Source organism: Eulemur rufifrons, chromosome 18 (genome assembly GCF_041146395.1).
Source record: "Eulemur rufifrons isolate Redbay chromosome 18, OSU_ERuf_1, whole genome shotgun sequence".
Classification (NCBI taxonomy): domain Eukaryota; kingdom Metazoa; phylum Chordata; class Mammalia; order Primates; family Lemuridae; genus Eulemur; species Eulemur rufifrons.
The window spans coordinates 21,804,906-21,876,994 of record NC_091000.1 but is presented as its reverse complement, the minus strand read 5'-3'; positions in this window follow the sequence as shown (position 1 = coordinate 21,876,994).

Here is a 72,089-nt window from a genome sequence, read left to right as displayed (position 1 = left end):
GATCAGAGGTTAGGGATTGCTGCCTTAGAGTAAACAGGGCCCCTCCACCTGGCTACTCTCACCATAGCACACCATGTCAATGTGATTCAGGATGGAAATTATGCTAGAAAGTGGGAGACTGAATGATCCAACAGCTGAATGTTCCAACTTCTTCTCTTCTAAGACTGTCCCTTACCCCAGGCCCTCTTCTAGGCACTTACTGGCTCTATCTTTTCTGTTTTAAAGTATGTACAGTCTGGTTGAGATGAGAGCAGAGGTAAAGATGCAGAACCACCAGGGCAATCATGCTGAGGTGGCAAGGATATCAACTTGCCTGACACCTTAGACTTGTCTACCTTCCATCACATTGCCTAGACCTTTTTGCATTTTCCTGAGAGGTTTTCTCAACATGCCAGAGAAACTACAAGCTACCATCCACACCCACAGCCAAAACACCACTCCCACAAGTAGGGCTTCCAACTAAAGGTTTAGAGGACTGAGGGATTCAGCCTAGGCATGCCTTCTAGATGAAAACTTGTTCACAGCATTCCAGATTCCATTCAGGTACATTCTAAAAATAAAAAATGGCTAGAAAGCATATGCAGCTACCCAAACAGATGGTTGTTCTCAAGACCAGCCTGTATGTTAGGGTCACCTGCATACAGGAACTGCCCAGAAGAGCCAAAACCCACTGTCAGTTCAGCATGAAGGTTTTACTGTCTCCCTCCCTACCCCCATTCTCCATCCCTTGATGCCGATGCCCAACTAGACCCTAATTCAGATCTCTCCACTGCATTATTGGCTGCTAAGACAGAATATCTCTTAGTGCCTGGCATACTGTCACTGCTTGCAATGAACTTAGCTAGGAAGAGAAAGGTTTGAGAAGGGTGGTGAGTCAGGCAGTTTAACCAGAGACCTATTATAATGAGCAAGAACCATCTAGAACCCACTAAGAGTTCCCAATCAAGTTCTATTGGACCCAATTAAGCTCCAAAATACATATTAAATATGTGAAAGTGTGAAAAATATTTTGAATCTTTTAATGATTATTTTAGAAATTACAGAGTCAATGGGTTCAAAAAGTACTTATCTTCTACATTTGCACAGTGCCTCACAGTATGCAAAGCTTTTTCATTCCAACTTTGAATCCTTTTAGATAGGAAGGGAAAGAATTATTTTTATTTTAAAAATATGAAACAAAAGATCATAGAAATTAAGGAAAATAACTAAGGTAAATTTCAAAATAGTCAGTAAATGGCTTTTCTTCCTATTTCCCTTCAGCCTCCTCCTCTGTCAAGTTATATTTTGTCTACAAAGTAGTCATAAGTTGTGTTTTTCTTTTTGTTTCTCTTTCCTTTCCCTAGAGATACGAATATTGTTCTGCATTTTAATAAGAAACACTGTAATTTTTTTTGCCTCCTTTAGTACTCTTCCAAAAAGAAAAGTAGTTTATATTTCTGTTTAATTTTGTGGGGGGTATCTATTTAAGAAATGAAGTGTAATGTGCTTAAAGTCCTGACACTTTTTAAAAGCTAGGATTTTTTTTTTTTTTTTTTTGTCATATTTGGAAAGCTGACTCTGACATTTTAGCTATAGAAAAATGTTGATAAATCTGTTATATTTGTCACCTTACCGAAACTAAGAAAGGTAGGAAATGGAACAGCTGGTAGATATTTCTAATCTAAACTGTCAGACAGAGTGAGCATGAAGAGAAATCTGTTGGTGTTGATGCTTTTGATCTAACCTCCCAGGCAGGGGATAGCTCTGGCAGAGAATCACTCCAGAGTGACACTTTCAGGTAGAAGCTCTAGTAAGTGCCCACATCCAAAAATGCCTGGAGGATTGAAAGGATTTATCTCAAAAAGAAGTTTATCTTTCCAAATAAAAATGGCTACTTTGAATTAATGCTTAAAAACCATATGCTATGGTACTAAAATCAATGAAAGAGATAACATACCCTTGTTATATTCTCTAGTCAGTTAGCAATTACAGAAACAGGAATCAAAATGATTGATTAAAAGTAGCCACCTCATGGTATTTACACATTTGCACTGTAAATTAGATTTCACATAGTTTTGACAAATATAACTTGAGAAAGGACTATTCCTGAGGTTTTTTTTTAAAGCTAAATACTGTTTATATTTGGAATTGATGGGACTTATGGGAAAACAACCAAAGTTTAATTTAATGTTTGTCCTCAGAGATCAGATGCATGAAAAATATTTTATCAAATCTGATAGCTTGAATTCTGTTATTTTTTTCTCCCCAATTTAGTTCACATTCTGTTCAAATGATATATGTTTTCTTCCTAACATATTCAATTTTTAATTTTTGTACTTAAATGCACTTTTAGAATCTGTTCAAAGGTCCTAAAGGAAGCCATTGACTTGATTAATTGATTTATGGTCTTTTTGTGTTTCGTGAAGTTTTGGTATTTTTGTTTTCATTTTGTTTTTTCATGTCGTAGCACATGAATACTAGAAGCTATTTAACAAGTTAGGTTTCTCAAAGTATTTTAGGGTACCATTTTCTCCTTAGTAAATGTGCTGATTTGCTCAACACTACTTAGGAGAGCACATAAAGCAATTCGAAAAACATACAAATATTGTGGAGTTTTTTAACTTTAGAGAAAAAAATAAAACGTGTCCTACGTGTATGTACTGCCCTTTTTATTTGTGAATTAAAAAAATCACAGATTTCTATGAAAATGCCAGATAAATAACAGTATAATTGAAAACTTCCCAGTGGAAAAAAAATTCCAGTCAGTCTTTAATAGAAACCACTGGGGAATTTTCCAATAAAACAAAAGCAGTCATCAGAATAGCTAACCACCCTCTCTATTTTAGTTACATTAAAATATTTAAATAACCATAGGCAGTTGTAAACAACAGTAATTCCCCCAGGTAACCCATTTCATCTTCATGTTGGTTCTTCCCTCCAAACAAGTAAGTAGATCAAGCGTTATTGCCTAAGGAAGTTTATGACTAAAATAAGTAATTATTATCTTTTAAATCTAGGTTTTCTCTTTTGAATTGTTTATTTCTTAACTTCTGTTCATTTCTACTCTCCTTGTGATTGAAATTCCCCCAGCTGCCACCTCCCAATAATGTGGCTACATATGTACATATTTTCATATCTTTACCTTGCCAATCCTTTTAGAGAGATGTAATACCTTGAGCCCACAACTCGAAGTTGGGAAAAGGCACTTTCTTCTCCAGAATGGGTGTTTTCACTTGATCTTAAACATGAGCTCACCAAAGAGTGTTTTGAGACTCAATTTTGTCTTTCAAAAAATATAAAGATGATAACTTGGATCTTCACCAAAGTCTTCCAATTTTGAATGTTTATAAAGAATTAAGACCTAGGAAAGACTAATCTATAATGTTAACATATTTACCTCGATTGTAATAGATGTTTTCTACAGACAAGGTGGCAAAGCAAAATATTCACTGGAAAAGGTTAAACAGGCAAGAAAGAACTTATTCAAGGCTCCTGAAATAGGTCAGAGAGGCCAGAACTAAGTTTGAACTTAACTACACTGAAACAAAGGGCAGTAGGGTTTTTAATGGCTGGGGTGAGAGGGAGATAATAGGTAGTCTGTGTTTACTAATTGGCTTTACCCAAACAAAAAGTGAACTCTTACCTTTATGATAGGAGGTAGTTTTTCAGTGTGGAGCAAAAAACCCACCACTTAGGCTCCTACCCTCCCTCAGAGATTGAGAGATAAGAGTGTTATCTTCTTTGATGACATTCAGAGATATTTTCTAGATTTAAGAAGATATTCCTAGGATGTAAAACTGGCAAGAGGCTTTTTAAAATATTTACATCTGAAAAGGGCAGAAAAAGTATATATAATTATAAGGTTTCTAAAGTAAATGCTCTAGGAAAAGGGAGGTCAGGGTATTGGTGTCAGGAAGAAGCTTCTGTGAACTTTAGTCAAAGTGAGAGGACTCCTGAGGCCATCTTGGTCATTGGTTATGGAAATACAAACATAAAAATATGTAGGGCAAAAAATAAAGTAGAAAGGCTTAGAAATTCAACCTTTTTATTTTTTACTTAAGAAGAAATTTGATTTGGCTATCATCCAAGAAAAGTGAAATACAGTTTATAATATATCTTTCCTAGTGATGTAAATCTAGGATCCTTGGTAAAAGTGAGAACAAGAAGTTCAACTAACTACAAACAATAGCAATAAAAACTAAAAGAAAAAAAAATGTGTATTCAAAGTAGCATAGGAAAAGAAAGATACTTTAAAACACCACTCTAAATTCCTGCATCATGGTTATAATCAGATTCTGGAGCTAGACTGCTTGTGTTCAAATTTCAATTACTATTTCTGTGATCTTGGGTAATTTATTAAACCTTTCTGTGTCTCAAATACTTAAATAGAACTGAAGAATAATAATAAATCATCGCCAAATAGGTGGTAGAAATGAGCTAATAAATGTAAAGTATGCAGACCAATGTCTGATATATAGTAAATATCAATATGTTATGAAAACAAACTTTCATAATTTTAGTCAAAGATTTGCAACTAGCATTGCATAGCCAGGCCCCCTCATCCTTGGTAGCACAGAATTCTTCAACTTTTTCAGGATGGTGATCAATATTTTCAATCCTTTTCTCTTATTCTCTCTAGGTGTCATTGCATTTATTCACACACCTCTCAAACAAATGGCCTTCAATGATAAATTTATAAATATCTTTGAACAGAGCTCAGCATACTGAGTGATAAGGACATAGCTGATGGTGGAATAACAAAAACAAGTCTTATGCTGTTGACATGAGACCTGGAATAACAGCAATAAGGGAGGGTTTGGTACTGTTAAGATAGCAACGATCCGCCACAGACTCACCATTATATTCTGAGAATCTTAAATAGATTCCTGCCAAAGAAAGTAATGATGCGTCCTGCTTTCTCCCCTTAATTATTTTCTAAGCTTCTGGCATGAATGAATAAATATTGAAGAGAAGGAAGAATGACTTAGAGTTTGAATCTTAATTCTGTCAGTTACTATCTTAAGCAAATTATTTAACCTTTCTGAACATTAGTTTGATCACGTCTGTTTTTAATTTTTAAAGATTAAAAAGTAGTACATTTTAAAACATTTAGCACAATGGTGTGTGCTAAATAAATGCAATTTATCTTTTCATTAAGTTCTTCCCTCCTCTTGTATCCTTAAACAAATTCCTCAAAACAATTTCATTCTTTCATTCTCCATGCCGTGTGCTGTGCCCTCTCAATGCAAGGTGTGGGGAATACAAGGGGGGAGCATGGTAGACAACGGGCACTTCTTCATAGAAAGCACGGAGTCAGGTGGGGATTCAGTCAAGGGATTCGTGAATTAAAATCTACTGTGACAAGTGCTACACATATCGAGTGTTCTACGGAGGGACCAAAGACCTAATTCAGATTTGGGTGGTCAGGAAAGGCTTAGCAGAGACAGCGATACTGTAAATGAGATGATCCTTTTTAATAAAAGTAAAATAGTATTACTGGAGAATATCGCTGGGGAGGGAAGTGGTAGAAGATGGAACTAAAGAAGTAGGCATGGTCCAAAGGAGGCAGAGATATTTAAACTGTGTTGAAAAAGTTTGGATTTTATCTGGTAGATGATGGGGATGATTTTAAGCTAAGGAATGACATGACTATATTTATATTTTAGAAAAATGATTACAGATATAATATAGAGGATGAACTGACAGGAAAGAGATGCCTTAGAATCTACTGTAGTGATTGAGGCTGGGGTTTCATTTGATCTGAACTGGCATGATAGAAGAAAGAATGTAGAGAAGTAGATTAATTTAAGACATATGTACATGGTATGATCAAGATAAGCAAAGGAGAAGAACCAAGAATAGCACCTAAGTTTCTGGTTTGGGCAACTGAATTGCATGATTCTTTAAGATAAGGAACAATGAAGAAAAAAATTGGAGTTCATGAGGGCAAATACAAATAGTTCAACTTTTGTCATAGTAAATTTGAGGTATATATGGGGCATTCAGTTGGTAATATTCAAATTTGCATATACAGTCCCAGAATTTAATGCAAGAGTATACATAGATGCTGAAACCAAGTGGTAGATGCAATTATCTAGGGTCAAAATACAGAGTATGAAGATGTGAACATATGACAAAATTCTAAGGTGTTCCAATATTTAAGCGATACATAAAGGAAAAGAACTCTTAAAGACAACTATAAGAGGATGAGCAAAAAGGTCAGAAAAATGCTGTGCACATGTTCAATTTAATATAAGTAAATTTAAGGAAACAGAACATTCCAAGCAGATCTAATTACACAAACACTTGAGTAAATCAATTTAACAAAAGTTTTGAAAGGGTCTGTATGTGTGAGTGGCAAATATAAAATAAAATGACAGAAATAAATGCAATATTCAGAATTCTAATAAGTATAAATAAATTAAATGATGCTAAGTGACATTCACTATAAAAATCCAACTATATGCTATTTATTAGAAAGGCACATAAAATATAAAAAAATTGCAAATAAGGAATGTACAAAATATAGTAGACAATGAGATAAAAAATAAGATTGGCAATGTTTTGCAACATAAAATAGAATTAAAGGTCAAATGTAATGTGGATAAATATTTTCTATTGTTGAAAGTTACAGGTCTTCAAGACAATTATACTATAATGAACTTTTATCTAACATGCACTGTAGCATTGACATATATGCAATATAAATGATGTATTTGGAAAACACTACCATACTAGGAGAGTTAGCAAGTATTTCTTAGTAACTGAAAATTCATAGAAGAAAATAGATAAGGTTAAAAGTGTCATTTAATGAATAATATAGAGAACTGAAGATATAGAAAAAAGTTATAATTTTTCAAATTCCCAAAATATATTTGTAAAATCAGCATGTATTAGCTCAGAGGAAAAATACCTTAATTTCTAAAATATGAAGACCATCCATACAATATTATTTCCCATAATGTAATATAATTATAAAATAACAAAATAATGCTTCTAAATAATTTTTGAGTTGAAAAATCAACTGAAATTTTGAATTATAATACGTAGAATTAAATTATGATCAGAGTCATATGTTAATATTTATGGGATCCAATAAACACAGTACTTGAGAAAAACATAGTTAATAAATGCATCTATAAAAAATTTTAAATGAATAGACATGCAAATTAAGTTAGAGGCTAGGCATGGTTTCTCATGCCTGTAATCCTAGCACTTTGGAAGACTGAGGTGGTAGGATCACTTGAGACCAAGAATACAAGACCAGCGTGAGCAACATAGCAAGACCCCATCTTTACAAAAAATAAAAATAAAAAATTAGCTGGGCTTGGTGACATATGCCTATAGTTCGAACTACTCCAGAAGATGAGGCAGGAGTTTGAGGTTACAGTGAGCTATGACTGTGCTACCACACTCTGTCCTGAGTGACAAAGCAAGACTCTGTTTCTAGAAAAAATGTTAGAAAAAAATTAAAATAACAATTCAATGAAACTAGAAAATACAGTTTTTAAAAGATAAAGACCCAAAGTCATAAAATGAAAAACAAAAATAAAAAATAAAACAAAATATAATATAATATGAAATGAAAATAATACCCAAATCATAATTATTAAAATCTGATTCCTCAGTTGCTTGGGATGAATAGCCAATTCCCACCCTAACTTATCCCTAGAAAAATTATTATCTCTTTGGTTTTCATTTATAAAATTTTGTTAGAATTTAATCTAGTCCTCATAGGATACATTACAAGCATAGCTACATTTCTAATATGAGCCAAAGTGAAGCCATAAATTAGTAGGGTTAATCCATCAGACCCAATGGAGAGATAATTTCCTAATCTGTTAAAACATTATGAAAATACAATTACTATAAAAACAGTAAATTCTTTGAGGGCACACATTCTGGCAGAGCTTGCATATTTATTTCTATTAGAAAATTCATGACAATAAAACAGTGATGCATAGCAGAGCAATTTCTTCAAATCCACTTTCCCCCCCTCCCCTCAAAAGTATTGAAAGCCTCTTCAGTCCTTTAAAATATCCCTGATATCCTTAGGGTTGGAAGGAAGGGAGAACTCGTAGTATATACACAGGAGGCTTCCTCTGACATAAAGGTGATAAATTTTATAAATAATACCTTTGGTACTTTAATAAATAAACATAGTCAGATAGGACCTTCATTATAAATAATACCTTTGGTACTTTAATAAATAAACATAGTCAGATAGGACCTTCAAGAGATGAAATAGGAGGCTGATTGTAATAAGAGAAAGAGCATAGATTTTAGAGCCAAGCAAATCTGGTTTTGAATCTCATGTCCGTCATTTACTAGCTACATGAAATTACTCAAGTTTTCTAACCTGTCTCAGTCTCAGTAATTGCACCTACATAATAAAGACCATGATAATCTTTTGGCAGCATTCTGAAGATTAAGGATAGTATAAGAATACGGATTAAAGATAATATAAGTATTTAAAGATAATGATAATGTAAAGCAATTAGCAAGATGACTTATGTTCGTAAATAGAAGTTTTTATTATTGTATACTATTTATAAATGCTACTATGTTAATTATATTTGTGCACATACATTAATACAGTCAATGAATCATATCAAGTACCGTGCCCTGTGTAGGTGATAGGGATGGAGGGCTGAGCAAGGCTGACAAGGTCCTGTCTCTAGTAACTTCAATTCCACTTTGCTTTCCCAAATCTGCACACCACCCCCTGCTTCTAAATAACTAAACAGTTCTTTGAATCTAAACATTAAGAAAAATTCATTGATTTATTATGAAAACCAAATGTGGCTTTTATCTCAGAGGCACTGGAAACCCATTTAAGGGTTTCAGGCCACAAAGTGACAGACTAGATTTGCATTTTTGAAAGATTATTCTGGTGGTAGGACATACGAGACCAGCTAATGGATATTTGCAATGCGTTTGGCTGAGGGATGATGTTAAGATGGCCATGGGAGTGCGGAGAGTGTATTGATGTAAGAATGTGTCAGAGAGAGAATCAGTAGGGCTGGTTTCTGTTTTAGATAGCAGGTGGCCAGTTTTTATTACCAACCAATATAGTTGATACAAAAGAAGGAGCTAGTTGAAAAGAAAACTAGGGAAAAAAAAAAGTTTGTTATACCTAAATTCGATTTGCTTTTCATTTCATCAACATGGGCGACTTGCCATTTTTACATTATACGTAATGGGAAAATGTGGTCCCTCAAATTCCAATTCAGACATTCTATTTTCCATGAAGCACACTCAACTCAAGAAGAGTCAAACACTTTTTCCTCCTCTGGGGTTTCTTATATTAATATATTCCTTAATTGTTGGCTGTTTCACTACATTACACTGCATTATACATCAGCCTGTCTCTGCAATTGTGTGCTTTTTGAAATCAGAGCTAAGGTTTCATGTCCATGTGTTTTTCCAGGAACAGCAAAGGGCCAGGCACGGAGCAGGCAATATATCTATCTATAATGTAGAATTGAACTTCTTAAGATAGTTTCTTTATAGATCAAAATCTATAGCATTGCAAATGTCATCCTTACATAACCAAGTTTACCAGTTTGAGGTGTTTGTGGTAACATGAAAGCATCTTTTTCTAAGTGTCAAGAAACCTTTTTGAAGTCCTAGCTCTGTCAATTACTAGCTGTTTGACATTAAAAATATATATCTTTCAACTTTCAGAGTTGGATTTCTAATGTGAAAAGTAGGTATAATGATATCTGTTCATTCCATAAAATATGGATGTATGATTCAAATGAGACAAAATACTTAAAAGCAGTCTGCAAAACCACAAAAGGATATAGGCATGAAAGTTATATATTATTTTAAAAATAGTTTTTAAAATCATATTTGGCAATCTTTTTATGCTATAAAGATATATGATAGGTATGTATGTTTTTGCATTTTTAGTATGTAATTTACAATTAAAACATAGAAGTAACAGAAACCAGTATTTGAAGATCCTTTATCCTTCTGTTCTGCATATCTATAGTGAATCAATCTTTTATCATTGAACCCTCTACTATTTAATATTTCTACAAAATATAAATTTTATCCTGAGCTGGATTGGGATGAAAAGCAATTCATTACCACTGAAATTACACTTGCAAATCATAAAAACATTAATTAAAACAATGCTTTTAGAATCTAGTCTTATTCATTCTTTAATTTCAGAGTTTAGTATCTAAAAAGAGATTATAGAAAAGTTCAATAAAAAGATGATCAGCAATTCCAATCCCCGCTGAAATAAGGGCTCATACTAGATCATTCAAATTACATATTATATAAAGCTATTTAATTTTATCTTCAAAATACAAAAATGAAAGCTATTAGCAACATCTGATTACAATAATGGTATAGCATACTTGATTATATTTGCTCATTACTTTTCTTTATATTTTTTTCTTATATTATAAAGTGAAATAGTCACAATGCCTGCATATGAGAGCTGCAGTTAAAGGTCAAGGCTTCCTAAAACAGCTTCAGTAAACATTCTTAATGTCGTAAATTGTTCTTCCATTTTTTAGAGATTTAAAAGGACAGGTTGAGTGGAGAAATAACCATAGTGATGAATTCCCTTAAGAGAGACAGAGTGGTTTGAGTTAGAAAATGTGATTGAAAATAAGCTTCAAGAGATTATTTTAACCTATAAATGCATAGTTTCTAATTCCACTTTCATATCTAAGAAAAAAAATAGACCTGTTAGAGCATTACTTTTACTTTTACAGTGTGCATAAGGTCCCCCAAGTAATAATTTTTCAAAATATTTTTGATCTGGAAGATAAAATCCTGACGTTGATATTAAAAAATATTATCAAAGCAGATAATGCTGTTCATCTAAATTGAAGGATTATCACTATTAAGTTGCACATGTATATTTCTGTACGATATCTATAATCCTCAATTTTTGGAACAATAAATTTTCATTTTTATTTGTCTGTTAAGTATCTATGATTCAGATTAACTTGACAGCTTTATGAGACACGATAATTCTGTCCAATTGAATGCAACAGGGAAAGGATTATCTACCAAGAAGCCATAACAAAATTAGAAATATCATTGAAATATTCAGTTATACCATTAATGATATTATTTTGTTTCCAGATTAAAGCATTCTTCTTCATATATTAAGATATAATAATCTTCAGTAACCAAATGAACCTTGATTTAAATAACTCTTCCTCTCTTTAGTTTTCATTTGACCAGGGATGTAAACTAGTCTTCGGTGCACAGTAACATGCAGCTGCTAAGAAGGAAAAGTCACATGGAAATTTGAGCTGTCAGGTTACGGCCTGATCATAGATTTGTGTCAAACTGCAACAAGAAAGCAAATTAGCCTTTGCAGAGGTATAAAGATTTTGCAAATCTTCTGTGATTCTGTTTATAAGTGACAACAACGGATTTTTCCAGGTGCACTGATTCTCTGTTATCAAAAATTTTATCAGTTTAGGACAAGAAAGAAATGTCTATGAGAAAAATCAAGTTGTTTCTTCAGCGTTTGTGGAAAAATACACAACTGTTTAAGAAAACATTGGCTTTGTTTAGTGCTTTGCCCTGAATTTGAGAAGTGTCCTGGAAGCTTGATGAGTAGTGGCTGAAAGGCCAGCACAGGGCAGGTGATGCCGGGTCTTTGGGCTGAAGAGCTGATATAACTCTGGACAGATGACCACAGGTTGGATAGAGGTGGGGGAGACAGGGTCCTGCAGTGGCTACTATTCATCTTGAAAATTGTGCAGCAGCCAGAGAATATGGACACAAAAGGTGAACAGGTATTGAGAGTTTAACAGGCGGAGGACTCTTGAGTACAAATGGCTCCTCCTAAAGGGCCATCCATCACAGTTCCAGCAGGAAACACACAGCAGGTGGGAGTGCTGGCTGTTAGAAGGTACACGGTTTTTCTTTTCTTTTCTTTCTTTCTCTTCTAGATACTAAGGCAGAGGCAGAGAGGTTAGGCCTGTCTAATAAAAAAGAAAACCTACCAGATAGCATACTGAGGTGTCTCACCCAGGTAAGAGGATTGTTTCTAGAAACTTAAGGTAACAATTTTTTTGTTTGTTTTATTTTGTTTTTGGAAAAAGGGCACATGTTAAATGTACTTATTGCTGTTATTGTTACTGTTATTTTGAGAGTTTACCTTATAATGTATGCATGTTTTTAAACAATCCATGGGATATTTAGAAATGTGTTTTTAAATAAAATAAATTTTTGCATAGCTACAACTTTTCATTAAGGAAATTGGGAGCAGTTGAAATCTATTTAGACAAAAATGGGTAAAATGAGGAATTAATGATTATGAGTCAGTATGAGTGTAAGAAAAAAAATAATCACTTTATGAACATTTGGCTGAGGTCCATTTTAAATAAGCTTTCATTATTTCAAATAGTTCCCAGTTAGGTAAAAAGAACAAGTTTACATAAGGCAACTGTATCATTTATGGAATAGTGGATCTCGTATTTTTAAATCCTATTCTCCAATCAGTGGTATATTAATTAAATAAATTTGATAAGAAAATGATCTAACAAGGTAACTAATATTGCTGCTATATTGTCATTTAGTTACATAAAGACTTCATAAAATCTAGGCTGAAATAAGTGATAAGGTAATAGTTATTGAGCTTTAGTTTTCTATAATCCTAAACAACAAAAAATCTTCCTTACAAACTTTTAAATATTCATTTAAAAAGAAAACATATCAAATTTAAATAGGTGAGAAGAAATTCCAGAAATAATAGAAAGCAGGCAAAAAAAAAATTTAATCTGAATTAGGGTAAAATACAAGAGACAAGTCTGTCAAAGAAAAGCCAAAGTAATCGTTGGCTATTTGGTTACCCAGAAAATCCAATGAAAATAACAAATATTCTGAGATATCACATTTTGCTCTCAGATTGGCAAAGATTAAAAGGAACATTAATAGATGGGATTAAATGGCTGTAAGAATATAAGAACAAGTATATATCATTGGCAAATAAAACCTTATGGGAGAATAATTTGCCAATATGGATTAAAATTGTTTTTAAAAAATCTGTTTACCCTTTATCTAATAATTCTACTTCTAAGAATTTATCCTAACAAAGGAAAACCAAACATTCCATCCCTGCCCCTGTTTTGTTTATGATAGAAAAAGACTCCTCTATATAAATACCCAACAACAGAGATTTAGTTTAAAAACTTATGGTACTTTGAATTAATTTTTATTAAATAAATTCTTTTTGTTAAGAGCTGGGCATATATCTATGTAACAGAATACTGCCAGTTTAAAATGACATAAGTTAAAATGAAGATTACCAATACTACACAGTAAGCAATACATACACAAAATCCATACATGCATATGCACACACATGGATACACATGTGTACATCTATGTACATTAACAGTGACTGTCTCCAAGCAGTGGGATTTCAGATCACTTTACTTTTTTTGTGACTTTTGTATATTTTTCATGCTTTTTGCAGAGATCATATGTCATTGGTAAAATAAGGAAAGGAAAAATAATTAGAGCTCCAATTGATAACTGAATCTAGTATTTAAATCAGACCAGCACTGATACCACAGATAAGCAGTATGTCTAATAGTTAAGGGTAAGGCCTCTAACTATCAGATGGCCCAGGTTCAAGTCTCAGTGCTATCAGTTGCTTTCTGTGTAATTTAGGAAAGTTACTTAATTTCTCTGTGCTGCAGTTTCCTTATCTGTAAAATATATTTATAGTTCCTATCAGGTTTTGGAGGACCAATTGAGTTAATGTACCTAAAGAACAATGAACTATTCCTGGCTCACAGTAAACACTACCCAAGAGTAATCTATTTTATTCTACACACTTGAATGTAGGCACCATGAGGGCAAGTATTTGCATCTTTTTGGTTCACTTCTAGATTCCCAGCACATAGAAAAGTGCCAGGCAAAAATAGTAGTCAATAAATATATGATGAATGAATACAGGCAAGAAGGAGAGAGGGAAGAAAGGGAAGAAGGAAGGAATTTTTATTTTAGTAAGAATACCAACTAAGGTAATAACGTTGCAGTAAAGTCATTAATGTTAATGACTGTGTACTTATTCAGGTGTGTTTGAATATCATTTGTCTGATTCAGTTCTTTTTAAATCAAATAAGAAAGCATCGATTCTATAATTTTTGGATTACATAATCTGTATGATTCACTTTCCCTTATACACTGGAATAAATTTTGGCTAATTATTGACTGAATTTAATTTTAACTTTAAATGTTTTATATTATCACCGAATTCTAAGTCCACATATCCCCTTTATTTATGGAGATTTATTTATTTTAGAGCTGAACTATCAGAACTATGCTCTACATGGACACTTAGAAGGATAAAAATAACATGGTGGTGGCTCCCTTGACAGCAGAGTTTGAAAGGTGTAAAATATTTCATATTTCCCTTAAGGATATGTAAATGTTTTGAAAATGTCACGAAATGATGGTCTTTGCTGGAAAGGACATTTTCATTACTGACGAATGGTATAGTAGAAGGTTATCAGCCTAGTCAGCCTGCTTTTATAGCATTTTCAAATGAGGTTACTCATCAAGTAACAAGGACCTTTAAGAAGCCAACTGTGGACTTCCAGGTTCAAGATGATGAAGAGGTTTTTCTGTTCATCGCTCTCAAAAATCACTTCTAAAAGAACAAAAGGAACAAAACACAGAAACAGTAACTCTACCTTTGGTAAAAATGAAAACATCTTAATCCTGAATCACAACAAATGAAGACCAAAAAATGGAAGGAAGTACTACCAAGAAGGAAAATCATACCTAAATGTCAGAGGAAAGGTACCGATGAGAAGAAGCTCATTTGCTACCACAAAACTAGAGAAACTGAGGATTGAAGGCCTAATGAACTCAAGGCAGAATTCATATTGAGCCTGAAAATAAGAAGGTTTTCTCCATTGTTCTCTTCAAAGACTGAGATGAGGAGCAGTTAGACCCTCCAAATTCTCATTCAGCCTATTTCATCAGGCAACTACCCTGCCCGTCCGAAGAAATCAGGGGCTTCTATTCTGGATCTAGATAAGTTCTAGATTTCAGGCAGAGGAAACTAGGAAAGTGAAATCTGTACTAAAAACTTTGAGAGTAAGTGCAATTCTGTTTCTATAACAGTGAAACTACCAGTTATACTTAAAGTGAAAGTATCTATATAAATTATTTGGAATTATTTGAATGAATGATTTGTCTAGTCTTTCCCATTAATTTATTTTTTCAATTATTTATGTCACTATGGACAAATGGACATTTATTTTATACTGTGAGTTATATCCAATACTAGTTTTATTTATTTTATTGATCAAATTGTTTCATCTTTGGCCACTGGGAGCTCTTTCAGTTGGTTCCCTTGTCCTTCTAATACACCCTCATCATTGTGTTGTTGTCATTGTTGTTGTTTTAGAACTTCCTTCCTTTCTGTCACTGCAAGATGCTCTGAGTTTACCTCAAATATTTCTGTCCTAGAGTCAGCTATTTCTCCAAGAAGGCTCATTTCCATTTATTAGAACATTGTATTAGAAACCAAAATCTAAATGTTAGGTGTGCTCTTTCTGTTTTTGATTTCTACTTGAATTCCACTGTGGTCTAAGAACTTACTATGCATGATTTCCATTCTTTGAAATTTGTTAAGGTATGTTTTATGGCCCAGAATGAGGTCTATCTTGGTGAATATTCCATAATATGATGAGCTTGAGAATATTGTGTATTCTGTTCTTGCCGTATGGAGTATTCTATAAATAATTGGCATAATTGTATGTCAAGTTGATTGATAATGTTTGTTCAAGTCAACTGTATTTTTATTGATTTTCTGCCTATTTGGCCCATCAATTACTAACAGGGGGTGCTGAAGTCTTTAACTATGTGAGTGTTATTTCTTATTTCTCCTTTTGGTTCTAACAGTTTTGCCTTACATATTTTATGCTTTATTGGTAGGTGCATGTATGTTTAAGATCATGCAGTCTTCCTAGAAAATTGATCCCTTTACCATTATTTAGTACCTCTCTTTATCCTTTATACATTTTTTTGTTCTGAAATCTGCTCTGTCTGAAACTAATATAGCTACTCTGACTTTGTTTTGGTTACTATTAGCATGGTCTATCTTTTTTCATGCCTTAACTTTTAAATGAGCCGAGTCTTTACATTTAAAGTGGATTTCTCAGGGACAACATATAGATGCATTTTTTTGATCTACTCTGACAATTTCTGTCTTTCAAATGGTGTATTTACCAATTATATTTAAAGTGATCATTGATATATTTGGGATAATATAAACCATTTGTGTAACCATGTTCTAGTCATTGCCAGATACTTTTGTCCTGCCTTTTCTGGTTCCAATTGTTTATTTTACGTAATTTCACTTTACCTCCTCCCTTAGTGAATCAATTATAATTATTTTTTAAAAAGGCTTTTGGTGATTGTTCTAGAGTTTACAATATACATTTTTAACTAATATAACTCTACCTTGAAATAACACTGTTCCACTTCACATGTAGTGCCAAGTTCCTTGTAAGAGAATTGTTCAGTTCCTCCCTCTTGTCCCTTATGACATTGCTGTCATTCATTTCACTTATCCATATGCTGTCATCACCCAATATACTGTTGCTATCATTGCCTTGAACAGTTATTTCATAAGTCAATTAAAAATAAAAATAATTATTTATTTTACCTTAATTTATTCCTTCTCTAAGTGTTCTTCTTTTCTTTATGTAGATCCATTTTCTGACTTACATCATATGTCTTCTGCCCAAAGAATATCCTTTAACATTTCTTGCAGGGCAGGTCTGCTGGTGATAAATTATCTCAGTTTTGTTTGTCTGAGAGTCTTCATTTCTCCCTCACTTTTGAAGGATAATTTCATTGGATATAAAATTCTAGGTTGGAGGTTGTTTTTCCTTACACAATGTTCTGGTAAAGTCTCCCTCCCCAACCCCCTGCAGAAGTAGACTTTTGTTATTGAGAATGTTCCAGATGTTTTTCATAATTACTCTTTCTCTCTCCTCATCAGAGATAGAAGAGGATCTTCCTCAGATCCTCACCATGGGAACCTGGTGGGGTTCCTAGAGGTAAGGCCCCAAAGGTGTAGAGGCTCCCCATAACTGTGGCTCCCAGAAGTCCCTTGCTGTCATGCTAGTCCACACTTAGTCTCCAGCAATTAGTTAACATTGTCATGTAAGTGTGCCTATCATTACATGGCTCCAGTGTCTTCTGTTCCAAGTAAGCAGAACTCCCTGCATTTGTCTGTCTCTCTAGATTCTGGGGTGACAGTTTGCCCTGAAAATTCAGTTCTCTCATGGGTCCAAGAAAAATTATCGATTTTCAGTCATTCAGCTTTTTCTTATTGTAGGGACAGAAATGACAATTTCCAAGCTTTTTACATGTCAGAGCTAAATGTAAAAAATCTAAATGTAAAATTTTGATGACAAAAAGTTCAAAAAATAATTTTTACAAATTGACTTCAAAATCAAACAACCCTGAACTTGGGTTTTATAATCTTGTAAAATAAGTGATGTGAAATGATACGTGGAAAAAATACTGCATGCCCTGAAAATTATTTACAAACCATTTCCAACTGTATTAATCTATTCAACACAAATGACCTCTTTGAGGGATATAGACAATTACAATGCTGAGTATGACATAGGCTTCATATTGACCATTCCCAAAATACAGAAGAGGAAGGATTTTTAACTTTTACCAAAGTAAACATGAAAAGAAATCGATGATGAATGAATGTCAGCAAACTGCCTTCAATCTTTTTCACTATAGCACTTTTAAAGAAAATATTTTATTAAAACATTCCTAAAGCAAGTCCTTATCTTATTCAAAGCAATTAAAAAAATATATTTACAAGTTTAGCAATGTGTTGAACTTTAGCTGTTAATTATCTTATTTAAAGTATAATAAAAAATTCTAGCCCCAACATACAGGTTTTTTTGATGCATTGATAATTATCTGAGTAGAAATTATGATACAAATTGATTAAGTACTATGTATTCTAATAAGTGATCATAAGAAGAATAAAGATTCTTTAATGAATCCAAGGATATGCACACTTGGGACTAAAATCAGGGATAAATTAAGACACATTAGTATGATAATGATGATAGATAATGGAGTAGGGTAGTGTGGAGAACATTTGTTCCATTTCCTCATTTCTTGTGCCATAAGTTACCTAATTCACTTCCAGAAAAATCCAGTACAGATGATTAAGCAAACTTATGTCTTTCAGCTTTTATATTCAAGAACATTTTCTCCAAAAATATTTACAAGTCTACTTATTATGTAAACAACTTGCCATATTTCACCAGACTTAAAAATGCTCAGCCACAAACAAATACTGAGTAACAGTGTGAAGGGTGATAGGGATATTAGTACACAATGTAGCACTTTCTCTATCATAAAGGACCTAAAGTGCTTAGAAAGCTCTCCTATCTGTGTCCTTTTTTTTGATTTTCACAGAGACAATTAATTTGGAAATTTTTATTTGAAAATTAAAACTGTCAGCATCTTTAGAAATATCAGGAAATCAGATCACACTAGGCCAGAATGCCTATGTTCAGATGCAACACACTGGCATGAACAATATATAAAGAATGACGATTTGGCTTTAATTTTTGAGCAGACAGTCCCCTTTAATGTTAAAAAAAACCTCCAGGGGCCTTTTGATTACTCAGATGTAACTTATACTTGCTCTTTTTTTTTTTTTTTTTTTTTTTTTTTAATTGGGGAAAGCCTGAATGCATGGACCTAAACTGAAGGCAAGTGTTTTAGATTGATCATTTAAATCCTTGACTCTTTCTTAATGCAGCTTGAGTACTTGCTTTACTGACCTATATACTAGGAGACACAATTGTTTCTTTTCAAGAAATATTTCTTACTCTAAGCTTGTGTCATTCTCTTACCTTACCCACCTACCTTCTGAGACCATTTGAGTTCAGGGTCTCTGCTTTATAGTCAGACCAACCTAAGTTAAATCCCAGTTCTGCCACTAACAAGTTGTAAAACTTTAGACAAATCAGTCAAGTTCTTTGAGCCTCAATACTATATATATATATATATATATATACACACACACACAAATAAATAAAATATATATATATATATATAAAAAACTGTGACTATTGGTCAGTATTTTATCAGGAAAACAGAGCTACTCTGAGCTTGTGAGCTCATTTAAGGGCTTTCACTGGACCCACTCAAAGGAATCTTTCTTTTGACTAACTCAAAACCAACTAATTTGGGATCTAAATTATACCTGGGGAAAAAAAAACTGCATCATCTTTGCCGTGTAATGTAACTTAATCAAGAGAGTGATTACCCATCACCTTTGCACTATTTTATTGACTAGAACAAGACATAAGTTTAAACTGTATTTAAGAGAAGGAAATTATACAAGGGCATGGTTTATTAGGAGTCACCATAAAGCACTTTTTTTTTTTTAAAAAAAAACTCAACTGTTAACTGACTTTTCAGAGATCATGCTCAAAATCTTTGGTCCCTTGTGCTCACTTCGGCACCACATATACCCAAATCTTTGGTCCCAAAATTCTCTTTTTATAAATATATCTATAACAGATAATTATCTATGTGTCAACATGAATTTATCTCCATGATGTCAAAAATTAAAAGCATTATACATGTTCCAAAGTAGAGAATGGCTAAATAAATTGTAGTTTATTCCTTCTATGATATTCTATGACACTATTATTGTGCCATTTTAGAGAAGAGTATCAAGCCTAACACAGAAAAAATGTTTAGAAATATTTCTGAGTAGAGAAAAAAACAGCCTGTAAAACAACATGCACAATATGTTACCATTTTGTTTTACATATACACTAAATATATATAATATATACTTTACATATAATACACATATTTTATATATTGTATATATTTTTTACATATATAGTGTAACAGAAGCACACTGCTTTAATTCTGTCATTTAGACACAGGCTTTTTCTCTGCTCATGTGGTAGCATAAAGAAGAGTGAAAAGGCCAATTCCAGTCACACTGCCTCAGTCCCAAGGCTGGGTCCACAAGCTACCAGTCTGTGACTCTGGACAAGTCGCTCAACTTAATTCTGCCTCAGTTTATTCTTTAAATAATGGGAGAGTCCTTACAGAGCTGTTATGAGAATTCAATGAGAAAATACATGAAAACATTTAGCAAAAGATCTAACAGTGAGAAAATAATGCATAATTTTAACTATTAATTCACTAAGTGGCCAAAAATATGTGGAAGAATTGGATTAGCAACATGGATGATAGAATGACCTTGAATATCTGGGAGGAATTTATTACAATTTGCTCACATATTCCTTAATAACTTAATGTAAACCCAATTTAGCCAATCCATGATGAATATTATTGGGTTATCCTTTCCAACATAAACAAATTATTTAAATTATTACCTCGTACACTGTGTTATAGAGAGAAAAAAATGACTGTTAACAAATGACATGGAAAATATGGTCTCATTTTAAAACAGCAGAAGAGCCTAATTTTGTTTAGAAAATGTAAATCTCTACGCATTACAAGAGAAGGTGAACTAGGTAGCAATAATAATTTCAAAAGAAAGCTTGTAATAGTAGGACCTAATAGCAATTAATTTTGATCTAGAGAAAAAACTGGGATTTGAATCCAAGTCTACTGAGTGACCCACTATATTTCACCACCTCCAAGAGAGCAAAACAAACTAAAAACTACTATAATGGCTAAATAATGATGTTTTCATGATCTAAAAGTTTCACCGTAAGGTAGAATATTAGCTGCTGAGAGATAAGCAAAAGGAGGAAAACCAAGCCTGGAAACCCCCAGGAAGTGTGGCTCACCCAGGCGTTTCCCATCTGGGCACCAGGAGCTCCTGACTGGGGCCCTACATTACAAGATGCATAGAACTAATGAAACACCAATAATATTTTTCTTTCACCTGTAGCTGTTCAAGAAAAAAATTATTTTGACACTTGTCAAAACAGTAAGGCAGACTTTAATAGAGACTCTCTAGATAGGTGTATGGGCTCAATTGTACACACAACACAGAAGTCTTGGGATTTATAGCCAACCAGCAGAGTGTGAGCAGGGGTGGGGAGGTCAGCAGGTGGAAAATTACTAAGAGGGTAGGGTAATTCTTGCTAAGCTAACCTAGTAGGATTCTTGCTGAAGGCAGGCCAGAGAGATCAGATATTAGTTGGGGGATGATGCAGGATGAGGCATTTGGTCAGATATTGATGGATAGGTAGATATTCATGGATAGATATCGAAGATGGACAATTCTGGCTAACTCGACGGGATTCTTGATAAAACTGAGCTCTTGAGAACATGCCCAAGCAAGGGACTTGGTCAGTATCAGAGCACCCTGTTTAGAGCTTGTTCGAGGAAAGAATCTTTGTCACAGCATTATTACATAACCAGAAATAACTTCTGTGAAATAAAGAACCAGGGCATAAAAGGAATCTGCTCCTACCCTGACCTCAAAAATCAGTGCACAGTGTCCTAGGGGCAGAAAAATGGATGATATCTGAGGGGGGAAAAAAAAAACAAACAAACAAGCATTCAGTCATGAAAGAACTTACATACACCTTATACTATTGGCAAAGTTTTCGCTAGCACCAAAATTTTACACTTAAATTAATTTAATGTTTCTTGAATTTCATAGATTCCTGCCTTTTTAAGGCTATAGAAATATAATTATATTCTGGTCAGAGTAGGAATTTGAGGGTTTATGATGGATTCAAATCATTCAGTTCATAACCTTTACAAATCCAACAACCAAAATCACATTTCTCCAAATAACCAGAGAATTTCTTTTCTTTTCTTTTTTCAGTGTTCTACATTGGTGAATTGTTTCGGTACCTGTAGTGAATAAGTGAATAATGTAAGCAACGTTCTCTCTCCTCTCTCTCTCTCAATCCTTCATCAATTCCTAGTTGCCAAAAGTAGATGTAATAAAGCTGGATCCAAACCATGAATATACAAAATTAAAACACAAATGACACAGATATGTTTGAATTTCATGTGCTTTCTGAATTTAGATGGAATTAAGAACATAATGTGAAAATAGACATCTGAGGAGAGGCAGCACCCTGGACTGAAGTCAGCATGCCCACTTCTTGGCCCTACAACTTCCAAGAACAAACCTGGGGCTGTGGCGTCTGTGTAACCCTCTATAAGCTGGGAATGTAAAACTAGAGGATAGGATCTTCACATCACCTAAAATTCTACATGACATAAGCAAAATATTAAAAATCATACCATAGATTTATATAAATATAGCATAGTACTAAAATCTTTCACTGAAAAAGAAATCGAGAAGCAGATAAAACTGGAGGGCTTTTTGTAAAACTGACTAGTTAATACTGGCTCCACATCTGTCTTTCTCTAGGAAGGTAGCCCAATATTCTCAATTACGTCTCTCCTTTTCAGACATGTGCCTGTCATGGCACATAGTCCGTCGCTGTAATCATCTCTTACAAGTTGGCGTCCCTCCCTATGTTAGGAGTGTATAAAAGTAGACCCACTTTTTCACATCCTTGCAGAGTCAGCATCTAGCAATGAACATGTAATGTATAATCAATACATGGTGGCATTAGTAAATGAATGAATTAATTATTTAGTCACACTTAATACAATAAATAGCTATCCAGAAACAAAATAAATCAATCTCTTTCCCGTCCCCATTACTTTTTTTATAAAATAGTAAACTAAGCTTTTAGTAGAATTTTATTTGTTCTCTTTATCGTGATATAATACGTATTTTAAACACATATTCCTTTGACCGAGGATTTATTTAAAAATTGATTAAACTAATAAGAAATCATCACTACTGAGATTTTTTTCAGAATCAAATATTCCAGTTTTAATCCAGAAAGATTTTCTGTAACCTAGGATATTCTTTACATATTTTTCTATCTAAGGGACCATTTTCCACATCTTATGGATAAAGATAGAAACCCCTGAAGCCAGCCAGCTTAAATCTTGAATTAAAAAAAAAATTATATACAGTCCATGATTATCTTGGTAACAAATTTGGAGTCATTGTAGTCACGTAAAATATAGCTATATAGAAATATAGAATGTGAATTTAACAAATTTAAATACATGGAAAAGACAAAAATAATAGGCAATAAAAACTGTGAAACTCTTTATGCAGTATAAGGCACTTCTGATACATTAACTCTTGATCTTTACCAGAATTCAGTGAATTATTTCCATTTTGCCAAGGCATAAACTGAGCCCCAGAAAATTGAATTACTTGTTGGCATTCATGCAGATGTTAGACGGTAGAGTTGAAGTTACAGCTTAGGCCCCCAGAGGCAGAGTTCACTTCTCTTTGTACTAGAGCTCAGTATATCTTCTTTACGTTTCAATTTTGGTAAATAAATATACTTTAAATATACATTTCCATTAATAATTCTATTTTGAATACTTTTCTGCAGAAATATTAGAATGCATAAATGTTAAGCCCCTAAGTGTGAACCAATATAAGTATAAAGCAGCATTATTAAAACGCACAACATTATGGCATTTAAAAATTGATTTGTCTCAATTGATGGAGAATCCAATTTAGGTTAAATAACTATGTTTATGAAATTACTTCAGGATTTATTGGCTGTAGCATGATAACTCATCAACTATAGTTGAGCTTGCAGGAATTTGAGCAGAAAAGTTAATTAACAATAAGTTTAAAACTGCCAAAAACTGCTGCAAGTTCATTCTGCACTCTTCATACATAGCAACATGTGCTGGGCTTCAAAAAGAAAGTCATTTCCTAAAACTGTTTACTTTTATGTCATTGAATTCATTATTAAAAATAAGTGAGCAGTATTGATTTCAATGGTTTAATAATTCAAAATGGTTAAGGGCATAAGAGCACTTGAACAGGCAAATATTTCCTATTATTGTTTATTACCAACTTTAACTGTAATGACTCAATTAATTCAGGCATAGTTTCCCAAAGTGAATTGAAATGCAATTATCAGACGAATAAGATGCCAGAGTCAGTAACTTAAACCTCAGGCAGAAGATTTTACAAAGTGATATAATCAATATTGCATTCAAAGTGGTATATGGTGTTATTAATTTGCCACAGAAAATACAGAAATTTCATTACCTTTTAAAAATAAAAATAAAATATCTCAAAATCTACTGATGCAATGTCAGTTACACTTTGAATAACTACTTTGCAACATATATATGATTTTAAAAAATAGCTTACCTTCATATGCTTTGAATGAGGACATTGGCCACTGCTGGTGAGAGAAATTATGGCTAAGAGATGTTTGGACTTAGTAATATTTAGTCAGTAGGAATATAAATTGCCTTATCAACATACAAATAAATTTTATGTATCACTTGTGTTAGAGAAATATCTGTAAATGATTCTTGTGCATAAATCTACTCACAAGCATCACATTTATTCTCTTTCAAATTTCCTTTTAAAATAATGAACTATTGGTTCTAACACCCTAGTTGGCTCCATATTTGTCCATTGTAACTCCTTTTAAACTAAAGGAAATAGAAATGTACTAACATATCTTTAAACATAACTTTGATACAGAAAAACATGCTGTCTTCTTGGCATCCATTTCAGTTATTCATCCTGGACTATGAACTAGTTTCCTCCACGTGCCTTTCCAATCCATCAGTTCAGAATTATTGATGTTTAAAAAAAATAAAATACACAAAGCTAGAAATTTAATTGAAGTAAGGATTGAGACTATGATCAGGAACTTCCTTGAGCCAAAGGAAAGTCTATTATTGGCTAATGGTGCACTAAGCTTTCTTTCCTTCTTTTTTTCTTTCTTTTTTTCCCAGCATGAAGCATTCTTACATGCAACCACAGCATAAGAATAACTACTAATTGGTTTTCTGCTCAAAGATACTTATCTTTGGTTGGCAACCTAGGTAGCAAGAATAGTATTTTCTCCCACTCACAACTTTAAGAATGAAAAGAAAATCTGACGAACTGAATATAGATAAGAGAAACTTTCAAATTCAATAAAGAGATATTCTTATTTTCCTTTAAATTCTGATTGGTATGACTATGATCATTGTCTTTAAAGAAACATAACCAGCATTAAATGCAAAAGAATGCTGAAATTAAAATACCATTTAGTGAGTCTTTACAGAGTTTAAGAACTATTGTCAGAAGTTACATTCATAAAAGAGGAAATGGTAGAAAGATATATAAGGAAAAAAATCAATATTTTCACACACACACACACACACACACACAAACATACTTCCAGTTCCAAGCTCCTGAGGTGACCACCATTAAGACTCTGGAATACATACTTCTACTAGTTTCCCTCGTCCTACTAACACATACTTGTGTCCTTTAGTGGATGTTGTGTTACCCCAGCCATTGCCCCTTCAGAAATGAAGGTGCCATGTTTCATGGCTCCAGCTGAGAGAAAAGCAGCTGTCCAATGGCTCTCAGCCATCCCTTATCTCTCGGATTACTTCCGTTAAAGAAAACTACCTCTTCAAAGCTCTTGTCTGCTCCCAGGGCAGTCAATATTTAATGACTGCTCATCCCAGGGGCGAAAAGGTCTGGCTCCCTCCTCCCAACTTAGAACAAATCTAAAGGACCCTGCCGGCTCCAGAGCACCCACGGGGTGCATGGAGGCTTTATTTGTTCTTCATCACATATATCCCTTTCCCTCATCACGTTGCATCCCCGGCTCTTCTACAGCTGCACTCCCAATAAACATCCAGCGCACCAATCCCCTTCTCAGAAAGCTTTTTGGGAACTTTCAAATGCTATTGCACTACTTAGCAAACAGGGTAAGACCCTTAAAGCAGTCTAATTTTTATCATTGTTCCCCTGCCTTTGTGCTTCTTGTGTCTTACATTTTACCACCACGCATACTATACACCCCACACTACCTTCTTATTAGTTTTGCTTTAAAGAGTCAATAGTCTTTTAAAGAAATATAATTACATACATGCACATCCACACACAGAAAAAGAGAAAGAGACACAGAAAGTGATTTACAAGGTGATTTACAAAGGTACTAAAAATGTCTTCTACGTTGATCTATCCAGATTTTTACTTTGGTGCTCTTTATTCGTTGTTAAAGAGCTGGAATCCCATTACCCTTTAGCCTAAAGAACTTCTTACAGCATTTCTTACACAGATCTGATGAATACTCTCAGGTATCATCTCTCTGAGAATATCTTAATTTTTCCTCCATTTTTGAAGAATATTTTTAGAGAATATAAAATCTCGACTGACGGTTTTTTCTTTCAGTACTTCACAGATGTGGTTTCACTGGAATCTGATCTTCATAATTTATGGATAAATTTAACTATATTTTCTTTTATTTTTCCAAGTATATAATGTGTCTTTTTTTTCCTCTGGTTGATTTTGAAGTTTCTTCTTTATCTATGTTTTTTTTATATCTCTTTATGATAAACATATAAATAGATTTTGATTTTTATCCATTTATGTTTGAACCAGAACATTTAGTCTAGTCATATATCGAGATTACTCCTGTGGTTAGATTTATTTTGACCATCTTATTTTATGCTTTTTTTCTCAGATTTTTACATTTTTCCTTCTTTTTGTCTCATGGTGAATATATTATTTTTACTTTATTCAACTTTTTCTCTGCACTTGTTTAGAAGTCACTCTACAAGTGTTAACATGCATACTTATCAATATTTGTACCCTCCTCACAAACAATATAGCACTACCCACTCTATGGCCTATATATTTTTATTTTAGTTTGTTTTTATCTTTTTTTCCTGTCCTGAAAAGACATTATTATGACTGTGCTCTGAAGTCAATGTTCTCACCTTATTCTTCTGACTTCAAAGACAGAATAGACTCAGTCCAATCAATCAGCTTCCTTCTGGGGTTGGTCCAACTTCTAGAAGCAATTTCTATATCAGCTATCTTTTGCTATATAATAAATTACTCCAAAACTTAATGGCTTAAAACGAAAACGAGTCATTATTTCCTATAAGTTGATGGGTTGACTGAGCTCAGCTGGGGTAGATGAAATGGATGAACCTTCTCTTCATTTCTTCATCTCAAGGAGGCTAAATGAGGCTTCTTTACATAGCAGAAGATTTCCAAGAAGGCAAGCACAAGCATATATCAATATCGAGCCCAGTGCTTATGTCTCAGTTAGCAACACCCCATTGGTCAAGGCAAATCACAAGGCCAAGCACACAGTCAATATGGGATGGAACTACACAAAGGCATTGTGCAGGTAAGAGTTAATTCAGCAGGTCTGGACTTCATCAATGCCACACATTTCCAAGAAAATACTTGTCCTCAGGATTGAGATTTGGGAAAAGAGCTTTGAGCCCTTGAAATATTCTGCCTGATGTGAGTGTTTTTGTATGCCTGAGGCCTTCTACTACAGTGTACCATTTTGATGAGATAATTTATGCTAAAAATATCATTTATGGTAAATGACTGTTTTTGTATTCCTAAGGCACTGAACATGCTGTGTACCAATTTCTTCATATAGTTTATGCTAACAAATGTTATTTATGGTGAATGCTTGTTTTTACTCTGGGAGTCTGGAATCTGAGTTGTTGAGATCAGTCACATAAGTATGCAGTGACCCCCAATAAAAACCTTAGATGTCAAGATTCTGGTGAGTTTCCCTGACTGACAACACTTCAGTGTGTTTCCACACAGTGTTTATGGGAGAAATAAGCATGCCCATGCCACTTCGCGGGAAGAGGACACCAAGGAGCTTGTCCATGGTATTTCCTGGACATTTCCTCATGTACCTTTTTTCCTTGGCCAATTTTCATCTATATCCTCTCATAGTAATAAACTGTAACCATGAGTGTAACAGCTAATGTCAGTCTTATGTATCCTTATAATGACTCATTGAAACTGAAGGTGGTCTTGGTGACCTCCAAACAGGCATGAATACCAAGAGGCAAGATTCACTGGGGGCCATTAATGTAGGAATCTATTACAGGGAATGAGAAAGACCTAGACCTTGAACAAATAGATCCCAAACATCATCCAAACTTCAAAGAGATATTCTGTGTTCATATATTGAAAGACTTAATATTGTTAGTTTATCAGTTCTTCCCCGCTTGACCTTACAGTTTCAATGTAATTCCAATCAAAATCACAGCAAGCTGCCTTGTAGATAGCAACAAACTGATTCTAAAGTTTGTATGGAAGGCAAAAGTCCTAGAATAGCCAGCACAATCCTGAAGAACTAAGTTGGAGGAATCACACCATCTAATTTCAAATCTTACCAGAAAGCTATAGTAATCAAGACAGCATGATATTGGTGAAGGAATGTATTTAAAGATTGATGGAACAAAACAGAGAGCCCAGGAATAGTCAATTGACAAAGATAGTTCAATTGTTTTTTTAAAAAAAGAATGCAAAGGCATTCAATAGAGAAAGAATAATCTTTTCAACAAATGGTATTGGAACAATTGGATATTCAATGCAAAAACATGAACTTAGACAAAGACCTCACAACTTACACAAAATTAAATAAAAGTTAACCATAGACATAAATGTAAATGTAAAATTATGAAAGTTCTATAAAAAGAGAAAATTTACATGACTTGCTTTTGGTGATAAGTTTTCAGATATAACATCAAAACTATAATCAATGTGAGAAAACAATTGATAAGTTATTTATCATTAAATTAAAAACTTCACTGTTAACAGAGTGAAAAGTCTCTAGGGGAGAAAGGTTTTGCAAAATCCATATCATATAAAAGACTGTTTCCAAATATACAATGAAGTTTAAAAATTCTACAATAAAAAAATCATAAAAATCTTGAAAATGAGAAAAATACCTGATAAGATACTGTACCAAAGAGCACCCAGAAGATGGCAAATATGCATACTGAAACATGTTCAACATCATTCACCATTAGGAAATACAAATTTAACAAACAATAATATATCACTATAGACCTATTAGAATGGTTAAGTCATTCTGAAAATATGAAATGCTGACATGTTTACTGTGTGAATCAGATTTCCCAAAGCAAGTTGCTCAAGGGAAAAAGTTAAATGCACGGCAGTCTAGGAAACACTATATATTTTCCTTTTAGTGATCTACCTAATAAATGTTCTGAAAAATCAAGCAATAAAGAATCTTGTTTAATTTTATGTAAGCTTATGGTCCCCAATCTTATTGAAATCTAGAATTCCTTTTTTTATTAAGAGATGCTTTACAAAATATCTGTTAATATTCTCTGGAACACATTTTGGGAAAGATTGGTCTACATCCATGTTAATATTTGTATTTGTTTTCCTTTTTATAATGTACTTGGTCTTTATTTTGGTTCTTAATATATAATACCTTACAGATATATCATTAAAAATATTTTTTAAACTAGCATTATTAGAGTTCAAATCTTAGTTTGACTATTTGGATCTACCTCTGTGATCCTGGGAAAATGACATACAATCTTTAAGTCTCTGTTTCCTTATCTATAAAATGGAACAAGGTAACAGTCCCCAACCCACTGGATTGTCATAAGGATACAAGGAAATAATATACACAGAGCAGTGCCCTTGGCATACAGTAAGCAACCAAAACATATAAGCTAATTCTTTAAACATTAGCATCACCATCACCATCTTCATTAATGTTAATATAAATAAAGGAAGAGTGATTGGCTCCTTCTCTCTCTCATTCTCACCTTCACCCACCAGTCTAATGTTAGTTCAATAACGAAGGTACTTATAGGAAGAACCCCAATGGGAAAGCCAAACTCAAAGTCCTTATACTCTCAGAAACATAAAAACAAAACCAGAAAAGCAAGAGCTGTCCTTTCTGGTGGTAAACTTGGAGAGTTGGGTACTAATTTTATGAAGAAAGATAGTATCTGCTCCTCAGATTTTCAAATTTTATTCTGATTTTTTGTGAAAAATTGTACATATGAGAAAAACAATTAAGCATAATTAAATATAAGCACACTTTGTGTCATGCCTTATATTTACCTACAATAGACTATGACCTTCCTAGGGTCAAGAACTCTGTATAACATGAAAACTTCAATTCAATTGCAGTCAGTCTATAAATTTAGTAATATTTAAATTCTTTCTGTGAGTAACATCTTTTAGATATGTGTTCAATTTTGGAGAAATCTTGGGCAACCTTCAGAAAAGAAGAGCTGTAGTGAATTAAATGGTGCTTTAATGGAATATAAAAGAGATTCTTGCAGCTGAAGTATTCTGACAGCAGCATATTCTAGCTGACCAGGTCATTCCAAATGTGTGCCTGACCATTATTTTAAATTAGAAGATATAACACTGTCAAACCATAGCAGCCAAGAATCAAAAGTGACATAAGAATTTTAAAGGAAAAACCATTGACAATTTTATCAGTAGTTCTCATCCAGTACCATAATGCAATGGTATGTCATAAATAATTTGTCCCTAATAATACTGAAAGCATCAAAATTCATGAGATAATTTACTTTACTATAAAACATTGTCTTAGCATAGTTCAAGGTTATTCTTATACATCACCCTCCCTTGGTTACATTCAATTTGTGGGTTTTTTAATGAGAAAAAAAAAGACAATACAGGGACTGCCCTAGAGAATTGCCCTAAACCCAAGCTTACAAATACATCAGTCAGATATATTCTGTGTCATGATAGAGATCAGGTGAAACACCTCTGGACCGTAGAATGGTTTATAAAGGCTATGATCCCTTTATATTCCAATGTAGGCAACAACAGAAATAAGCAGAATGTTGAAAAATTCAAAAGCCATTTCTATTATATTTATCTTCATCTTCTACTTCATCTTTCATAACATAATTACATCCCTACACAATTACTCTAGAATAATAGGAATAAACCCGGTAATGAAAGAAACAATTCAGGGTATGATCCATTCAAGCTAATTGATAATGTACTCTATTTTGAAATCAGGTATATAAAACCTTATTGTTGAATACACCATAGCTGAAGCTTTGGCAAATCAGATATTAATTATATGTAATAATTCAATATTTTGGAGAATTTTTCAATTTTCCAATTGTTTTCAGCTTGTCATTTATAAAAGCAAAGTTAGAATTAATATGATTATTTATAATATCCAGATCACGTTCAAGAGAAAAGGACTGTATAACATTTCAAAGTAGCTATGAGAATACTTACTAAATGTTCATATAAAAGTTCTAGACAACTTGGATTCCCAATATAGCAAACAATTAAAAACAAAACAAATAAAATAGACATCGGGTACCTTAGTGGAAAATATTCTGTCTGATATTTGGCTAAGTTTGGTTTTACATTTATAAAAGAATGAACAGAGATATCTTCTAAGAACCTGATGTATTCTTCAAACTGAATTACCACGTGGGCATTAATTGCTACCACTTATTCATAGGTAAAATGTCTTTAAAAAAAATTACTGTTATCACTTTTGGCACATTTCTTTCCAGTTTTGTTCCTACTCTTTTGTGTTTATCTATATGACATCAGGCTCAAAATATGAAAAATCCTATTTTGTATCTATTTTTGTATCCTGCTTTTTAAAACTTTGTATCATTAGCCTCTTTTTCTATATCATTAAAAATTTGTATGACCATGAGGAAAAAAAAAAAAAACTAAACATAAAAACTTCCTTGCTCCCTCATCCACTCCTCCCCTCAAATGACCTATTTACCCCAGATGAAAATAATTTTTTGCTCAAATAGAGCACTTTCTAATTAAATAAATATTAATTTACATAATGCTACAGTTAATATTTTTAATTGTGGGACATTAAAACATAAATCAATGTAATATTCACTAATTACATATTTCAAAATTAACGTACATAATAAGTGTTGAGTGTTATTTCTAGTTTCTTAATTACTATTAACTGAAACTGTAGATATCTCATCCAAACAATTTATATCTTTAATTGTATTGATGCCCACTTTTACTAAGATATACTAAGTTAGTAAGATACTAACATGTCTTTTTGATAGCATCCTGGCTTGATTTAAGCATTGTTGTATTATTTCACATTGCTGCTCACGTCTCTGACCAGGGTAGCATGAAATATAAATTGCCATTTCAAATGTCCCCAGCTGCTCTTTTGTATCTCAATAGGTCCAATCATTCTCAACGGGAATGCTTGATAGCTTTGGAAATTTCAGTAATACAGTGCCACATTCTTGACTTTTTTTCCTATATTATTATTTTATACTATGGCAGAACAGGTGCTTCATTTTTATTAAAACAAAAAATAAAATTTTCAATCTTTCAACTTTTTCTTGTTTAAGTTAATCCTTCAATTTCTTTATGAAGTTTGTATTTTACAATTCTCCTGAGTATATAAGTATGTATGCATGTACCTATACATAAGTTATTAGATAAAAGAGAATTTTTAACAAAAAAAGCTATTGAATTGTAGGGTTGAAAAATGGACTGACAGCAGGACATAATACCCAAAGCCACAGCTTCAGGCATTATAACTCATGAGAAATCCTATTTTTTAAGAATCTTTTGAGTAACACTTTTTCTTATAAATGAAAAATGTATCATTTATTGTGCCCTTAAAAATAATGCTCTGTCGTAAATGGACTTCAAAATTTTTCAGTTAGTTGTTAGATAAAATATTGGAATCAATAATAATAGCGATTATTGGTATTGGCTCATTTTATATTCAGGTTTATGTATTTATTTTATTTATCATTTTGATTTTTTTTAAAAGGTAGCATATGGGTGATGCAGAAGATCCATATTGAGTTGGATTTTCTGAAAGTGAAGCTATGTAGCCTCAAGCCATGCTGTTTCACCTTGTTCTTTTTGCAGCTAACAATGTTAATGCCAGCAAAACATGGAGACATTCAATGCAACTAAGATATTTCCATCAGGTGTACCTTATGCAGGAATTTAATTTATTTATGCTACTCTCTGAACATACGAACTAACTTACCCTTAGAAATAATATTGGTCATGTTGAAGTGATTTTTTTTAAAAAAAACCTCTTGGTTTTTCCTTTTCTGTCTATTCTAATATTTCTTTATTGCACTAGAAAGAATCTTGCAACCTATGATTCTATGCTTCAGAGAAAGATTCTAATACCATTACTTATTGTATTCAAGGGTCTATCTTGAGAGCCAGAAAAGGCTCACAGATACACCAAATAATACCATAACAGATATTCAAATTTTTACAGTATTGTGTAGCATTTCTTATGTGGAACAAATGTTTTCTGTAAAGAATGGCTCAAAGAATGTATGAAAAGATGTCGACAGGCTGGATTATCCCATAAACACCAATTACCTTTTTTTCTTTTCTTTATTCCTCTCATTCACTCCCCAGAATATTATCATTTAAAGAATTTTACCTTCTAACTACATCTATCATAGCAGTACAGCTCAGGTCACACACAAACAACAATGACCTTTCCAAAAAATATTTGAATTTGACATAAAAATATGGTATAGTTTAATTGCCACACAAAAACTATTCTTAGTAAAATATCAATGCTCAGCAAACCTTTACATTGAAAAGAACAGATTTGTGATGCTCAGAACAACAGATGTTAGTTTGCTATTACATTAAAAACGGAACATAAAAGAGAAAGATATTTGCTTGTATCATATGCTGTGCGTTGATCATCTGCATCTGCTTGGCATGTTTGAGTCTAAATGAAGCAAGTTGAGTTTCCAAAGAAAGTATCCATTTACTGCCGCATAGTCAAAGCAATTACATTTCTTTCCTGCTGCACTCATCAATCAAAGAACAAGTCAAATATTCACATTGCAGCTTAAAAGCAAGGAGACCAGTGGAACCAGGTATCACACACCAGGTATTAAGTATGTGAGTGAGATGCTGAAGAGCCTGGGTAATGCTGAAAACGGAGGGTAAAGGGAAAGCCTTTGAGCATCTTGATTACACTGAGTCATCGTGTCACTTTCCCGCAGAATTAATTTAATTAGCCTCTCCCTAGTATTGGTCATTGCTCCTAACCTTGAATAGTTACTGATGGAATGTGTGTCATGGCTGCCCCTCTTAGATGAGCAGTCCTCTGTTCTGTAATGGTGATTTGCCTCAGGTGAGAAATAGGCTCACTCGCTTTTCCTATTGATTTCTGAAAAAGAAAATGCTTCCCTCCAACTAGCACTGCACTATTATTTTTGTTATCACGTTTCATAGAGCTGCACATTCTCTACGTAAAATTGGGGGAAAAATATGTCAAACCCTTTCCTTTGCCCAGCTATAGAAACTAAAATCCAGTTATCTAACTGTTAGAAACACTTATGTTACATCTTTTAAAGGAAAAGTGTTATTATTTTAAAAATAGAATGTCATTGCCAATGTTTAGTGTGAAACTTAAGTTTTGCAAAGGAAATGTACACTTACTAAAATACGAAATGAGGTAAAATGTCTAAACTTAATTTTTTATTTTTAAAATGTACATTTAAACTTTCACCTGTCCATTCAGTTCATAAATTAACTGATGGCATTTTCGATCAATTAACCTCATAAAAGAAACTTTTATAAGCATAATCAAATTCCTGGGCTCTAGATTTCCTGCTCTTTTTTTATTCCTGAAACAAAAACATAGTCTAATCCCAAGATTTAAAAAATACTATTACTTTCAAAATTTGGCTAGAAGAATCAATCACTAAAAAGTTTATTTAACTATAATTACAATGTTTTACCTAACAATAAGTTATAAAGTTACAAAACAGTAAATTATAAAGTAAAATTCATCAGCAATTCAATTAAATTCACATGGAATCATAAATATTAATTTAATTATGTGGAAAAAAAGCTGTATTACAACAAATTCAGATTTGAATTCAAGATGGAAGAATGGTAACTATGTACACTTCCTTCCTTCCCTAACACTCTTTGAAATGACAGAAAATAATACAAATCAAATGAATTCCAGAAAAAGGCTAAAAAGAAGTAAATGAGACCATGAGCAGAGAAAAGCCTAGACTAATTTATAGAAGATAACAGAGGAAGAAGATTAGCTCAGAGAACACTCCTAAGAAGTTTGCAGTGAAAGTAGGAGTTTTTCAACTGCTAGAGTTGGCAGGATGATGGTGGAGGAGGAGAGGGAGGAGTAAAAGAGACAGAAACTAAAGTTGATAATAAAGAATTTGTTGGTGAAGAATGACCTAGTCAGGACTCAAAAGTATCAACAGGAAGTATCAATAAGAGTTCAGCTGCAAATAGGTATTTTTCTATTGACCATAAAGACTACTATAATCAGAGATTTAAGTGTTCATAATACCTTGAAAAAACTGTACTGTATCTCTGATCCCAGAGGCTACCTTTTCAGTCAGACTCCCTTGCCAATAAACACACTTTCAAATGCAACAGTGACATTTTTCCCAGGCTTAACTGAAGACATTTTCATGAAATAAATTAGACAGTCTGTCAGGAATAGGCTGTTCTCCCTGCTAAGTTCTAAATTTCACAATTTAGTTCTGAGAATAAATTTATTTTCAAATTGGGGTATATTACTCTCACCTTCTGGCATTACCTACAAGAACTTTTATTTAATTCCCTGTAGTAAACTATTGCTTCCTTTATTGGCATAGAACAATAACATATAAAAAGCAGAGACTATTGTCTGTGATATCTTTATTTTGAAACCATTAAAGATTCTGTGAGTGGCAAATTTGGAATATTTGTCTTGGACCAATCCTCCTACTAAGAACAACTATCAATCTAGGGAAAGTAAGTTTTAAAAAAGAAAACTATGTGAAAATATTAAAGAATTATTATGTCAATAAAGATTTTAAGAACAAAGACTAAGGTAGAAAAGAGTTCAGAATCAAGAGTCCAGGATTTGATACTACTTTTTGTCTCAAGGTGTTCTAAATCCCAAAAAAATGTAGCTGAGCAGAACTTTTAGAATACTCAAGGGACTGGAAAAAAATTGGAATTTAGAGATCAGCAATATAGATAGGCTCTGAAAAGGACTGCAACATTTCGTTGTGACTGAAAATGGCTACACACTAAGGGTAAATGTAAATTTGAATTATAAGCAATGAAGCCCAGATTCAAGTCATTTGAATTCATAATTGCATTAAGATGATATCAAATATCTAGTATCCTAGCCTACCTGTCTATTAAAAATTAAACCAAGTCCACTTAGGAGAGTGATAACATCATTCAAAGCATCAAATTACCTCTGTAATTTTTAACATATGTTACCTGGCATTTAATTTAAAAAAACACACATAAGAAGATAATAATTATAAACTAAGAGACTAAACCTATGGTAGAAAGAGGCCTATAGCAAATCTAGAAAATCTAGAAAATTTGATATAGGCTTTAAAATAAAATAACTGTAACTAACATATTCAAGAAATCAAAAGACAAAGTGGAGAATCTTGGCAAGAATCAACAACTATAAAAATTAACTGAATGGAAATTTTAGAACTGAAAAATGTGATAGCTGAAATTACAGTGCAATAATGGGGTTAAAATTGACTAGAAAAAAGTTGAAGAGAGATCAGGAAATTGAAAGATAGATCAGGACAAAATATTCACACTGAAGAAGAGAAAGGTAAATAAATGGAAAACATAGAAAAAAATTACAAACATTTGGGAAACTCTGAAACCTAATATTTTTATAATTGTAGTTCCAGAGAGGGATAGAAAATGTGATAGCAATATGTGAGGCAATACTGACAGAATTTTTCAAAACTGATGAGTCATTAAAGCCACAGATTCAAGATGTGTTATGAACCTCAAACATAATGAATATAAAATGGAAAACCACACCTAGTTACATTACAGTAAGCTTTTGAATATAAGAAAGAAAATCTGAAAAATAGCCAGAAGAAAAGAATGGCATATTTCTTATCTGCAAGGAAGTAATAATAAGAGTGACAGCTGACTTCTCAAGAGAGAGAAGGAAAAAGAAACCTGAAGACATGAAATGATATCTTCAAAGTACTGAAAGAAAATAGCAGACAAAAGTTACTGAGAATTTTTCACCTCAGACTCATACTGTAGAAAATATTAAAAGGTTATTTTACTGTCAGAAAGTAAATGATCCTAGTGGGAGCTCAGAGATAGAGGAGTGGATGAAAAGTAACAGAAAAAATAATTATGTGGGTAAATCTAAAAGAGTATTGGTTGAATAAAACAACAGTAATAATGTCCTGTGTGGTTTAAAATATCTGTAGCATTAAAACAATTGACGGCAATATCCCAAGAGCCCAAGTCAGAAGGGCACAATTATATGGTGTTAAAATGTTCTAAACTTCTTCTTGGTCTGGAAAGATATAAAAAGTGCTAATATATTAGATTTAATAACTTAAAAAACTGCATAACTTTCTAGGACACAACTAAAAGAAACATAAAAATAGTTAAACTAACAAACTATTAAAAAATGGACTAATAATAATTTTTATGACATGTAATCCTAAAGAAAGGAAACAAAAAAAAAGCAAATAATTTATACCAGGAGAATAGATAGATTTAAGTCCCTGAATTAAATTACAAAAGTTGTTATATTAAATAAAAAAAAAAATTCCAACCATATATTACTTATGGAAAAAAAATTCTTATATATAAAGGTACAGAAAGGTTGAAAGCAAGAGAATAGAAAAATATAACTAATAATTCTAAACTCATGTGAAAATTTACATTGAGTCAAAATATTAAAAGTAAAAGAATTGAAAATAGATTTTCAAACATAGCAGGAGACTGAATATACCCCTCTTAGTTAAATCAATAATGATTATAATGATCACTGTTCATTGAAAGAAAAAAACAGCAACCCAAAAGCATATAAATGTATAAATCTTGTTGTAAAAGGTAAATATATAGATAAATAGTGAATACCATAATTCTGTAACAGTGATGCATAAATCACTTTTAATTCTGGCATAGAAATTAAAAGAGGAAAGTATAAAAATAACTGTAATTATAAAATGTGTTAATGGGTACATAATATAAAAAGATATAGTTTGTTAGATCAATAACACAAAGCATGAGTGGAAGAAGTAAAAGAATAGAGCTTTTGTGTGCAATTTAATTTATTATCACCTTAAAATAAACTTTCATAACTATAAAATGTTTTATGTAAACTCCATGGTAAACACAATGAAAATACCTATAGAAGACACACAAAAGAAAATGAGAAAGGGATCAATGATATCACTATAAAAAATCAACAAAACACAAAGGCAGCAAGAAAGGAAGAGTAACCAAAAAACCTATAAGACTTACAGAAAACAATTAACAAAATGGTAATAGTAAGTCCTTCTCTATGAGTAATAACTTTAAATGTGTTAATTAAACTCCTCAAACACATAGAGTGGCTGAATGGATAAAAACACAAGATCCAACTAAATTCTGTATTCAGAAGACCCATTTTAGGTCTAAAGACACACACACGATGAAAGTAGAAGGACAGAAAAATATACTCCATGCAAATGGTAACCAAAAGAGAGCATGGGTGGCCATAATTACTTGAGACAAAATAGACTTTAAGTCAAACACTTTGAGAAAAAGGAGGAGGACATTGTATAATAATAAAAGGGTCAATTCACCTGGAAAATACAACAATTATAAATATACATGCACTAAACATCAGATCAGCGAAATATATGAAGCAAACTTAGGCAGACTAAAAGGAGAAATAAACAGCAAAGCAAAAATAGGAGATTTTAATATCCCACTTTAAATAGAGCATCCAAACAAAAGATGAATAAGGAAACAAAGGACTTAAATAGTACTATAGACCGAATGAACCTAATAGACGCATTCAGAACTTTCTTCCCAACAGCAGCAGAATACACATTCTTTTGAAGCACACACAGAACATTCTCTGGAATAAATTACGTTAGATCACAAAATAAGCCTTAAACATTTAAGAAAATTGAAATCTACCAAGTACATACCCTGAACAAAATGGAATTAAACCAGAAGTCAATAGTGGAATGAAAACTAGAAAATTTACAAGTCTGTACAAATTAAACAACACACTCTTGAACAACCAATGGGTCAAAGAAGAAATCAAAAAGGAAATTAGAAAATATCTGGAAACAAATGAAAACAAAAACACAATTTACAAAAGCTTATGGGATTCAGTAAAAGCAGTACTAAGGTGGAAGTTTAATAAATGAATTTAGCAAAGTTGCATGATACAAAATCAAAATATAAAAATTAGTTGTGTTTCTATACCCTAATAATGTATAGAATGCAAGCAATACAAAAAGGAAATTAAGAAAACAACCTCATTTACAATAGCATCAAAATGAAAAAAATACTTAGGAATAAAACTAGCCAAGGAGACAAAAGACTTGTACATTTAGAACTACAAAATGCTGCTGAAAGAAATGAAAGAAAATACAAATAAATGGAAAAACATCTCATGTCCATGGATTGAAAAAATTAGTATTACTGAACTATCCATACAATCTAAAGCAATCTCCAGATTCAATACCATCCCCATTGAAATATCAATGGCATTTTTTTTGCAGAAATAAAACACAATACTAGAATCCAAATGGAACCATGAAGGAACCTGAATAGTCAAAACAATCTTGAGAAAAAAAGAATAAATCTGGAGATCTTACACTTTCTCACTTCAAAACATATTAAAAAGCTAGATTAATCAAAGCAGTGTGCTACTGGCATAAAGACAGACATACAGACCAATAGGACACAATAGACAATCCATAAATAATCCCATATATATGCAATCAAATGATTTGATGAGGCTACCAAGACTCCACAATAGGGAAAGAAACACAACGGTGTTGGGGAAACTGAATATCCACACACAAAAGAATGAAATTGAACCCTTATCTTATACCATACACAAAAATCAACTGAAAATAGAGTGAAGATTTAAATGTAAGACCTGGAAGAAAGCTAAAGAAAAAGTTAACATTGGTCTTGACAATGATTTATTGGATATGACACCAAAAACACAGGCACCAAAGGCAAAATAGACAAATGGTATTATATCAAACTAAAATGCCCCAGCAAAGGAAACAATCAAAAAAGTGAAAAGGCAACCCGTAAAATGGAAGAAAATATTTGCAAATCATTTATCTGATAAAGGGTCATATTCAAAATACATAAGAAAGTCCAACAATTCAATAATAAAAAATCTTGATTTACAAACAAGTAAAAAACTTGAATAGATATTTCTTTAAAGAAGACATAAAAATGACCAACAGGTATAAGAAAAGGTGCTCGACATCACTAATTATCAGGAAAACACATATCAAAACCAGACCACAATGAGACATTAGCTCACACCTGTTAGGATGGCCATTATAAAAAAAAATAAAACCCAGAAAATAACAAATGTTGGCAAGGATATGGAGAAATTGGAACTCTTATGCACTCTTGGTAGAAATGTAAAATGAGATAGCCATTATGGAAAATAGTATCGAAGTTCCTTAAAAAATTAAAAATGGAACTTTTATATGATCCAACCATCCAACTTCTGGGTATTTATCCAAAAGAACTGAAAACAGGATCTCAATGAGGTATATACATTCCCATATTTATTACAGCATTATTCACATTAGAAAAGAGATGGAAACAAGTTAAATGCCCATTGATGGAGAAAGATGTTAGATAAATAACATGTAGTATATACATACAATGAAATATTATTCATCCTATAAAAAGAAGGCTACTAAAAAAGAAGAATGCTGTCATATCCTACAACATAAATGAAACTTAAGGACATTATGCTAAATAAAATGTCAGTAACAGAAGGCCAAGTACTACATTATTTTACTTATATAAGATATTTAAAGTAGTCAAACTCTTAGAAGCAAAAAGGAGAATGGTAATTGTCAGGGACCAGGGGAGGGGAAATAGGGAGTTGCTCTTTAATGGGTATACAGTTTCAATCATATAAGATGAAAAAGTCCTAGAGATCTTCCACACAACAGTGTGTACAGTTAATAATACTGTACTGTACAGTTAAAATTTTGTTAAAAGGGTAGCTTTCATGTTAAGTGTTTCTTACCACAATAAAAAAAATCTAATAATGGTTCCTCAAAAATTTTAATCACACCTACCTAACTACTCCATGCTGAGAAAAATTGCCTTTTAATTATTTATTGGGACTTGATGGTTTATTTGAAAGCAAATGCAAATACAACCTGACACCTTAATCACCAATTACAAACTGACACCTTAATCACCACTATTTTCTCCCTTGCCACTGCTAAAAGGAAGGTTAATTTTCTATGGATATTCTGATATACCTATAAAGGGTTTTCTGTGTATTCCTTGAGATTGTATATAATCCATATTGTTAAATGTGTGCAAAAAATCTCAGTTAAGATATAACTAAGACCCTAAAGATAACCTTCACACTTGCAATAAAACACTCTTATACCTTGAACTACTAAAATAATTTTTAAATAAAATGCAGTTATCTAGATTATAACTTGATACAGTCTGAAAGAGTTGTTTAAAATTCTAGAGAAATCTCTTTTTTAGAAATTGCACAAATAAAACTGCAACTAACTTTTGTATTTCTAGTGTAGCCTACCTCCAAATTAAAACTCCCAAATCTTTAATGAATTTTTCACATAAATATAATTCTTAACCACAAATCAGCTTTTTTGTTTTCTTTTAATAATTAAATTCTTAATTAATATTTAATTATCAACTTTGAAAGACCGGGAATTATGTGTTAACTTCCCAATTTAAAATGGTGGAGTAAATTTCATATATTCTCTTGTTCTGTTCGAAATCTTCTTAAATCTACAACCAGAATAAGAAATCAGAAATGTATATTTAACTTTAGTGCAACAAGAACCTACATAAAATTCTAAACCAAAAAAGGCTAAGGCAAAAGGGCTGCCAAAAACAATGAGTATCAAGCCGGAGAATAGTGTCTTCTTATTGTTCCAATTTGTATTTCCTTGATTATTGCATAAACTGCACTTAATTTCATGTATATTTCCTTTTGTAATCATCACTGTATGTGTTTTATTTCTGTCCAATTTCCTACTGGGTTATTCATGATTTCTTATGCAAATATTTTATACCTACTAGATAGTAATTCCAGTACTATTCATAGATTGGTCTGTCTTCATTCTTCATTTATTTGAAAGATATTTGCCATTATTTATTCAATCTTCATGTATTTGGTGGGTTATTTCTGGACTCATAATTGTGTACTGTTCCATCAACAACAGTACTATTATACAATATTATAAAATATTTGGATTTTAGTAAGGCACACTTAAAAACAACCAATGAATTTGTCTGGTTTTTAGTTATTTTGGCTATTGTTGTAAATTCATTGTTCACATGAATTTTAGAATCAGTTTTCAAGACCTGTGAAGAATCCAGTTCTGATTTTTCTTAGAATTAAATTGTCCTTACAGATCAGTATGAGGAGTCTTAAATAGTGAGTCATGCTATCTGTAATGACAGGCTGCCTCTCCATTAATTTAGGAATTTTTATAGGTATCAGTAAAGCTTTGCAGGTTTTTTCCATAACATTCTTGCACATTTCTTATTAGGTTTACTCCTTACACTTTAGAATATTTGTTGCTATTGAGAATGCAATGCTTTCCCATTGTATTTCCTTATTTATTATTATCACTATACAAGAAAACTTGATTTGTGTGTGCGTTTTGATTTTGTATCTTTCCATCTTGATAAACTCTCTTATTGGACTTCATAGCTGTGGATTAATGATTTTGTTTTTCCTTAGCTGACAATAATAATATATGCAAATGATGATTTTTTTTTATTCTTTCCAATATTTGTATTTATTGTCACTGTTCCTTGTGTTATTACATTGGCTAGAATCTCCACTATAATCTTGAATAGTGGCAATTTAATCAAAGATCTTCATTTTATTTTCTACTTTATTGAAATTCATTCAATAAATTAATATTTATTACATTCTTATAATGTATCAGAATGTATTCTAGGGATAAAGATCCTAGTGATAAAATTGTAGAAAAGATTCATGAAGTCCTTGTTTTTGTGGCACTATTTGTAGTAAAGAAGATGAAGTACAAGAAAAAAACAAATAAATTAGAAATTAACATATCTAACTTCAGATAATATCAATGTTTGTGAAGAAAACGAAACATGAAGGCAATGAAGAAAAATCTAACAGGGGTAATATAATATTAGAAATACAGCCAGTTAAGCTTTCTTTACTAAATAATATTGGAGAAGGATTCTGCTGCATTAAAATCATGTGGCAGAGTTTCAGATAGGCAAGAGTAAGCGAGAATGTCAAGACACTATGAGGCTGGTACATTTACAGGGAGGGAGTGATAGTAGGTGTTTAGTGACCATGTTTGTTTCTTCCATAGTTATTAATCTATTTAGGTGCTTTCATTTTGTTAATTTATACCTTCCTACAAATTTTTCTTTTTGCCTAGGTTTTTGAATGCATTGGTATAAGTCGACATTGTACATTATAATATTCTACATTTGCTCTCTCCTTATATTTATTACTCTTGTGTTCCTAATATTATCTTCTTTCTATCCTCTTTTATATTTAGCCATACCTGCCATATTTTTTTATAATTTCATAGTGAGTTTTTTACTATCTTTTCACAATTTCAATGATTTTAAAATATTTTACAATCTTTCCAGGATTTTTTATTGAAAGATTTGGTCCACGTTACCAATTGTACTCCTATTGGAAGTAACAGTCCTACATCATTTTTGAAAGGCTGCAGTCTTCTAATCCTTTCAGTGATTTCTGATGTAATTTGTATAATGTGAGCATATAACATTATATATTAAATCAAGTATTTGATGATAAATAGGTAAAATTAAAATGTGTGTTTATTTTTCTTAAGTTCACATGCATTCTCATTCATTCAAAAACAATTATTTATGAAAAGCCTGACTGCTATATTTTAAGAACTATACCTTTGGGAATATTCAAAGGTAAAGACTCTATGGCCCCTGGCTCAAACTGTTTAAAAATGGGAGACCTAATATTAAGGAAACATAATGTAGATCATGTGCACAACTAGGATTTAAATGGAATTGCAGGGAACTCAGATGGAAGGAAAACCTTTTGAATCTTATTTCTCCCAAAAAGGACTTTATGTTTGCACAATAGCTTTATTTTTTCAGTCTTTCTCCTTTATTGATATTGCATTAGAATTCTCAATTATATTCTTCATTTTAATCTTCCATAAGGTTTAATGCTCCCTGATGAAGAACAGGAGATAACTTTTTTGTGAACTGTTATGTGAAATAGATATTTCAGTATCTTCAAATCATCATATCTCGATCAGTATCAAAGTTAAAGAAATGACAACGAAAATGACAAGATATGGGACCATACAAACAATAACAGATTCCTCTTAAATCTCACTTGCAAATAATTTGGTCAGTTAAATGAGAAAGTATGCAATTTGGGAAAGAATGTAGCCTGTATTGTAACATTGGAATAAAATTTTCGTGAAATCAATTTCTTCAAGCTAGATTTAGACCATGGTGCTCTATAATCACAATGCATAGCATACAACACGAAATTTATAAAATTCTTATCTTTTATTTGTATTTTACCTAAGACCCAAGAAGTCCTTAGTACTACAGGGGATGCTTAGTTCTGGGTAACAACACATACAAACTAATAACCATAATATAATGTGATTACTTAAAAATCTATATATTTTCCAAATACTAAATGAGATTGAGAAAAAGCTCTTTCTAGAAGAATTGGATGACACTTTCACAGAGGAAATAGCATTTCAGTTGGTTCTTAAAGCATGAGTTCATCTTAGCAGGAAGAAACTGGAAGGAAGAGCATGCTAGACAGTAGAAACAGTATGAATAAAAGCATGGAGTTCTAATTCAGCATGTTGACTTAAATGTTGAGAAAATTAAACATTAGGAGAAGGGGATAATAAGGTACATTTAATTCATATCATTAAGGTTCATGAGCATCATGCTATAAAGGTTGAATCTTTTACTCAGTAAAAGGAGTTCCACCATGCCCTTGGAAGACATTTTGTGAATCAACTAAAATAAATAATGAAATACTGGAGGTGGTTACTTAGGGGTTTTTGGAATTTTCTAGGAAATATCTGTGAGGATAAAGAAGAGTAAAAGAACTGGTAAATGGTTTCAAGTTGGAATTGATGATACCTCTTCCAATATAGAAGCTATTATTTGTTTATAAATAATTTCAAATACCTAAGTTAACCTGTTGGACTTAAAAGCATTCCAAAAACACGAAGGTATATTCTACCAAGCATGAAGAGATTACCACTGAATATATAAAAACTAAAACTAAAGATATTTACATTAGCCTTTGAGGTCACCAACCAAGATAATGTAGTACAGTCATGTGTCACTTAACAACAGGAGTACATTCTGAGAAATGGGTCACTAGGCAATTTCTTCGCTGTGGGAACACCATAGAGTATACTTACACAATGGTACAATCTATGCGTAAGTACACTCTATGATGTACATACTTAGTGTGTACATCACATTAACCTAGGTGTGTAGGTTTTACCACTGGTACAGCCTACTGGTATAGCCTATTGCTTCTAGGGTACAAATCTATACAGCATGTTATTATAATGAATACTGTAGGTAGTTATAACTCAATGTATCTAAAGTATTTGTGTACCTAAATACATCTAAACATAGAAAAGCTACTGTAAAAATATGATGTATCAGATACTTACCATGAATGGAGATTGCAGGACTGCAGGTGGCTCTGGGTGGGTCAGTGAGTGAGTGGTGAGTGAATGTGAAGGCCTAGGACATTACTGTACAATTCTATAGAACTTATAAACACTGTACACTTAGGCTACACTAAATTTATTAATTTTTTTTCTTTCTTCAATAATAAATTAACCTTAGCTTACAATAACTTATTTGCTTTATAAACTTTAACTTTTTCACTCTTTTAAAACACAAATACATTGTACAGCTGTACAAAAAATATTTTTTCTTCATATATCCTTATTCTATAAGATTTTTTTATATTTTAAAAAATTTTTAATTTGTTTATGTTTTTAAACTTTTTTCTTAAAAACTAAGACACAAATACACACATTAGCCCAAACCTACACAGGATCAGAATCATCAATATCACCGTCTTCCACCACCACATCTTACCAATGGAAAGTCCTGGGGGGTAATAACCCTTGTGGAGCTGTCATCACCTATGATAACAATGCCTTCTTCTGGAATACCTCCCGGAGGACCTGCCTGAGGCTGTTTTACATTTAACTTTTTTATAAGTACAAGGAGTACACTCTAAAATAAAGATTAAAAAGTATAGTATGATAATACACAAACCAGTAACATAGTCATTTAGTATCATTATCAAGTACCATATAGCATATATAATTGTATGATTTGTGTCAGCACAGTAGGTTTGTTTACACCCAGCATCACTGCAAACACATAAGTAAGGTGCTATGCTATGGCATTACAAGGGCTAAGACATCACTAGATGATAGGAATTTTTAGTTCCGTTATAATCTTATGAGACCACTGTTATAATATGCAGACCACCATTGACTGAAACGTCATTATGCAGCACATGACTGTATGTTAAAATTTAGTCTGAGCTCCATAAATGCCAAGACAGAAAGTAAAACCTTAAGTATATAAATTTCTAATAATCTGTTTTTAAAATAAGGATAGAATATAAAGTACCTATAGGACTTCTTCCTCGATTTGAATTGAGGACTGATTTCAGATTAGCTATATCACTGTTACCTGGGGAGCACTTTAAAATGCATATTCTGGAGGTCCATTTCCTGAGCTGCTGCTACCAGGGAATCTGCATTCTTAGTCTGTGCTGTAACAATGAGGAATAGTGTTTGCTTGATTTTTAACTATGAGGGATTAATATCAAATCTGTCTCTTGCAAAGACAATTCTGATATCCAATCTATAATTCCCCACCCCTTAGTTTAAGCACACATGAAGAGGCGTTTGCATTTTTGTCAACCATTTTTGAAAGATCATCAATCTGAGACACAAAATTTTGAAGCAAAGAGTGGAAGTAAATATAAAATCTAATAAATCATCTATCTTAGAGAAATATCAACCACTATTTTTCCTAAATGAGTGTTTTACCCCATTCTTAAGATTTTTCCAAGAGATGACTAAATTACAGAATAAATTATAAACTATTTCATTATTTAATTAGCCTCAAGAGGAGGCACCCTTTAAAAATATTTAGGTTAACCAAACACATAAAAACAATGAGAATATGTATTTGGTAATAGGAAGTTGAAGATTCTGTCTAATATCCATGGGCATCTCGGTCTCAGATCTCTAAAAAGCTCAGAGGTTTTTGCAACCTTTTGTTCTTCCTGTTATATGACTCTGCTATAGATATTAAAAGACCATACAACTTCACTTTATGTATTTTCTTTGTAGTTCAGTCTCTCTGGTTCTACACTATGATATTTTTTACCCTGTTTATCCAAATTAAGACAAATATTCAATTTCTTCTGATCTATGAAACTTTGGCTTATGAGCAATTTTAGATTCTTTTTCAGAGTTGATCAAAATAACCTAACTTTTGTCTTGAAGAATGTTCATATTTATGTATGTGTGTATATAAATGTATATTTTATATGGGTCTGCATATTGTGAATAAAATCCATGTACTTAAACTTTTAAAATTACATATATTTTAAAGTAATTTCAGCTTTCCTAGAAATATTCATTTTAAATAGAAATGACTTAATGTTAAGTATAGTATGTGAGGGTCAGCAGTTAGCAACCCAAAATAGCAACCAAAAAGAAATAAAAGAATTGCCTCAAGTAAGTGCTTTATTCTTTCAAAGAACCTCCTATTATAGTATAAATTCTTTTAGGACAGACTACAACAAAAAAGGGTAATCTTTTGCTACTCTTCATTCTTCCTATCTGAAATCTAGTTTCAATTTAAAAACATAAAAGCTTTCCATTAGTATCTGATAGATAACATATATGAGATCAATAATATAAAAATTTCAAAATTTTCCATTTTGGAGTTGGAAGGTCACCTTTCTTCTCCTTGTTTAGATTGTCATTTATTATCATTAGTTATTTTTATTTTTATTATTTTGTAGTTAAAGGTTCTTCTCAGGAACCCTCAAGTATATTTTTTTCTAAGACCCACAATTATAACTCTCATTTTTTTTACAACTTTCTCTGCACATATCATAAGTGCTTTAAGTATGATAATGTAAAACTATGATAATGACAGTATTGAAACAAAAATGGGTATGATGAGGAATCTTAGTGCAATCAGAATACCAATTACAGCACTTTCTCATATATACTCAATTAGATAGGGAAGGGGAATATTTTTAGACATTTCTTTCACCAAGAAGATATGACATCTAGGCAGAAGGAAAAGGACAACTTCATTTTAAGTACATGTTTAAATATCTCATAATGACTATCATAAGGGAATAGAGGTTACCTTGATAGAGCTGCTGTTTATGTAGCAGTTCTGTATGGCTTTCTAAAGAGATAAATTTACACAATTCTATAGTTAATGATGATTTATGTTTATAAATGTTTAGAATGGTTTCATTTTAACTTAAAAAAGGAATTGTGCATTCTATTTAGTAACATAACCTATCACCCCATTCATATATATAGATTTAAGCAATGTTTTTCAGTGTAATAAGTAGTGCTAAATCTGAAGTTAAATTGAATTGAATAATAGGATATATTTTTAGATTAGTTGAGATAAATAATTGCAATATTTTGGTAATACGAATAAGCATGATGAGAGCAACTTGTTCCATTTCATCAAAATTTACCACAAAAATTCTTAATAATATGTTGATTTCTAGCATTAACATTGGTTGACTTTAATTATGGCATATATTTTACAGTCCACTCTAATGTTCATTAGGATTGCAAATTCAAAAATATGTCCTAGACTTTCATCTAACACTATAACCTAGGTTGTATAAACAGTTGGCCCAATATACAGATCATATTAATTCTTGTTTTCAAGACTGGATAGTATAAATAGAGAAACTTTTCAAAAAGATTTTAAAAAGAAAAATAGATTTCTATGTTATCCTTGGTGGTTTCTGATTTGTGAGTAAAGCCCAAAAACTGAAAGCAAAAGTTTCTAAGTACCCACATTCTAAATTTTCAGAATTCATTGGACTACTAGCTTCCTACAGAATTTAATTGACATACCCTATCTTCTAAATCAGCGTCCAACAGAAATATAATGCAAGTGTACAAGAGGAAAACATCTTTTTTCCTACTCATCCTAGGTTCGTAGCTCTCTAATAAAAAACAGATTAACAAGAGAAAAAAAGTAAAGATTTATTTCATATAAGTTTTATGTGACATAGTTGCTTCTTTTAGGGAATGAAAACCCAAAGAAATGGTTAAAGCTGTGTATTTTTATGCTCGGTTTAATGAAGACTGCACAGTTGTGGAGAAATATGATTGGACAAAGAGCATGATCTAATGGTAATAAACTGAAGGGAACTTAGCTAGGCTTGTTTGTTCAGATTCTTCTCTGTACCATTCATCTGCAGAGATAAAGATGTCCCATTGCTCTGGGTATAGGGAGGGCACCTCTTATATGAGCATCTCAAGACCTGCTTCAGAGGAAGGTCAGAAAATCTACCCTAGATTTTCCTGACCTGCTTCAGAGGCGGGTGGGGGGGGGTGCGGTAGCAAAGAACTGTAGAGACATAAGGAGCTGTTCTTTGACCCTTGTTAATGGGGCAAGATGAAGCCACCACCTGCCACCAGGGATCCCATAGACAATGAGGCAAACAAGGAGAAGCCAAAAACTTCTCCAGGGAAGTAAAAGGATATCAGCCTTTTCTCTCTCTTGCTTTTCCACCCCATGCTAGAGGAGCCAGTGGGAAGGAAGGGAAGGGGGCAATGTAAACAAAGCAGACTACAAAGTGATCCTCACCTGCCCCTGCAAGTCATCCTGTTGTACTAGGAGGATGAAGGAATTTTGCATCAGGATTGAGTCTGAAAGAAATAGGACTGTTTGAAAAACTAAAAGTACCTCAAATATCAGAAGCTTGCCAAAGTCATTAAAGGAAGTGACACCCCTAGAGCAAGGATGGTTTGGTAGAGGAAAATTGAGAACATGATTGGGGAAAAAAATAAAGCCATTCCATATTTATATCCCAATGAGTTGAGACTTCTCAATAAACTAGTTAAATATATGCCCCTCTCCAACAAAACATTATGAATTAAATGTTTAAAATACAACTTGTGTGTAAAAGCTGGAAATGGAAGAAGGGTTTTGGGAGAAATCCCTAACTAGATACGTAAAGACAGATTGGGTAGCACCTCAAATACCAGGAAGAAGGTACTTTTTCTTGAAGACAATGAGTGCCAAAGTTTTTGATCAGGAAAGTGACAAGACTGGGCCCCTTAGAAAGATAAAAATTTGGGTTATCGTGGAGTTTAAATTAGAGTAGAAGGAATATGGGAAGCATAACGATCAATTATGTCATAGTTATGACAAGCAAGAAGGGATGAGTAATTGTAAAAATTAATGAAAAGGAGAAGACAGATTTGAGAAATATTTAAGAAACATTTCTGATAGGAAATTTCCAACACATGATGATTGATTGATTGTGGGTAGTACTGTCATGAGAGAGAGAGGAGATAAAAAGAACTTTCTGGCCTCAGGTTAAATGGGGGTGGTAGGATGATAAATGCCTGAAGCAACAGTGAAGAGCAGTGACAGGGCTGCATGGGTGCTCGTAAAGTTTGAGCTGCTTGTGAAATGTTTAAGAGCCTTTGTCCATAAACCAAGCATTGTAACTAAAGGTCTGAAACTAAAGAGAGATGTCAGCAATAGAGACAAAAACTCTATAGTTAACAGCAATACAGTGAGAGTTGAAGCCATGCTATGGATGAGCTGTTCCCGGAGGAAACTGCAAAACAGCAGTCCCAACAGGGAAGGCAGTGCCACTGAGGCCAAGGAGTGGAGAACATAAAGAGAGTGGTCGATAGACCCAAAGGGTGCAAAGACACAGGGCAAAGGTTAGGAGGAAAGCCATTAGGTTCGGTAAGTAGGAAGTGACTTGTGGTCTAGTGAAATAGTTTCAAAGATACAACAATGAAAAGATAATGGAAAAAGATTAGGAAGTGATTGGGACAGGAAGTGGAGGTAGCAGTGATAGAATAATTCAAAAAGCTGTAACAGTCCTGAGCTAGACTGAAGGAAGAACTTATGAAGCTGCTTAGGAAATTGATCAGGACTTGAATAGAAGTTATGAGTTTAAGAATAAAGATTGTCTACAATCCAACCTAACTAGATATAATCTTGCTTAGGAGACAAACTGCACAACTTTTTGCTACCCTTTCTAAAGCAGTGATAATTTCATCACAGTCAGGCAAGCTTTATCATTACAAACATGCTACAAAAAAAAGAAAAATTTTAGTTTGTATTATTATCTGCAATTATCAGAAATCCTGAAAACAGTTTAAATATATTGTAGAGTCACTAAACAGATGAAAAAAGTGCTTTATGGTAAGTGTATTTCAATAAATTAAATAATTTCTCTTTTATTCCCTGCAGATAATTATTACACCCTTACCATATGTCATGCTTTGTAACCAAAGTAAAAAAACATGATGTCAAAATTTAAATAAATCAAAACTATTTTTCCCTTTTGTTAAAACAATTTGAGAGAAAGAGGTGAATCACAGATTGCTTAACCCTTTGCATTTTGCTTGATTTTAAAATATGCCAGCTTGAATACTCACTTGAAAGGATTATAAATTTTAACTTTAATTTCTAAAAGGATATATTTTGACCAATATTTGTTTTAAAATATTAGAGCTTTTAATAGGTTTATATTCTTTGTAATTTTTGTATGAAAGCATACTTTTCAGCAGAGTAATGTGGATATAAACAGAAACCTAAGTTATATATTTTATTTTAATTTAGCTTTTCACTTCTGGAAAGCTAAAAGAATAACACAGATGGTTTTATCCAGTTAGGAAATACCTGCATTTGTATTCACCACGACCATCCTTCTAAAACAATCCCAAGGAAGAAGAGAAATGAGAAGGATCGGTATAAGAAAGAAACTCTATCACAAATTTGAACCAATTTAAAAAGTCTTTTCCTTCTCATACCATTTAATGTTATAATTTCATAGGCATCCATCTTAATATTTCTTTGGAAAGAGATTCTATAAGGTAGAACTGCTCAAAGTGGAAAAAAAAAAATTAGAGCAAAGTCCAGTTCACCAGTACATGTGATTCTTAAAGCTAAAAGATAACAGTGCACAAAAATGGGTAATTGCCATCTGTCTCATAAAAACACAGAAGCCTACGCAATGCCAACCAATATGTTCTGTCAAAAAAGTGACTTAAAATATGTTCTGCTAACACTAAAATGGCAATAAGCAATTTGGAGGAAAACGTATACTTGACCAAATTGTCCCCCACAGCTCATAAACACCTCTGTCTCTGCCCTTGGAGTTTATCAGGGCTCTGGGAGACATTTATTGACTTTTACTTGATCTCCTATTGCCAAAACACACCAAGGTTAACACAGTTACTCAACACCTTTGATGCAGCCAGCAAAGTGTTTGACTGAAAAATGTGTGCAATTTAACAAAGCAAGCAGCAGCTGCCTACAGGAAGTTCTGCAACCACAATCATTTCAAAATGTCACAGTTAACCCAGTGCCATGACAGCTCCGCTCTGTGAGCACACCTCAAGACTGTCTGTTAAGAAGAGGCAGGTCAGCTTTCAAGCAGAGATTTACCTTTACTCCTGAGTTAACCCTGGAGTTTGGATCAAACATTTTGTTTAGAAAGTCTTAGAATAAAACGTGTTAGAATGATAACACATACTTCCGATTCCTTGGATCAAATATCTAAATAATTTGGAAAATTTTCTAATGTTTAGAATAATTTATACAGCATTCTCTGTCTGACCTAAAAGGAATATACATTAGCCCAATGCAGAACACGAATCAGAATACACACAGAAGACCTGCTAACAGGGAGCATTTACTTACAACAGTGGGTCTCTGCCAATCTTCAGCAAGCAACTCAGTAATTACAATATAAAGACACCACTTTTCCCATCGCTAACTGAGAAATCACAAAAAAGTATTGTAAATTAATAACTTTAGAGAGAGCATAGTTCAGAAAACAAAGGCAACAAAAAGAAACTCAAAAGCTAAGAATTTGAAAGCTTTGTTGCCACTGACTTAATAAATGAACTTGGGTAAATAAACCTAAATTGCACTTCCAGGCAACACCCATGACTGAAGATGATGTTGTGGTGCAGTATTTTCACAACACTGTGAAATGTGCTATTTTTGTTGCTATAGGCAAACCATTAATGAACAATTCAGCTTGCCAGTAATTAAAGTTGATTTAAATACTAAATGACCCTATGCCAACCAACAAGAGGTAGTTTTCCTTTATCCAAGCTTCTTTGTTCCTGTTCCACATTATAAGCAGGATTACTTGCTCCTCGAATCACTTTCATTTGATTTGATTGGCTGCATCTTGCTGAAGAAATTTTAGGGTTTTTTTTCACATTATAAATTCTTTGGGATAATGCAAGAAAATGGGTAAAATTGATATGCATTATAATCGCTTCTTTTTTTTCCTCACTCCCCATTCATTAAAGCTTGAGTTTGCAAAGAAGACCAATTTCTAAAATAAATATTATCTTTGTATAATGCATAACCTAATCCACTACATGCTAATTCCCACAAATATTGATAGAGATCCTTTACCAGTTTTAGATGAAAGATGCTTCTGCTAAGCCATTTTCTCTATTTGCTGATGCACTAAATGTGAAAAACACTTAAGTTCATTCCTAATGGAATATTTGAAAACTCTTAGGTCATATACTGTCATACCTCCTTGATAAATTGAGTCAGGTTTAAATTAAGCAAAAAAAAAAAATATTCTGTTATAATATCAAAAGGCAGCTGGCATAAGTATTAATTAGCAGACTCATGTAAATAAAGTACATGCAAATTTAAATATTTATTTTTAGACCATAGTATAATGCACTGGTCACAAATGTTAAAGAAAGACCTCATTTTAATTGACTTTTAACTGACTTCCTATTAGTCAATCACATAGTATGAAACCAAAACCTCTAAAACCATGATATTTTTTATGCCTTCTTTGTCAAAGTGTCGGGATTTAATCCTTTTATGTTTACAGACAGTTGATTTCCTCTGTAATTTCTTTTGTAATACTAAAAGGAATATTATAAAAATAAAAATAAATAAAATATAAAAGGAGTATGGTTTCAAATTGAACCAAAATACTTTGGGATATATAATATACTAGAACAAATTTTTATTTTACAAAGCTCCTTCTCAGCTAACTTTTAAAAAAAACAAGCAACACTCTTCCTACACAAAAATACATTCTGAACTCATGTCTGTGAACTGTTTAATTTTTCCATGTGTTATTTCTACATAAGTGAATTCCAGGTTAGGATTGTAGAATAGAGTAGGATCAAGAGGTTCACATCCCCATTGCCTAAAAAGAGGGACATATATAAAATACAAATGAATACATAATAAAAATAATCTCGTAAGAATTATTCTGTAGTAACCGAACAGGCTCATTTCATAAGCATGAGGAAAAACAAAAGCCAAAACAGAACAGCCAGATATGAAGCTGGCTTACAGCAGGTTACATGGTATGGTTTTTAACTCTCTTTTCTCAGAGCTAGTGACAAGGAAAGAAAGCATATCTCAGTAACGGTCTATGAATTTGTGTTGATATCTTCCAATTTGAGAATAAGCAGACTAAAGCGATGATTAAGCAGCCCTGGGAAAGCTAGAGAAAATTCTCAAAAGTAAAAGCCTCTAAATATCAAGGCAAGACCACCTCCTGAACACAAATCACTAGGAAAGGGCACCAAGAATTATCATCTTCCAGGGTGCTATAGTAAAATGGAGAAGTCGTCAAAGCCATAGCAGTAGAATATCTCCCTAGTACAGGACATTTAATGGGATCTCAGAAGAAAACAGAATACGTCTCCTACCTAGATCTTTCTCAGCTTCAGCTAAACTATTCCTTCCCCTGCCTTCATAGTCTGAGGTTTTAAAAGAATATGTTGAAAGCATTCAATTTGAGAGAAAAAAAATTACTTCAAGTAAAATGGAAAGGTGTATTAGTTAATTTTTGTAGCAGTAACACTGAATAATAACCCCATGATCTGAGCAATTACAAAAGACATTTATTTTTGTCACTCATGGGTCTGTGAAACGGCTATGATTCACCCAGGCTCAGCTAGGATAGTCTTGGGTTAATTCAAGGACGGGGATTGGGTTTAGTTCTGTTCCATATATAGCCTTATTCTGGGACCAGGAGCTACGGAGAGCATGCTTGTCTCACGGCAGAAAGTTGAAATCCAAGAGGACAAGCCATCACGCAAGCTTACGACATTGGATCATGACATCTTTGCTCACATTCCATTGGCCATAGAAAGTGAAGTCCAAAATCAATGTCACATGATAAAATCCAAATTTAATAAGGCAGGAAATTATACACCTCTGAGGGCATCAGAAAGAGAGTGAACATTTGCTGAAATGTCAGAAGGATGTTGGGTGAGGAAGAGAATTAGCTGACACTGTATCAAAACAACAAGATCTGAATGGAGTTACTTAAATTCCTCATGAGCAAGATGAAAAAAATTGGCATAAAAACTGTAAAAATATACGATAGAAAAAATTATTTCAGTAGAATACATAGCCCAAAAAGCACTACTAACTTCCTGCCAATATTTTATACTATAAAAGACCTTAATACATTCAATTAAGTTTTTAAAAGTGAAAGAAAATATAGCTCAAACATGAGATAATATAACAATGAAATACAAAGCATGGGGATGTGAAAGCTAAGAATATAAGTTGAGAAGTAAAACATACAATTTCTGAGACAATAAACAAACTAAATAGCAAGATTCAGCAAAGATATGGCTAAAATAAATAAAATTAATGTTGTATAAAAGGCTTGAGTTTATCACAACAAACCTAGAAAGGCAAAAAGATTAAAACAATTAGAGCTAAGACGATGGATAGGAGGGATGGATAAGAAATAGATGATATAAAGATAATTTATGTTCCTTAAGCAGAGATTCCAAACAAACAAATAAACAGAAAGAATAGAAAAGCATTAATAGGTATAATACAGGAAAATAACACTAAAGTATAGAAAGAAGTGGCTCTGCAGATTGAAAGAAATATATTTTATTTGGAAAATATGATTTAGAATGACTGAGATAGAAGCAAATCATAGTTAAATTATAGAAATTCAAGAACAAAGAAAAAATTCTTCCACCATTCAATTTGTTTTTTTAAATAGTCATCTATAAGAAGGGGAAAAACGAGTTCAGCCTAACACTTCCTCAGTAATATTCAATGCCAGTAAAAATCGAAGGACTATTTATGAAGTTAAAAGGGAAAGAAAGTATTATCAAAGAAAAGTATATTGTTAAATAAAATTTATGGGAGGCCACTGTTTGAACTGAGCTCCCACACTACACCCCAGACCAGACCACAGAATGGAATGACTCATGCTAGGTGCCATGAAATCAAACTGAACTTAAAAACAGGTCAGTTTTTGAGAAAACAGGAGATTCACAGCCACCAATCCACAGCACCCAGTCAACCTGCGCCAGCATGATAAGGATGCCCCTCTGCTTTAACCCTACCAGGAGAGAAACCCGTAGTAGTAACTTGATGTTAAGCAACGGTATGTTGCACTATGTTGTTTCTTTGTTCCTGCTCAAGTTACCTTACAAAACCCAACTGTTCTGCTCTGCCTGGCAGAGTGTCTTTCTGTTTCGTAAATGGGATGCTGCCTGATTCATGAACAACTAATAAAAGTAAACTTGATCTTTAAACTCAATTTGTTGAAATTTTGTTCTTTGACAATATGTATTTGTCATTTAATCATAAAACTGGGGGCATTTATTCTCTGCGATGACAAACTTAGAGACTGTAACACTCGTGGCCCTCCTTGATCAAGACATTAACAGTACCCACCAATGACATACAGGTGACCAAAAGTTGACTAAAATAAAGAGGTCAGGAATGCAGAAGCCATGAGGAAGGGAAGGGTGGTAAGCAGTGAATCCATTTACATGTAGAACTAAGACCAAAAAACCAGGGGAATTAATGTGCAGAAAAGAACACAAATTTATGAATCTTTTCAAAATAAAAGACACAGGGAGACAAGAAAAAAGCAAACAATGCTAATTGCCTCCAAATTATAGTTTTACTCTCTAAAATTGGAATGTTTGATTAGAATATAACATAATAACTCTAAACTCAACTATTTTCATAATTTTTCCAAGTTTAGGAGTAATTTTTAATAAGTAATAGTCTTTGTGTTGAATTTTTTGTTTGAAATTTAACATCCCTTCAACTTCTTCAATTTTTATATTCTTTAAAGAAAACATAAGATTTAATATTGTCAAAGAAGTATTATCAATTTTAATAGCATATTACAAAATTATTTTCCTATACACACAACTTCCTTGTTCTGTAATTATCTCTAAGCTCTATCTCTATAGCACCTTTGTCCTCAGATTGGCTTCACTCATGGTGACAAGATGGCAACAAGCAGCAACCAGGGCTTAATGGGACCTCTGGGTATGACTGCGCATACTACACACTGCATAACTGTTGGGGGCACCATTCACAATGTAGCTGATTTATGCAGGTTACATGATGGTGGCCCTAGACTAGGTATTTCTTCATTCACATTCAAAGATAGGGAAATTATATGTGCTACTCATACCTAAAGAACACAAGTGCTGAAGTTCATATTAACTGGCCCCTCCTTGACTGAAGCCTTTTAGCCAAGAGAACACCCTGTATTCTTTGGCTTAATACTGTGTCACATGCCCATCACTGAACTAACTGCTGTGTCAAGAGGCATGGGATTACCAATCAGACTTAATTTTGCCCAAATTGAGTAACTGCTACACACTGGGGATAGACAGTAGGCCACACAATGGAAAAGGAATAAAATAAATTGTTTGGAAGACAATCAGAATTCCACCCGTAGAAGACTTTCCAGGCAGGTTTAACATCTAGTAAATGAAATGTGTTGTTTCTTTTCTGAGTTGAAGTTATATTTTGTAACCCAAATATCTGCAAATCACATGTATTAGCTCTTCAGCAGAATGTATTTTCTGAGATTTATAGGTGCCGATTAGAAACAAATAAATGTTCATAAATAACCTAAGAATCACCTAACATAATAACCCATCACTCATGACATCATGAACACAGTAGCTCTAAAAGCCTTGACTCATTGTAAATGACTCCCTAAGAGGACTGATGTTTTTAAAGCTGAGTTTTTAAGTATAGTTCAGACATATGATCTTACCTACAATGCAACTGTTTTTATGAACAGAAGATAATTTCTAACTCAAATATAGGAATGGCAAACCCCATGAATAAAGTCTGGCTGAAAAATTATAGCCAGTTTATATGCAGGTCAGCTATGAAACAAATAGAAACAACCACACTAGATCTAAAATTAAGAGTGATCAGCATGACAGCTTTTCAAGAAGTAGCACACATACTCTCAGCAGGATGCAAGGCAAGGCTTCTAAATGACAGTGATAAATGTTAGAAATGTGGCAGAGCAAATGGCTGGGTACGCCATTCATTCCCTTTGGAAATATGAGGTTTTCAGAGTTGGAAAAAGACCCATTGATGACTTTATTGTTCTTCCACTAGAAATGAAGTGATTGAAACTATACCATCTGTCTTCTCAAGTCTTTGAAGAAAGTGGATAGAATGGATATAAAGAAATCTCAAATTATTATAAGACCTACAACTCTTTAGTCTAAAATAGGATGATAATGTTGAAGAAAGCAATGGACAATTTAAAACTAAATAAAAAATCATTGTTATTTGTTAAGAATTTGTTATATGTTAAGAATGACATTTAAAATGTTTTGCCAAAAGCTGTACTAGGAGTTGGTAAATGACTCATCTTACAAGAACAGAAATTCTTTACCTGGCTAAACTTAAAAATGGACATAGCCCCCAAATTAGGGATTCTGGAAAAAAATATTTGTATTATGAGTGATAAACTGAACATACTTCAAGACAGATGGTCAGCATTTCTGAGAACTGATGCTCTCCTCTTGTAATATTGAGTGACATCATCATTTATAGCAGAGTTACTGTCACCTACTAAGGCTCATCAACTCCCAAAAAAGAAAATTCAGTAAGCATCCATCCCCATTGTGGGTTCTGCCTAGTTCCTGGATGGATACCATTCAGTGTGATTATTTCTTTCTGTTTTGAAATTTAGGGAAATGATTAAGCCTTGTTTGGCATAATGGTCTATATTTAATTAATTTCTAAGCCTGCATTTGTTTTCCTTTTATCATTTTCAAGAAAAGAGAAATGTCAAAAATGATTTAAAGGAAGGATTAAATTACCTTTTTCATGGTTCTGATTGTTGACCTAGATTTATAAGCTTTCAGAGCATTTTCTTCTAGATGTTAAAAGGGGTCATAGAAAAACAGTTTTCAATTCAAACAGATTGAAAGCTAAGCAGCCACTTAAAAGTTGGTTAACACTTATAATACATTTTTCCATAGAAACGTTATAATAAGAGTGTGATTTGATATGCACTATAAAGGTAAGGGATGGCAACTCTTACATAAGAGGTTTTTTTTGAAGTACTTTTACTTTTTAAAAAATATTTTCTTGTTAATTATAATGGATACATAATAATTGTATATATTTATAGTGGACATGTGATGTTTTGATTCAGGCATATAATGTGTATTAATTAAATCAGGATAATTGGGGTATCCATCACTTCATTTGAATTTTGCTATAAAAACTACCTTGGTTTTACTCCACCATAAATTTCTACTACTTGAAAACCTTGTACCCAAAAAAGTGTCTGGCAGATAATAGGTAGGTGCTCAATAAATATTTGCTAAATAAATGTTTACTACCAAAAGAGGACCAAGTCAGTTACATTGAACTACAACTCCAATTACCTTGCTTTGCCTTTTATTTAGATTGTTAAACAAGTAGTCAATTGACTAATTGAACATATACAATGGACCATATTATGATACTCATTCCTGAAAAGGAATTGCAATCTAATGAGAGAAGAGACAAAAATAATGCTGCCTGGCACTTAGTAGGAAATAAAATAATTAAAAAGAAATAGAGGAAAATATATTGCTGAATAGATTGAGCATGACTTAGAGTTTTCTAAGTTCAAAATTGTTCACACTTATTTTTAGATGTAAGTAAATAGATTTAATGCCCACTTTATCAGTATTGATATCAATACTACAAAACTGTTTTTTTCTTTAACCAAGGGCTAAAGAAACTTCAAAATGTCTAGTATTTCTGTAGTTGTGGTGAATACAGAAGATGCATCATGTTGTTTACAAATATAGTTTGTTTTTAACAGGAAAGCGATTTTAAAATTCAAAGTCAAGGGACTAGTATCCCTCCTGCCTTTAATGCCATAACTCAAAAGTGTTTATGCTCAAGCCTTACCAACTGCAGTCATAACGGTTTGCATCAGAGTCCTAGCAGGACACAGACAGTACACTCAAAAGAATCTATTAACAAAGACATGGTCAACATTAAAGAAAACTCACAGGAATAGTTAAAAATCCTGCACAAGCAACAACTACTATCTCTGGGCTTAAAGGGATATAGGATGGAACAGTTTTAATACCAGAGACCAGTGAGACTTGTAGCTATAGGAGAGAGCCTCTTGAAAGGAGCTTTGGCTTTATCAGGAGAAACAAGAAGAGACTAAACACCTTGAAATTTCTTTCCCCCAGCCCTGTGATCATACCTTTAGTATTGCAGTTTACAAAGGTCAGCCTCCCAGGACACAAAGCAAGAGGAAAGTGGATAAAGAGAAAACTAAGGGACAAATGAAGAATATCCAGGACTTGCCTGGCAGAGAGGAGGAAGGAGCTGGGACTAGACAGAGCAGGGCTAAAGAAGCTCCCTAGGCTTTGGGGTTGGTAGCCAATTCAACAGCTAGGCAGCAAGTGTGAGGTACCATGTCTAAAGACGTCCAGCAGACTTGAGTTTCCTTTGGGCTTGTTGAGAGATTTAATGAAGCAAATGTAGCAAAGCAGAAGGACCCCATGTAGCAAATGGAACCTGAGACTAGTAGTTTAATTTAGTTACAGTGATGAAAGCAACTGGGAATAAAGCAGACGGCACCCATGCTCCACTCCTGGGGCACACAGTAATGATGCTCCAGCACACTGGACTTAGGGGTAGGGATCCAGGCTGATAGAGAACCAGCCTGCTAAAGGGAGAAGCTACCCAAGTAAAAGGCACTAGCAAAATTATATGAAAAAGTTTTATCAGAAAGTAGGAATTCAGTAAGAACATAGACTCCCAGGGCTCACCTGAGGCTCAGTAGATATTGGATGTACCACAGGTGAATGGAAACTGCTGAAATACAACCTCCCTTACCAAAATAGAAATAGTTCCAGTGCCTATTCGGAATAGAACTTGCAGGTGGAAGGTGTCAGTGATCAGGGTCAGAAGGAGAGGCTGGCAGTGAAGCAATCCTGACAGCATGATCTCATGACATTGTATTTTTTATTTTTTTAATTACTAAAGTAATACATGAATGCTTCTTATAATAAAAAGCAAATATAGACCTACATAGAGTAAAAAGTGAAATCCCACTTTAACATCATTTCTAATAGATGTATGTGTAACCATTTTGTACTTTAATATTTTTTATGTAGAGAATGCTTAATTTTTATGTAGTCAACACTGTCACTATGTTATTATAACAGCTTGTATTTTTTCACTTACCAAATAACATATTTTAGAACTTTTTACAGAAATACAAAACAAAAAACAAACAAAACCAAAAAACCTTTGTTTAAAATATATATAGCAAATTGTAATTCTTGTAGAAACATTTGCCTTTTATATTTCACATTGCTTAAAAAATTTTCAAACTTTTATGTAGACAGCTCCATCAACATTTTCCTTGATAATTTAATTAGGAAATACTTTTCCTCTACCCAAGTTTATAAGAAATATTATCCTGCAATTTTTACTTTTAAAATTTTATACACATAAATATTCAATCTGTATAGAATTTTTTATGTATGGTGTGAAGTATTATAGAAGATACAACTTCCATCAAATGCATTTGAAACTGTTCCTTCTGATTTAAATTGCCACATTATTAACCGTTAAGTTCACACATATACATGGATCTGTTTCTCAACTCAATTCTGCTTCCTTAATCAATGCAGTTAAACTCTTTTTGAGTTAGTATTACTTGACTACAATTTAATTACTGTCTTTATTTTTTTGCACCACATCCAGTATTAGTATCAGAGTTATGCAACTCTTATAAAGTGACTGTATAAGATTTCTATACATCTCTGTGTTCTATAGCAGTTGCCAAAGCATAGAAATTATCTCCCCTTGAATACAATATGTAGGGCAATATTGGTAGAATATTTTTAAAATGTATAGGGTAAGTTTCTTTTTAGAGTGCTTTTCAAAATCACTTTGGCTGAAGTTTTTTCCGAATGAATTTTAAAATCAGATTACAGAAAAATTCCCACTGGGATTCTCAGTACATCATTCATTGAATGTGCAGCCTAATTTTTGGGAAATTGAATTTATTTCTACAAATTTTATCTTCCAATTCAATAACTTAGTAGTCTCCCCATCAATTCAGAACTTCAATCCAGCCAACAACATAGAATATCTTTCCATTAATTTGGGGCCTTTTATGTTCTTCAATAAGTTTGATTCTTACAAGTCTTACACACTTCTTTTAAGCTCACTTCTCAAGCCTTCATAGTTTTTGTTACCATTCTAGATATATTATTTTTCCTTTTACATTTTCTGATTGGTTTTTTATCCTAAATAGAAAAGCTATGGGTTTTTTAGTTTATCAGCACTCTCACTGCCTTCCTTTTATTAGGTCTAATAGATTTTAGTTGATTGTATTGGATATTATTTGTCTTTAGGCAGTCATGGGAGTTGGAAATAAGAATAGCTTAATGTCTTAAGTTCATTATTTTTAAATCTTATCAGTGTTTATTTTCATAGCATTGGATTGGATTTCTAGAACAATATTGAAGAGAAGCAGTAGTTTTGAGTGCTGTTGTCTGCTTCAGTGGGCGTGTTTCTAGTATTTCATTATTCGGGCATGTATTTGTTATGGGTAACTGAATATTCCCTTTGTCATAGGTTAAGAGATTTCTTTCTATTTCTAACTTGCCGAGCAATAAGTTTGTTTTTATATTTTGCTTATTTATTTTATTAAGAACTGAGTATTAGAAATATATGAAAGTTTTTGAATAATTTGAAAAGGTCTCAGAATTTTTCCCCTTTAATCTTTTAATGTAGCAAATTATATTGATAGTTTTTCTAATCTTTAGTCATACTTGCAATCCTGGATTAAACACTATTGCATCATAATAATTTTTAATTAAAAATGTTATGGAGCATATTGTAGATTCATATGCAGTTGTAAAGAATAATAGAGACCCACATACACTTTACCCAGTTTCCACCAATAGTAATATTTGCAAACCTATAGGATAATATCATAACTCAGTTGTTGACTTTGATACAAGCAATATCAGATTTCCCATTTTGCTTGTACCCATTTGTGTGTGCATGTGTGTTTGCATGCACACGTTTAGTTCTATACAATTTTATCACGTGTGGGTTTGTGTATCCACCACGACAGTCAAGATATTGAACAGTTCCATAATTACAAGAACCAAACCTTTTGCCCTTTTATCACTATGCCTACCTCCTTCTCTTTACCCCACCCCACCCCTGGTCCCTAATCCTGGAAACTACCAATTTCTCCTTCATTTAGAAAATTGTGCCATTTTACGATGTTAGAGAAATTGACTCATACAGCATGTGAACTTTTAGGATTGGCTTTTTCTACTCAGAATAATCCTCTCAAGATTCATCCAAGTGTTTATGTGTATCCATATACCAATAATTCATTCCTTCTTTTTTCTTTTTCTTTTTTTTTTTGCCTAGTATCATATGTATGCACCGTAGTTTGTTTATCTACTGCTGAAAAACATGTGAACTGATTCCAGTGTTGTCTATTACAAATTAAGCTGCTAAACACATTCATGTACAGGTTTTGTACAAATATGTTTTAATTTCTCTGGGATAAATACCCAGGAATAAAATTGATAGATTATCTGGTAACTACATGTTTGGTTATGCCCTTGTCCATTTTCTAATTTGATTATTTGGGTTTTATTGTTCAGTTTTGAGGGTTTTTAAAATATATTCCAATGTGTTCTCCCTGGTTACTGCAGGCTCATGCCAGCCACAGCTTGCACCTCCATTGGGGTATAAGCTTTCTTATCCCATATAATGTCTTTGTCCACAGCTAGGTTATGCTGTAACTTAACCTTAGATATAGGTTTAGTAGCCAAGGGAAGAATTGAAAGAAGATCCATAGGGGAACACATATTGACTTGAGTTTAAAGAAATTTGGCAATTTAGGCTAGGCATGGTGGCTCACACCTGTAATCCTAGCACTCTCAGAGGCCAAGGGGGAGGATCGGTTGAGGTCTGGAGTTCAAGACCAGCCTAAGCAAGACCGAGACCCATTTCTACTAAAATTAGAAAAAATTAGCTAGGCAACTAAAAACAGAAACAAAAAAGTACCTGGGTGTGGTGGCGAGCACCTGTAGTCCCAGCTACTCAGGAGGCTGAGGCAGGAGGATCGCTTGAGTGTAGGAGTTTGAGGTTGCTATGAGTTAGGCTGATGCCACGGCACTCTAGCTCTGGCAACAGAGCAAGACTCTGTCTCAAAAAAATAAATAAATAAATTTGGCAATTCCCAAAAAAAAAAAAAAAAAAAGATTTTTGGAGCATCATCTCAGATTTCCCCATCCCACCATCAAGGTCTTATTCTTTCCCAAAAAGGGCCTGACCTTGACATAGCTGACCTTGCTTACTTTGGCATTTTACCTTCTTTAGAGATAAGATGCTCTGTCAATCAAGTACTGGTCCTAGTCTCCATCTTTCTCTGCCCTCACAATGCAGGAAATAGAGTCTGTTTATATGCTACCAAGGAAAGTCTCTCACTTTCACGCTTGGCTTTCAATTGCCAGTTAATCACTCGCAACCTGTCATTATCATTTTTTAGACTTAGCAATAACCATTCAATCTCATTGTCCTTATGGATACCCTATTTCTCATGCTTTTCAAAAGCTTGATACATTGCACCAGCTAATGCTTTTTCTCTCATAGGTGTATGAGCCCAAACTTGTCACTTTTGAAAATTTTTACATCTGGGCTATCACTTGTGCCAGGCACTATCTGTACTCTACCTACCACCAGGATAGAAATGTCCTTGCCAGCTGGGTGGTGAGTAATCTAGTTGGCGGACCCTGTCTTACCTCCTGTTTTCTGAACCACTCCTGGCATCAATAGCTGCAGTTTGTTTTCTCCAGGAAGCAGACTCTGAGACAGTTTATGGTTAAGATTATTCATCATGAAGTGCCCTTGGGATCAACACCTATAAAAGAAGGGAGGAGTAGGCAGGACTGGGCAGTGGGAGAAGTTGAGCTATGAGGCAGGCCAGCAGATTTATCCAGCCTCTCAGAGAGACATGGATTGAAACAATTCAACAAAATTGTTCTGTAATTCAGCAAAATGTCTGGGCCCTTGTATCTCCACCTCAGTCGGTCTTTGGATGTGGGCAATCCCTGGAAAGACAGGAACCTGGGCAAGGGGCCTCTCTATAGCCAAAGAAACCCCGTGTGGGTAATCAGCAAAGTCTGTTGATAGCACTCCCAGAGGTGGGGAAGCAAGAGTCCTTATTTGAAGGGAGATTAGGATGGTGCATCTCCATATCTTACGCAAATGGGTAGGTCTAAATGTAGGAGAGTAATCTCCACCCACCACAAGCCCTTGGCAAGGGTGGAGTTGTATGATACTACTACAACACCATGAAGAATTGAAACAATCAATTTAATTTACTACACCTGTGTTGGTAACAACTACTCTCCATCATTCCTACCTTGAATAAAGGAAAATCTCATTTTCAGTGTCAATGAAAAAGCACTGCCGAAAAAAAGAAAGGAAATACCATCTTTTGACTCTATGGAGTGTATGACTAAAAATTATTTATCAAGGGATCTGGAAAATAACTAGAAAACTAAGGGAATCAGACCTTCCACTTTCAAGGAATCATGTTCTTTCTCTTAGCCTTCCACCCAGTAGTGGGCTGGAACCGATTCATACTGGCTCTCATGAAATTTTCAGAAATTTTGCAAGCTGGTTGTTACACACAACTATTAATAAAAATTATATAAATTTACAATCGAATAAATTGTATTAAAAATCCAAGATTACAGGCCGGGCGCAGTGGCTCACACCTGTAATCCTAGCACTCTGGGAGGCCGAGGTGGGCGGATCGTTTGAGCTCAGGAGTTCGAGACCAGCCTGAGCAAGAGCGAGACCCCATCTCTACTAAAAATAGAAAGAAATTATATGGACAGCTAAAAATATATATAGAAAAAATTAGCCGGGCATGGTGGCGCGTGCTTGTAGTCCCAGCTACTCGGGAGGCTGAGGCAGTAGGATCGCTTGAGCTCAGGAGTTTGAGGTTGCTGTGAGCTAGGCTGACGCCATGGCACTCACTCTAGCCTGGGCAACACAGTGAGACTCTGTCTCAAAAAAAAAAAAAAAAAAAAAAAAAATCCAAGATTACAAATACTCAAAATTCATACTTCCCAATAATTTTACATGTTTACTATTATCTATCTTTTTGAGATTACTCACACCTATTATATCTGTTTGTTGGAAATATTACATAATGGTGTTCTATTGCACATCTCTTCCCAACTCTGCATACACACAATGGCATTAACTTGGGAGCTTGAAATCACTGAGAAAATCAACAAATGCTATGAAGGAGGGCTTGGTTTATTGTTTGTCGATTAGCTGCACTTAAGAAAGTGAAGGAGAAAATATTAATAATTCAGATTAAATTTTAAAATGTTCATTACATTGTGCATGGTACAAAAAACTGAGCAAATATCCTTCCAGGATTTGAAAACCATTATCTGTTTCAGCAAAGAAATCATTCATGTCATTGACAAAAGAGTCAGTTCCAACTTATGTCTTTGTAGTTTCACATTCGTTTTTCTTATTATAAACAAATTACCATCAACATGTATGTCAAGACTATATTCATTCATCAGTTGCAACCAAAGTTTGGCTACAGATACAAGAGTTTGGCAAAAAATCAGCAAAAGCATCTCGTGAGATTAATTCCCTATATGGATTTATAATAAAGAATAATGTATATTTTGTTTTTATTGGCAAATAGTATGCTACATATCCTCTTTATCAGTAACATTTACAATAAACTCACATATGTATATGCAAGCATACTTTTTTATTCAGTAACTTGGTTGTTAAACATTTACTAGCACACCACTGCTACCACCCTAACCTAGATTTCCCTTTCCCTTTACACCCATTTCATAATGCTTTGCTCTTGAGTGTAAGTCCTTTTAAGTATAAAAAAAGGATAATTGAAATATTGGTGTCAATATTGAAGATGCTTAATGAAGATACCATAAACCTCAGTAGTGCCTTTTGTCTTTCCTTGTCTTTTGCAAAGCATGGTGTTAGAGTGTTCTATATTCTGCCATATTAAAGAGTAGTGAAGCTAATTAAATATTTTCATATAATGGCCTCACCTTCTCTATCTCTTTACTGTTGTCAAAAAATTCAATCGTCTTGATGTTGAGTTTCATGCTAGCAAAGAAATTATTATCAGTAAGAAATATTGAAGCTGACATGCCTTATTTCATTTAGGAAGCAAACTCGTCAAGGATCCATTCTTTAACTGCCTTCAAATTCAGAAGTGAGGTGGTTGTCACGGTAAAATGTATTAACATATTTATTGAATTGAAAAATAAAACCAAACTTTTTCTGACAGAAAGTAAGTCTGATTTGGCTGACTGGCCAAATCAAAAAGAACTGGCTTTGCCAATTAGGCTTCATGACAGACATTTTCTAAAATTGAATAAGCTAGCTCTGAAGTCCCAAGGGTTTTACAAAAGTATGTTTAAGTGGTAATATAATGGCATTTTTCCAAAATATTATACTGGTCAAGGTATATTTAAATTAATAATATTTCTTTAAAAAATTTTTATTTCAAAATATTAAGGGGAGTATAAATGTTTTTGTTATATGGATAGCTTTTACAATGCTCCAGGCAGGGCTATAAGTTTGCCCATCACCCCAATAATGTTCATTGTACCTGTTAGGTGGGTTTTCACTCCTCTCCTGCTCCCCACCCCGCCCCGTCCCCTTTTTGGTTTCCAACCATTTTTACTTCTTTTTGTGCCCATGAATTAGATCCACATTATTAAAGACTACATGTGGTGTTTGTTTTTCCATTCTTGAGATAGCTCACTGATGATAATGGTCTCCAATTCCATCCGAATTGCTACAAAAGACATGAATTCATTCCTTTTTATGGCTGAGTAGTACTCCATGGTATATATTTATCAGAATATATACCATATTTTGTTAATCCACTCATGAATTGATAAGCAGTTGGGTCAAGTCCACATCTTTGCAATTGTGAATTGTGCTGCAATAAACATTCAAGTGCAGATATCTTTTTGATAAAATGACTTATTTTCTTTTGGGTAGACACCTAGTAGTGGGATAGCATATCAAAGGTAGGTCTACTTTTTATTTCTGTTTTCTGACTATATCAGGTTAAAAAATTGCCTCTAAGTGAAAAAGGAACAGGTATAATTCATTTGATATGTCTTATATATCTGCTACAAATCCAATTTGTTTTCTTACAGAAAAAAAGAAAAAAGAAGAAGGAAGGCCTAACCAAGATGTTAACTGATCATAAAACATTTTTTTGATTATAGAGCACAGTGAATTGGGTATAAGATAAAGAATTCAAAGAAGTAAGATTGTTACTGAAAAATCTTTCCATTCCCATTTATTTACATGTAACCAAAATTTCTTAATATTTGCATGTAGAATTTTGAAAATAGCATAAGAATCGATGCTGTCTCATTTTATTCTAGTAATAAATAATATTTTTTGAAAAATAAGACTGGTCTCTCTTTCATTAAGAAATGTATTTCTGATAAAATTGTATAAATATATAAAACATGTAAATTTTTTAAATATGTACCAAGATTTAATATAATTATGTTGTTTTAAGTAATTCTTTTAAAATAATTATGATTAAGTAATCCAGATGAATTTTTAATATTTAAATCCTATATTTATCAGAAATAAAATTTTATACACACACACACACAAAGTCTGTCCAGAAAGCATCCAGCCATTGTTAATAAAACAAGAACATAGTACATGGCTGGATACTTTCTAGAAAGTCCTCATATATTTGAATTTGTATAAGCTATGTAGATACAATTTTTTTAAATTGATTTTTTGTTTTGATTGTAGAGAAATATACATATCTTAAGCATAAATAAAGGATAGAAAAATCATTTAAAAAAGGATGATGAATAGTGTGTGAATATTGAAAGCTTTTTATATTAGAACAAATACTAAGAAAAGTGGAATGAAAATAGTAATGGATAATAAAATGATGTAACTGATTATATAAGAAGAGTTTTTTCATATGTTTTTACATAGATTATGTGGCGACAGCAAACCACTATGAAAGAGTCCACTGGAGACATTTTAAAAAATAATGTAATCATTTTATTTTAAGTTGTTAAGTTTAAAAAATGTGTGAGGGATATTTTTCACAAATCTTTTGAGGTGGCATGTGATTAACAAAGAATTGAAGGTCACTAACCTAAAATATCTGAAAGGAGGAGAGTCATGAGGTGATTGTAATTTAATAAATAATGACACTAATGTAATTTTCTTTGAAAGACAATATTTGGTCAGCCAGAGATTCTTTGATAATTTAATAGTGCCATTCTGAGGGACTAAATGACAGAAAAACCTGGCAGCTCATTTACTACCCACGAAGTTCTCTAGAAAGATATCCAAGGAAATATTAATATTACTAATATGCTGAAAATTTAGAGAAAAGTAGCTTTCTGATACAATTAGGCTGTTTTGTTTAATTAAATCTTGGAAGATTGTGAGAGGTTTGAAATTGATTTAAATGCTATTGGGATTGGGCAGCATGATAGCAGTTGAAAATGGCAGTTGGATAAGTGGAAGGTAATTGCACATTGTCAGAAAAAAAGTCTCTGATTCTGACTGGAAATAGGTTCCCTTTGAAAATATGCACTAACCCGTGCTCTGATTTAAGTGGTTTCTTGCAAATGTTAGAATTTTTAGTAAACAGCAGTTTGCTCCAACTCTGACAATGGCTAAGCACTGTCAGAGATACTACATGTAATTCTACTATTTTTAAGTGTTTCTTTTTCATCCTTTTTAGGAATCATTCTGGAATGGAAAAACTAGGTTGAGTCTAAATGCATTTTCATGCCCTTGGGAAACTTGTACTCAGACAGGAGTACTGGGATGTGTTATTATAAAAAGAAAAGGGAACTAGAGAGGAAGACAAAAGAAGAATCATTACAACATTAGAACACATACTTGAGGAAGAGCATAACAGAAATAACTCTTTATTAAAGTCTTTCTTATACAGTTCTCAATGCCGTGGTCATCATTTACTGGTTCCTTTGGAAGCAGACACTACACCAATTCATTTTGCCTATCACTCAGCAGTACAACTAAGTATTAAATAAAACAAATCAAATGGATGCTTTTGGTAATTATTATTATTAGACAACTAAAAGACGACTAAATTCTCTCTGGAAAAAATTTGAAATTAAATGTACTAAGTTCCTAGATTTTTTTCTATATTTTGGTTTGGATCTTGGAGAAAATTATTTGTAATCAGTCATAAGTTTCCATTCTTCCAGATGTTCATTCATCCATTCAACAGAATTTATTGAGTGCCTCTATGTGCTAATTCTTATGTAGAGTGCTAATAAAAATACAAATGGTCCTGCCGTCATGGAACTTGCAATCAGGTGGAAGAGACTAATATCAAGAAAGCAAAGGCAAGTACAAGCATATAATTACAAATTGCGGTAAGTGCTGTGAAACAAACACAGTGAAAAGACCTATCTAGATATGATGCTCAGGGAAGACACCGAAAGAGTTTCACGTAAGCTCAAACCTGAATTACCAGAAGGAACCAGCAAGTGCTCAAATAATTAAAATAAGACCAGTGTGGCCAGGACTTAATGGTTACAGGAAATGTGTAAATGTTGAGCTTGGAGTAGACAGAGACAAGTTTTTACATAGCTCATTAAGAAGTAAGGATTTTATTTAAAGTGTATTGAGATATCATTAAAAGAATTTTTAAAAGAAAGGCAAAATACTCAGAATTGTATTTCAAAAATACTTCTCTGCTAGAATTATAAAGAATTTTGGACAGGCTTTTGTTTGGTTAGTATAGAAGACAAAATATCATGATATACCCATACAGTATAAAATATGGATAAAACATATTTTTAATGTATTCTGGGCTCACAGGAAGTAAGAGAAATCTTAAGGTCAGAAAAATTGGAATGAAAAAGTTGAAGCTGGAAAGAGGAGCAGGGAATGAAAAACTAACCTAGATATGGTGAGAGCCACTAGGTAAGTTAAGAGTGCCTACAAAAATGGGGGTTTTTCACATATCTCTGAAATTTGCATAGTCTGCTTATCTCAGGAGAGAAGATTAAAGTAAATCAAGAGATCCTGGATTGGTAACATAGCCTGTTACCCAGCAAAGAAAAAGAAACAGAGAACCTCTCTGTTTTAAATTCCCTTGTTTTAGGCGAGGTGCAGTGGCTCACGACTATAATCCTAGCACTCTGGGAGGCTGAGGCAGGAGGATCACAGGAGTGTGAGACCAGCCTGAGCAAGGGCAAGACCCTGTCTCTATTGAAAATAGAAAAATTTGCCAGGCGTAGTGGTGCTCACCTGTAGTCCCAGCTACTCAGGAAGCTGAGGCAAGAGAATTGCTTGAGCCCAGGAGTTTGAGGTTACTGTGAGCTAGGCTGACACCACGGCACTCTAGCCCAGGCAACAGAGAGAGACTCTGTTTTAAAAAAAAAAAAAAAATTTCCCTTGTTTTTTTTTTTTTGCCTACAGTTTAGAAAAGCTAAAATCTCAAAGTCATGCTTCCCAATTTCTTTTTCTGCTCAGTTTCCAA